Source organism: Eptatretus burgeri, chromosome 6 (assembly GCF_056783735.1).
Source record: "Eptatretus burgeri isolate ZD-2024b chromosome 6, Ebu_testis_v1, whole genome shotgun sequence".
Taxonomy (NCBI): domain Eukaryota; kingdom Metazoa; phylum Chordata; class Myxini; order Myxiniformes; family Myxinidae; genus Eptatretus; species Eptatretus burgeri.
This window is the reverse complement of record NC_140966.1, coordinates 49,221,672-49,293,760: the sequence shown is the minus strand read 5'-3', so window position 1 is coordinate 49,293,760 and position 72,089 is coordinate 49,221,672. Positions and strand designations below refer to the sequence as shown.

Sequence of the window (72,089 nt, the reverse complement as noted above, 5' to 3'; positions counted from 1 at the left end):
CATATCTTTAAGATTATTGGAATCTCCTGCGATGAAACTGAGTCTATGGGCCTATCACTTTGCCATCTCAGAAAGGTTTGTGGTCTCTCTGTCTTCTACCACCTCCTTTCTGGTCTTGCACCCTTTGCTCTTTCAGTGCTTTGTCTCCCCCTCAGATTTCTGCAGAGCTCATACTGTCCACCATCAACTCCCTTCTGGTGAAACTACCTAACTCCAGTATCACTGCTCATCTTCACTCATTTGTTTCTCTTTTTTTCCTGCCTGTGGAACCAACTTCCACATCCTCTTCAATCTCATCCTTCCATCCAGGTCTTCAAGAGTCAAGACAGCTGTTCGCCACTATCTCAGATTGTCCCCAATCGAAAATCATGATCTTTTCTGCCCTTGTTAACCCACCCAAATCCCTCCTCCTTCTAACTTTCTAGTTTTTCCTCCTTAGAGTTTCCTTCTGTATCCACCTTGTCTACCCCATGCATCCTCTCCTGCCACCATTCCTCTCCACACTCATTGTTTGTCCAAGTCTGCCTCTATATTGGCCTTCAACTCTGTTGTTAGTGTTTCCCCCCTCTCTCTGCTGTTCCTTTTGCATGTTTTGCATCCTTTTTTTTGTCTGGTACATCCTGATCCATTCAATGCACTTGCTCTTCCACGAGTCTTCTCTCTTCCATATATTATGTATAATATATATATATATATATATATATATATATATATATATATATATATATATATATTACACATACACACACATATTGGACATACATATGATAGTATTTACTCCAAAAAGGGGCCAAGTTCATCATGATTGGATCATTTTTCATGTTAGATGTAACCTCACACCTTTTGAGACCATCCCTTTCCAAGGCAGAACTTTCTTCATGTTTGCTTCCTCCTATAGACACTACATGCGAATAAGTTTGTTTTGAGAACATAAATGAGGAAAGAAGCATGCATTTAAAGACAGATGAAGGGCATTTAAATGGTTTTAAGAAGGATATGCTGTACTCACAATGGTCCAAGAAACGCCATCTTTGAACATCCAAGTGTATGAATGTATAGTGTTGTAGGAATGACTCTTAGTAGGGTAAAACTTTCGTGTTATGATAGTTATTTCTTAGTATTTGTTTCGATTAGCGTGACGTCCTATTTGTGCAATAGATACGGAATGCGTTGCGTATGTATAGATAGATGTTCGTTTTCCCTGCCCTCCTGATTTCTTTGTCCCACCGAACCTATGGCTGTACAGTTTTATGTTCTTTCCTCTGTTTGTTTAAATGTTCTCCTTTCGAAATGCGTACAAGAGCTTTCAAGTGCAAGACGCTGGGAGAACGCGCAGGTCTGGCAAAACGATATTGTTCAAAGCAGAGCTGACGGTCAAGGCGAAAGGACATTGTTAAAGCCAGCCTCACTATGGGAGGCCACATCAGCACAGCATGAGGCTTTATTGGTTTATCTTGCATGCTGTTTATAATCAACAGCTACTCACACGTAGGGACAAGGACGTTAACGCCTGAGATTCGACAGAGAGGTAGCTTTGAGGTGTGTGCCAGTGCAGAAAGAGATTTGAGGAGTGTGTGCCAGAGCAAGGAACTTTGACGAACACTGTGACGGAGCAGAGAGGTTCACCAAGTGTGCGCTAGAGCAGGGAGCTTTTGAGAATGCTGTGACGGAGCAGAGAGTTTTCACCGAGGTAATGCCTGAGTGAGCAGGAGCTGTTACGCCAGGAATCAGCTGTCGACACGCCAATCTATGCTTCAGAACTCCTGCACAGCTTTGCCTCTGGGTTTGAAAACAACCTCCTGACATTGCCTTGTATTTCCCTTCACTATATTTGTCATATGAATGAAAGAGCCAGCCATAAGTTAAAAATCATGAAGGAATTTGCTGTTCATCGTTTGGTTTGTTCAAGGACGCATATCAGTTGGGGTTAATGGATGAATTAGTTTGTTGATTACATGATTTATTTTTTATTGTGATTGCTTTCAAATTATTGCTTCTTTTCTGAAATTCCTTCTCCCGTGTTATTTACTTTTTAATAAACAAACCTGATCTCAGGGTTCGATTCTGCTGGTACTGGTTGCCTCGTTTGAAGGCTTCGGCTGGTTGCAGTGTGGTTCGGAAAGCCGGCTCAAACTTGTCTCAGGCCACGTTCGTGACTAACGGTTGCTTGGCCAGAGTAGTAATGTTGTGAGTGCATATTGGTGCTTCCTCGAGTTATAAACTGGGAGCCAAGTGGGTTTTAATTAACATGAAAGGTGTAAAAGATGGAGGTTCCTAGATGTGCAGAGGTACCCTGTCAGGGCCCAAAAACCCAATTCTTAAGTTTCGGCATTGGTGAGTGTGATAGGTGGCACCAAACAAAAAAGCCCCAATCTGATTTTCATTCACATGAATGGTGCAAATACCATTTATTCACCAACCAATAGGGAAATGCACACTGCATAGGAATTCACAACTTAAGAATGGAGTTTCTGGTAGAAAGTCCACTTAAGAATGACACTGATTAGTGCTAATTATACTTTTAATTAACATAAAAGGTGCAAAGCTGATACCACTTCTGAAATGTAGCCTAGAGTCAACTGATTTAGGATCACTCACTTAAGAATGAACATTCTGGTGGAAAAGGTGCAAAGAGGTCAGAGGTCATTAATTAGGCAAATTATGGCTTCCAGACTAATTAAAACGGCCATAACTCAATCACTATTTTAAGCACAAGATCAATGTACTGTCAAAATGTAGCCCAGAGCTTAAGAACAAGAACAAGAACAATCACCAAAATGTGAAAATTGTCATGCACTTTGTGCTTAGAAGCAAGATCAAGCAAAAATGCGCCCATTTGACCCTCCTGGCTAATTACAATTTTAATTAACATGAGATGTGCAAGTGTGGAGCAAATTCTAAAATGTAGCTTAAGGTCACCTGATTCAAGATCACCAACTTCAGAATCAAATTTCTGGTGGAAAAGGTGCCTACCAAGTCAAAGGTCAATAACATACAATGATTGACCTCTTAAGGCTAATTAAGAATTTAATTAACATGAAAGGTGCGAGTATGAAAGCAAAACTGAAATGCAGCCACGAGTCCATAGATCCATAATCACCAACTTAAGAATAAAAATTCTGGTGGAAAAGGTGCTTAAGAACAGGTCAAAGGGCAATAATTTACATTGATTGACCTAAAATTATATGATCAACATTCACTGGTGGTACCAATTGCTCTTTGCAAATCTAAAACACCTTTAAATTGTCGTCTTCTCATCCATTTTATAGTGTAGTTGATAAAACTAGAGCTAGACAGTTGTCTCGTTGCAGTGTTCAAATAAAGTCGTGAGCTTAACAGTAACATAACCTGTTTTCCTAGACTGTCATTCTGAAATGATTCTGTTGAATTAACATGACTGCTCATCTATATTAGCAAATGCAAATACAAGTGTCTATGTACTGTAGGGTGACTTTGCAGTAAAATCTGATTTCATGAAACAATTATGTCATTATTAAATCAGAAACTCAAATTTACATTGATTGACCTTAAATTATATGATCAACATTCACTGGTGGTACCAATTGCTATTTCCAAATCTAAAATACCTTTAAATTGTCGTCTTCTCATCCATTTTATAGTGTAGTTGATAAGACTAGAGCTAGCCAGTTGTCTCGTTGCAGAGTCCAAATAAAATCGTTAACCTAACAGTAACATAACCTGTTTTCCTTGACTGTCGTTCTGAAATGACCCTGTTGAATTAACATGACTGCTCATCTATATTCGCAAATGCAAATACAAGTGTCTATGTACTGTTGGGTGGCTTTGCAGTAAAATCTGATTTCATAAAACAATTATGTCATTATTAAATCAGAAACTCAAATTTGCATTGTACTTATGAATGTCAACTTTCTAATCGATCCAACTTTAAACTCTTCTTTTCAACAAGTAAACTACGAGCAATGAAAATGTAACGATAACTTCGCTTAATCAACACACTGATTACTCATCTCCCATTTTCTGAAGAATTACACTCTTTTCCTCAAAATGGAATAATACAGTTCTTTGTCATCTGGTAAGTTTCTTTCCATTTCAAAACTAACAAACTCCAACTAGAATATATCAGATTGAATGACACTTTCATCATCTTAACACGGAGTATTCATTTTGCACGATGGGTATACGTGGAGTTCAGTATCGACTATTGAAAGCTCCAAAAAAGTAGCTGGGGATTATTCTGCCCCTTGCATTAATGACCTGTTCAAACATGAATCTTCTTCTTCCTCTTTCGGCTTGCTCCCGTTAGGGGTCACCACAGCGGACCAACTGTCTCCATTTCGCTCTATCCTCCACATCTTCCATTGACACTCCAACCACCCGCATGTCCGCCCTCACCGCATCCATGAACCTCTTCTTTGGCCTTCCTCTTCTCCTCCTGCCTGGCGGCTCCATCTTCAACATCCTTCTCCCGATATACTCTGTTTCCCTCCTGTGCACATGTCCAAACCATCTCAATCTCGCCTCTCTCACTTTGTCTCCAAACCGTCCTACCAGCGCTGTCCCTCTAATATACTCATTTCTTATCCTATCCATCCTCGTCACTCCCAACGAGAATCGCAGCATCTTTAACTCTGCCACCTCCAGCTCTGCTTCCTGTCTTTTTGTTAGTGCCACCGCCTCCAAACCATACAACATAGCTGGTCTCACTACCGTCTTGTATACTTTCCCCTTCACTCTTGCAGCTACCCTTCTGTCACAAATCACTCCTGCAACTCTTCTCCACCCACTCCATCCTGCCTGCACTCTCTTTTTCACTTCTCTCCCACACTCTCCGTTACTTTGGACAGTTGATCCCAAGTATTTAAACCAATCCACCTTCCCCACCTCAACTCCTTGCAACTGCACCATACCACCACCCTCCCTCTCATTTACGCACATGTACTCCGTCTTACTCCTACTGACTAACATTCCCCTTCTCTCCAGTGCGTACCTCCACCTCTCAAGGCTCGATTCAGCCTGCTCCCTACTCTCCCTACAGATCATGATGTCATCCGCGAACATCATGGTCCATGGAGACTCCAGTCTGATCTCGTCCGTCAACCTGTCCATCACCATTGCAAACAGGAAAGGGCTCAGAGTCGATCCTTGGTGCAATCCCACTTTAACCTTAAACCGGTCCGTCATTCCTACCGCACATCTCACCGCTGTCACACTGTCCTCATACATATCCTGCACGATCCTCACATACTTCTCCAACACTCCCGACTTCCTCATACAATACCACAACTCCTCTCTTGGCACCCTATCATAAGCTTTCTCTAAATCCACAAACACACAATGTAACTCTTTCTGGCCTTCCCTATACTTCTCCATCAACATTCTCAAAGCAAACATCGCATCAGTGGTGCTCCTTCCTGGCATAAACCCATATTGCTGCTCACAGATCATCACCTCTCCTCTCAACCGAGCTTCCACTACTCTTTCCCACAACTTCATGGTGTGGCTTAACAACTTTATCCCTCTGTAATTTCCACAGCTCTGCACATCACCCTTATTCTTGAAAATCGGGACCAGTACACTTAATCTCCACTCCTCCGGCATCCTCTCACTTTCCAAGACTTTATTAAACAATCTGGTTAACAACCCCACTGCCATCTCTCCTAAGCACTTCCATGCCTCCACTGGTATACCATCTGGGCCAACCGCCTTTCCACTTTTCATCTTCTTCATAGCAGTCCTCACTTCATCCTTACTGATCCACCCCACTTCCAGATTCACTATCTCCACCTCTTCCAACCTACTCTCTCTCTCATTTTCTTCATTCATCAGCTCCTCAAAGTACTCCATCCACCTTCTCAACACACTCTCCTCGCTCGTCAGCACATTCCCATTTGCGTCCTTTATCACCCTAACCTGCAGCACATCCTTCCCAGCTCGGTCCCTCTGTCTTGCCAATCGGTATAAATCCTTTTCCCCTTCTTTTGTATCCAACTTCTCATACAGCTTGTCATATGCCTTTTCCTTGGCCTTAGCCACCTCTCTTTTTGCTTTTCGACGCCACTCCTTATACTCCTGCCGACTTTCTTCATCTCTCTGACTATCCCACTTCTTTTTCGCCAACCCCTTCTTCCTTATACTTTCCTGTACTTCCTCATTCCACCACCAAGTCTCCTTATCTTCCTTCCTCTGTCCAGATGTCACACCAAGTACCTTCCGAGCAATCTCCCTCACAACTTCTGCTGTCGTTGCCCAATCATCCCACCCATCTTTACCACCATCCAACGCTTGTCTCACCTCCTCCCTAAATTTCACGCAACAGTCTTCCTCCTTCAGCTTCCACCATCTGGTCCTTGGTTCAGCCCTCACTCTCTTCCTCAACCTCACCTCTAAAGTCATCCTACAGACCACCAATCGATGCTGTCGAGCTACACTCTCCCCTGCCACAACCTTACAGTCACTAATCTCTTTCAGGTTGCATCTCCTACTTAAGATGTAATCCACCTGTGTGAACTTTCCTCCACTCTTGTATGTCACCCTGTGTTCCTCCTTCTTCTTGAAATACGTGTTTACCACTGCCATTTCCATTCTTTTGCAAACTCTACCACCATTTGCCCTTCCACATTTCTCTTGTTGAGACCGTACCTCCCCATCACCTCCTCATCCTCTTTATTCCCTTCCCCAACATGTCCATTGAAATCTGCTCCAATCACCACTCTTTCATCCTTTGATACACTCTCCACCACTTCATCTAACTCACTCCAGAAATCTTCTTTATATTCCATCTCACACCCCATATGTGGGGCATATGCACTGATGACATTCATCATCACCCCTTCAATTTCCAACTTTACACTCATCACTCGGTCAGACACTCTCCTCACCTCCAATACCCTCTTGACATGATCTTCCTTTAGGATTATCCCGACACCATTTCTCCTCCCATCCACACCATGGTAGAACAGTTTGAAACCACCTCCAATGCTCCTCGCCTTACTCCCCATCCACTTGGTCTCTTGTACACACAGTATGTCCACCTTTCTTCTCTCCATCATATCAGCCAACTCTCGCCCTTTGCCAGTCATCGTCCCAACATTCAGAGTTCCAACTCTCACCTCCACACTTCTACCCTTCCCCTCTCCCACTGCCTCCGGACTCGCCTTCCCCGTCTCCTTCTCCTCCTTCTCCCAGCAGTAGCACAATTTCCACTGGTACCCTGCTGACCACCGGTACCGGTGGCGGTCGTTGGTAACCCGGGCCTCGACCGATCCGGTATGGAAATTCGTTTTGTTGTCCGCATAATGATTTGGCATAGGTTTTTACGCCGGATGCCCTTCCTGACGCAACCCTGGTCGCCTCTTACGACACACAGGGATATGGTACACCTATTCTAACCGGGGCATACACCGGGCCCAGTACAACTGGTGCTCATTTCGCCGACCTCGGAAGGATGGCAGGCTGAGTCAACCCCCTGGTGTTTTCGACTTGGTTTATATATATATATATATATATATATATATATATATATATATATATATATATATATATATATATATATATATATATATATATATATATATATATATATATATATATATATACATACATATATTAATTCAGTGTCCCAACGGGGCTTGAACTCAGGACCTCTTGGGTCCCAAGCCACTGCCCTTACCACTGCGCCAACACCAGGGTTGTTCAAACATGAATATAGTACCAATAACGGATATCAGAATTGAAAGATTATGTCGAATTATAATCCTATCAAATGTCAGTGGCATTATTGGTGATGTCATCCTCTTCATTTGTGGACAAAACATCATCTTCATCAGAGGAAGGAAGGTCCGTGTCTTCCTCACCACTGTCATCACCTTCTTCTTCTGGCACAAATGTCCCGGGAGTTGAGGCCCTTCAAACAAGTTTATTTCATATAAGCCACTTTCCAGCTCCCACCCATCCTCCCAACATCAACTGATGTTGATTGATCTCTGTCTTGTTGGCATGAGCCCACCATTCTGGCAACAAATGATGACCTCTTGAGATGTTGAAAACGTTCAGCCTCACAAGGTGGAATGGTACTTGCGGCGATGCCCTTCAATTTATTGCAGAGGATTTTCAGAAGCCTTCGGCCCATAGCCCTTTTCAAAGCCTTTGTAGCGATGTTCATTAAGTTTCAATATGCTGCTGTGGTTGTCCTTTGTGATCCATATACATCCTGACTGTGAAGGTCTTCAGCATTTCCCTGGATTCATCACTGCCTTTTGTGGCTCTTTGTCTTTCTCAAGCATGGCAAAAGGGTGGGCAAAGGCAAAAACCTTTCCTTTCCTGACAAAGGCAGAGGTGTATGCACAGCCAGTGAAGGTATGAAAACCACGCAAAGCTGCACACATATCTTCTCCAAGGGATGTACAAATTGAGGTGATGTTGGCATGTTGTTTGCTGACGTTCCAACATCCATTCAGATTGTGGCACTGAATTTCAAATGGTGATACACATGAGGATGAATGCAATGTCTGTCAGACCCTCTGACGACAATGTGAAAATCTCCACCATCAATGTCCTTGACATGTGTGCAGATCCTGGTGTCTGCTTCTTCATGCTTCGTTGCCACGTGATCACTTAACGTCCTTCAACACTGCCCCGTGACTTCTCCTTGAAAGTGGTCGCATGCTCCAAGGTAGGAAATATACACATGTCACTGTGTATTTACCCCTTATATACTTGAAGAATGTCTTGCTATTATGCTTAATATTCTTAGCCACGTCCTTCTCATACTCTCTTTTGCTTTGCCGAGTTATTTTCTTAACTTGCTTGTGCTGACTCCTTCACTGATATAAATCTGACAAAAATTCATGTCATTTCGAAAGTCGGGTGTTGAGGTACCAAAAGTGCATCTTAGTCGGTCAATTCAAAACAAGTGAGAAATGACCACACCATAATCACAAACCTGCAATGCAAAAACAAACAAACCCGGGCAGTGTTTAATCAGCAGATGCTGATGGACCTGATGTCAAAGGCCCACCAGAAAAACAAGATGGCGGCCTTATTATTTTGTCTGAGTGCCATGGTGGGTGGACTCAAGCGGCAAATGTGGGTGGGGTCTGGCAGGTGTTCGACCAATGGGTGCACATTTCAACAATCGAACAACATCAACAATGTGGAGCTCTTGTAGACCTGCTACATGTCGCAGGTAAAAAGATTTGGCTTCAGCACAAGGAAACGCAAGGAAATTCGACAGATGGAGGCAATTCAGCCCATCATGCCTGCACCACATCGTCACCACACTGATTTATCAACACAAGATCAAAATAAGAAAAAGAGCAATCAGAGATTGCAGACCCTCACCATGACTTCTTTTGAGTGCTGTATTTTTATAGGTTCTAGGGTAAATCTAATATGGCTGCCAAACTATGTGACCGATGATATCATATGTGTGAACCTTTTGTTCCTCATGGACAGGCGGTCATATGTGTAAAGTTTCGCTTCGATTTGTTCAATTACTTCAGAGAAGAAGATTTTTTTTAATGTTATTTTTTTAAACAATGTGGCTGCCAAATCATGTGACCGATGACGTAATGAATTTTTTTTCTGTGGACCATTTTATCCCGAGATGACCTTCAAAAATTTTTCAACTGATCGGATGCAGCGTTCTACACATGTAAATACGACATCATAACTCGGACACCTATGACGTCATAAAAGCCACACTCATTCCCTGTGAGGAGTACTTGCCATGTGCCAAGTTTCAATTTTTTTCTTGGTGTGGTTTCAGAGATAGAGGTCCAAAGTTTTTCCCTTTTTTCAATATGGCTACCACACCACGTGACCTATTACATCCTAATTATCATTAAAACATTCCACATGAGTTGTCGCACCAATGGTGAAAATGTCGTCTCAATCTGACAAGCGGTTGCGGAGAAAAACACTAAAGTTCTGTGCGGACAAACAAACAAACAGAGACAAACAAACAAATGGACCCAAATGCGGCACCCTCTCCTTCGGCGAGGGAAATTAGAAAATGCACAATGGTTTTTTGTTCGTCAAAAAAATTTGTTAAAAGAATGCAAAATGTTAAAGTTGTGGTTTTTTTGTAGTTTCTATATTTTTTTCCCCAGGGGAGGGGGCATGGGCTTAGGTAAAAAAACAACAAAACACCCCTTGACGAGACCCCCACTAACAACACTCCATACACGTGCACACAATTACCCATCAATGTTCAAGCTACCAAAAAGTCTTATCAATATCCCCATACCCCTCTATCTTCATAACTTCCAGGTACCTATCTAATGTAATTTAAACTTATCTTCTGTTTCTGCTGCCACTACCTTTCCAGGGAGACCATTCCATGCATTAACTATTATCTGAGTGAAAGTCCCCTGTCTTAAGCCACAGTTACACCTTGACGTTTTAGCCAGCATATGACAAGGTATCAAAATGTATGTAAAACGCTGGCGTACGCTGAACTATTGATGCTTTTTTCCAGTTTTTGATGTATTCATAACGTATTAGTAACGTACACAGAACGTTTCAATCACATATAGATAACTTGTACCAACGAATGCTGAGCGTGTTGTCGGCGTTCACAACCTATGCCCAACGATAGTCTAACTTATGCATAGCGCGGCAGCGTATCGCCGACGATCACGTGGCGTAGCCTATTAAAAGGCTGCGGCTCGACAATTCAAATCATAACCGCACTAGACATTGAAGTGTCAAGCCGCTGTCACACCTTGACGATTAGCCAGCGTATGCCGATGTATGAAAAATTTGTCTAAAACGCTGGCACACGTCGAATACGTTATGGGTAAGTTTTGTATACGTTAAGAGCACGCTGACATACGTCGTAGTACGCTGGCATACGTCGGCATACGCTGGCTAAATCGTCAAGGTGTGACAGGGCCTTGACCACCATCTTAACTCTCCTCTTCTTTACTCTCAGGCTATGGCCCCTCGTCCTACTACTGTCTGCTCTGTTTAATAATTTATCTACACTTATTTTATCTATACCTTTCATTATGTTAAACATCTCCATCATATCTCCTCGTAACCGCCTCATTTCTAGTTTATAAAGCCCGTCTCCTTCAGCCGCTCCTCATAGCTGAGTCTCGCTAGACCCGGAATCAATCTAGTAGCCCTTCGCTGAACTGCTCTCTATGGCATCTATGTCCTTCCAGAACTGTAGTGACCAAAACTAGACACAATATTCCAGATGTGGCCTTCACTAAATTCCTGTACAATGTTAACATCACCTCTTTTGATTTATAAATGATCCCCCTCCGAATGCAACCTAAAACCCTATTTGCTTTACCTACAGCTGCCTGACACTGTGCTGCCTGCTTACCTCCCATATCTATTAGCACCCCTAGATCCTTCTCCTGTGTGACACACTCCAAAACTACCCCTTGTGTCCTGTAATCTCTATTTTCATTGTTATTTCCATCCCCAACACCTTACACTTGCTCAGGTTAAACTCCATCTGCCAATCTTTTGCCCAATCCATGCATGTATCAATACTTTCCTGTATCTGATCACCAACCCCTCTACTATCCACCTTAAGGCCCAGTCACACCTTGACGTTTTAGCCAGCGATGGCAACGTATTAAAATTTATGTAAAACGCTGGCTTACGTTGAACTTTTGATGTTTTTTTTTAAAGATTCAGACGTATTCATAGCGACTTGGTCTTATGTATAACGCATTGGTAACGGACACAGAACGTTTCGTTGTGTTATAGATAACTTATACCAACGAATGCTGAACCTGTTGTCGGCCTACACAACCTATGCCCAACGATAGCCTAACTTATCCATATCGTGCGGCAGTTTATCTTTGCCGGTGACGTGGGGTTTGCTATTCATAGGCTGCCACTCAACGATTTAAATGGCTGCATCTCCACTATTGAAAGTAGACGCTTGCGCTCAACAATTGGATTTTTTTTACACTCAACGACTTTTAAACGGTACCACTCAGCTATTTTCATTGTTTACAATGAACGATTTAAATTGCTGTCACTCGCCTTTGTTTTTTGACGCTGGGGTTTGGAAATTTGAAGCGTTTCTTCTGAACGTGTTAAAACGCTCAAACTCGACTATTTTAAATAGACGCTGACGATGGACAATTGGAATCATAGCCAAGCTAGACATCGAAGTGTGAACATCCTCGTCATGTCGAAGAAAAGTTTGAAGAATGCTGCAAATAAGTGTCCTGGCCGTGGCCGTGGACGCTGACGCAAGGAAGATCCATTATACCGACGTCTTTCAGCCTATGAGTAACTTAAAAGTAACGTCTGTCGATGTGTGGCAACGATCGCGTAACGTGCCAACAACACGTTAATCATAGGTTAGAAATAAGTTTCGGGTACGCTAAACATTACCTCGGCGTGTCTCAACTTATGATTAACTTACAAGTAGCATGTGTTGACGTCTGTCAACGATCGCAGACCGTGCATACAACTGGTGGCCAGCGTAGCGGAACGTGTGAGTCATACGCCGGCATACGTCGTGAAATTTCAAGCATGAAAAAATTTGAGGACAACCGAAAAGTACAACGTTTAAAGCCAACGTACAACGACGTATGGCAGTGTTTTTCAGCGTGCTCTCAATGTTATCAAAACTTACCCATAACGTATTCAACGTGTGCCAGCGTTTTAGAAAAAAAATTCAAAAATCGGCAGACGTTGGCTAAAACGTCAAGGTGTGACCGGGCCTTTACCTCCAAGCTTTGTGTCGTCCGCAAATTTGGAAAGCTTTTACACTTCACCCCATTATCCAAATCGTTGATGGAAATAATGAATAGTAATGGTCCGAATACTGATCCCTGAGGTACCCCGCAACTTACATCCTCCCAGTAAGACATCCTCCCACTCACAGGCACTCTTTGCTTCCTATCACTAAGCCAATTTGCAATCAAATTAGCCACCTGACCAGCCATTCGACAAGCCTAACAACTTTAGCTAACAACCTCCGATGTGGTACCTTATCAAATGCCTTCTTAAAGTCTAGATATACTATGTCCACTGCCTTTCCCTCATCCATCCAATCAGACACTGCTTCATAGAACTCGAAAAGATTTGTTAAACAGGAACTACCTTTGGTAAACCCATGCTGACTCCCTTTAATTAGTTTGTTTTATTTAAATGTTTCCTCATCTGGTCCCAAATTCATGTCTCCAACACCTTCCCCACAACTGAAGTCAAACTAACAGGTAAGACAGGTAACAGGTAAAACTAACAGGTCTTCTCTGGTTTCTTCTCTGGATCCTTTATTAAACAATGTTGTTACATTTGCTCCTCTCCAATCCTCCGGTACCTGTCCTGACTCCAGTGAGATGCTGAAAATATCCGCCTCCCCGGAACCGTTTGAGCATCATAGAGTTTTTAAAGCCATGAATAAAATTTCCGAAGTAAATTTTGGCAGAAATCTATTCCGGAGTCGTGTGTCGAGTCTGAGCCGTGCAATGTCACGTGACTCTTTGACGTATTGGATTTTTTTGGGGGGGAGGGGGAGGAGGAGGAGGGAGGAGGAGGTGGGGGAGAGAGGTGGAGGAGGAAGAGGAGGAGGAGGAGGGGGCGTGTCTGAAATATAACGTCACGACTCCAAAGACGCCTTGGACGGAGGACAAGTGCAACAAAACAATGCCATTGTATTAAAGAAGAAGAAGAATATAATCCACATAATGTATGCTTTGGTGTTGTGATATTTGGACTTTGGTGACCACTCGCCACCTCACCGAGAAGCGTCATAAAACAACAGCAGCAGCAGTTTTGGTCATGTGACTGAAACAGGTTCCCTTGTTTGTTGTGTCGGATGTTTTTTTTCGCGCTTGGATGAAATGACGTCTCTTCCTCAACGTTAAATACTCGTCTCTCCGCCGTCGGATGGTTCGACGGGATTCATTTTGCTGCCGTTGGAACAAAAAGGTAACGCTGTTCGATGTGAGGCCGAGCAGGTGCGGTGAACCCCGGATTGGGCTAGTTTTTGTCTCGGGTACACGAAGCGGTTTGTGGGGCTGAGAGCGGGGCCGGTCGGTGTTCCGGGACAACGTGACTTGTTCGAATAAAGTCGTTTTTGTTCTTTTTGTGAGATTGTCCATCATCAGGGCTGTTACAGTACAACACCGTTCCTCACCGTTCCTCACCGTTCCTCACCGTTCCTCACCGTTCCTCACCGTTCCTCACCGTCCCTCACCGTTTCATACCGTCTCTCACCGTCCCTCACCGTTTCATACCGTCTCTCACCGTCCCTCACCGTTTCATACCGTCCCTCACCGTTTCATACTGTCCCTCACCGTCTCTCACCGTCCCTTACCGTTTCATACTGTCCCTCACCGTCTCTCACCGTCCCTCACCGTTTCATACCGTCTCTCACCGTTCCTCACCGTTTCATACCGTTCCTCACCGTTTCATACCGTTCTTCACCGTCCCTCACCGTTTCATACCGTTCCTCACCGTTCCTTACCGTTTCATACCGTTCCTCACCGTTCCTCACCGTTTCATACCATTCCTCACCGTCCCTCACCGTCTCTCACCGTTCCTTACCTCCCTCACCGTCCCTCACCGTTTCATACCGTCTCTCACCGTTCCTTACCTCCCTCACCGTCTCTCACCGTTCCTTACCTCCCTCACCGTCTCTCACCATTCCTTACCGCCCTCACCGTCCCTCACCGTCTCATACCGGCTCTCACCTTCTCATACCGTCCCTCACCTTCTCATACCGTCCCTCACCGTCCCTCACCTTCTCATACCGTCCCTCACCGTCCCTCACCTTCTCATACCGTCCCTCACCGTCCCTCACCGGCCCTCACCGGTCCTCACCGTCTCGATGTGTCGGGGAAATTCTTGTTTATCAACCACGATGTGCAACTTGAACCTGGAACTTGAACCTGAAACTTGAACCTGAAACTTGAACCTGGAACTCGAACTTGGTGTTACTTCATATCCTTCGTAAAAAGTTCAATTTCTTCCTTTTTATTAATTGTGGATCCATTAGGATACGTTTGTCTTGAGGATCGAGCTTGAACATTGTCCACGAAGTGTCAGAACAACAGTTGGTGTAATTTCGAAACCGGTGTTTTCTGCAGAAATTCAAACTTGAGAGGGGTGAGGACCGAGGGTGAGGGGTGAGGGTGGGCTGCGCACGTGCAGTAAGGACGCAAGACTTACCGATTGTAAACACCAGCTGTTTATTAACAACTTTAACAACCACTCATATCCTGCTCCCCCCCCCCCGACTCCGTGCCCACTCGCCCCCCGACTCCGTGCCCGCTGCCCCCCCCGATTCCGCGCCCGCTGCCCCCTCGCCACGACTCCGTGCCCGCTGCCCACTCGCCCCGACTCCGTGCCCGCTGCCCACTCGCCCTGATTCCGTGCCCGCTGCCCGTCCCCCCGACTCCGCGCCCGCTGCCCGTCCCCCGACTCCGCGCCCGCTGCCCGTCCCCCGACTCCGCGCTCGCTGCCCACTCGCCCCGACTCCGCGCTCGCTGCCCACTCGCCCCGACTCCGCGCTCGCTGCCCACTCGCCCCGACTCCGCGCTCGCTGCCCACTCGCCCCGACTCCGCGCTCGCTGCCCACTCGCCCCGACTCCGCGCCCGCTGCCCGTCCCCCCCCCCAACTCCGCACTTGCTGCCCGCCCGCCCCGACTCCGCGCCCGCCCGCCCCGCCTCCGTGCCCGCCACTCCGACTCCGTGCCCGCTGTCTGCGCCCCCCTCCACATCCCCCAGCTCCACATCTGTCTGAGATCCTCTGACAACCGACCTGCACAACCCTAACTTAATTTCTCACCGTTCCCAACTGTTATTTTCTGAACGTGTGAATTCTAACCCGAAAGGCCCAGTCACACCTTGACGTTTTAGCCAGCTTATGCCCTGATTCCGTGCCCGCTGCCCATTCGCCCCGACTCCGCGCGCGCTGCCCGACCCCCCCGACTCCGCGCCCGCTGCCCGTCCCCCCCGACTCCGCGCTCGCTGCCCACTCGCCCCGACTCCACGCCCGCTGCCCGTCAATCCCCCCGACTCCACGCCCGCTGCCCGTCAACCCCCCGACTCCACGCCCGCTGCCCGTCCCCCAGACTCCGCGCCCGCTCCCCCCGACTCCGTGCCTGCTACCACCCGACTCAGTGCCCGCTGTCTGCGCCCCCCCTCCACACCCCCCAGCTCCACATCTGTCTGAGATCCTCTGACAACCGACCTGCACAACCCTAACTTAATTTCTCACCGTTCCCAACTGTTATTTTCTGAACGTGTGAATTCTAACCCGAAAGGCCCAGTCACACCTTGACGTTTTAGCCAGCTTATGCCGATTTTTGAAAAATTTGTCAAACGCTGGCACGCGTCGAATACGTTATGGGTAACTTTTGGAAACATTGAGAGCACACTGCAAAACACTGCCATACGTCGTAGTACGCTGGCTTTCATCGTTGTACTTTGCGGTTGTTCTCAAATTTTAGCATGCTTGAAATTTTACGACTTATGCCAGCGTATGACTCACACGTTCCACTACGCTGGCCATAAGTTGTAGGCACGTTATGCGATCGTTGACACACGTCGACACACGTTACTTGTAAGTCAAAACGCGTCGTAATGTTTAGCGTACCCGAAACTTATTTCTAACCTATGAGTAACGTGTTGTAGGCACGTTACCCGATCGTTGACACACGTCCACACACCTTACTTGTAAGTTCCTCATAAGTCGAAACACGTCAAGGTAATGGTTAGCGTCAGTTAGACTCCCTGTTTTTTTTTTTTTTTTTTTTTCTTCTTCGGTATGACGGTGATGTTGACACTTCGATTTCTAGTGCGGTTATGATTTAAATCGTTGAGCGGCAGCCTATTAATTATATTATATTATATTATAACCGCACTAGAAATCGAAGTGTCAACATCACCGTCATACCGAAGAAACCCCCCCCCCAAAAAAAAAAAAACAGGGAGTCTGGAACACTGACGCTAACCATTACCTCGACGTGTTTCGACTTATGAGGAACTTACAAGTGACTTTTGTCGATGTGTGCCGATGATCGCATATCGTGCCAACAACTTATTCCCATCACATACGGAACGTGTGAGGCATACGGCAAGTACGTTGTAAAATTTTTAACACGTTTAAAATTTCAAGACTAACTCCATTTACTACGACGTATGACAGCGTACTTTAGCGTTCTATTCACGTATACCAAAATTACCCATACCGTATTCGACGAGCGCCAGCGTTTTAGACGCATTTTTCAGTGTCGGCATACGCTGGCAATATCGCCAAGGTGTGACTGCGATGTTGACACTTCCATTTCTCCGGCAGTTATGATTTGAATCGTTGTGCGGCAGCCTTCTAATAGGCTACGCCACGTGATCGTCGGTGATACGTGCAGCGCGCTATGTACAAGTTAGACTATCGTTGGGCATAGGTTGTGAACGCCGCCAACAGGCTAAGCATTTGTTGGTACAAGTTATCTATAAGACAACGAAACGTTCTGTGTCCGTTACTAATATGTTATGCATACGACCAACTCGTTATGAATACGTCCGAATCTTGAAAAAAAACATCAAAAGTTCAGCGAAAGCCAGCGTTTTGCATACATTTTAATACGTTGCCATTGCTGTTGGGGGGTCCTGAAGAGTTATGGATTACCTTCAAGACCACCGTCCTTGATGTTGCCGGTGGATGTCTTGTAACTTACCGCAGGGCAAAGAAGAATTTTGTCTCGAGGGACACTGGATACCATTGACCAGAGTCGCAGGGCCAGGCTGAATGGCAGAGCTGAGCTGTTCAGGGAGCTGAGGCATAAAACTGTACATGCACTGAGGGTGGACAAGGAGGCCTATGTGCGAGGAATCTGTGAGGGGGTAGAGCATCACCTGTGGACAGGTGATTCTCGTCCCGCTTACAGGGGAATTCGCGCATTGCGTTCATCCAAGCCCATTCCTCAGAGCACTGCAGTTAGAGCAGAGAGTGGTAGGCTCTTAACAGAGGAGTCGGAAGTGAAGGCCAGCTGGGCTGGTTACTTTGAGCGGTTGTACCAGGCTGATCCCCCAGCTGTCGAGTTGGATGTCAATGGTGTTACAATCCCTGTTGCTGACCCTCGAATCAACTGTGGTCCACTGAATGAGGAGTCGGAGCCGCTGGGATTATGGGTTTCTTGGGTCAAAACTAAGATCCAGGCTTTCAATGACATCTTGGATGCTGCTGTCCTGTCTGTGTCTGTCTGTGTCTGTTTGTGGTGAGGATGTTGAGGTCGTGGAGAGATTCACTTACCTTGGCAGTGATATTCATGTCTCTGCTGGCTGTGAGTCAGAGGTCAATAGACGTCTGGGTCAGGCCTGGGGAGTCATGGATTCACTGGATCATGGGGTGTGGCGCTGCCGGTACCTGTGCGGGAGGACGAAAGTCCGAGTCTTCAGGTCCCTTGGTGCTTCCAGTCTTGCTCTATGGATGCGAGACTTGGACTCTGACCAAGGATCTGAGACAGAGACTTAATTCCTTTGGTACCAGGTCTCTTCGGAGAATCCTTGGCTATCGCTGGTCAGATTTTGTGTCCAACGAGCGGTTGCTGAGAGAGACTTGGATGAGATTTGTTACCTGCATGGTCCGTGAGCGTCAGTTGCGGCTGTATGGACATGTGGCTGGTTTTCTTGACGCTGATCCTGCTCACCAGATTCTCTCAGCGAGGGAGTCTCATGAGTGGAGGAGGCCAGTGGGCCGACCACGTGCCTCGTGGTTGCAGTAGGTTGACCATCATCTCAAGGAGATGGGGATGGGCCTGGCATCTGCCTGGGGGAAGGCCAGACGGAGGCCCCTGGAGTACCAGCGCAAAGTGGACGCAGCGACGCACTGTTCTGGCACATGCTCCCATACCTGACCTGCCATTGCTGGCTAAAACGTCAAGGTGTGACTGGGCCTTAATATTTCCCAGACAGGAAACCTCCAGGCATGAATAAAGTGAATTCCATGACCTTGGGTTTTCTGCCAGTGTGGGTTCCAACATCTGTCAGCAAGTTGATTGACAAGTTGATTTTATTTTTTCCCTCCGAATGAATACAAACGATTATTTTGAAAAGAGGTTTTCATTTGATACTGCAATTAGAACCTGATCTATGGCCCTTTGAAGTTACCACTAGAGATGGAAAGTTCAATGACGTCTATCTCGTTAAATTTGAGCTGTTGAACTCTTGGAAGGTTACAAAGGTGACTAATTTCGAGTAAAATCTGAGATTTTGTTGTCTTCTCATATTAAAGTATGATTATTACCTCCACCACCGAAGGTGGATGGATGTTATGTTTTCACACCCGTTTGTTTGTAAACAGGTTATCTCGAAACTTGTTGAAGAGGTTCAGTGTGTGACGAGGACAAAATGATGAGATTTTGGTGAACATCCAGATCCTCAAATTTTATACGTGATTCTTCACCATTGAGAGATGGGACCAAAACGCGATGCATACATCGCACGAGATCTCAAAAAGTTGTGGACAAGTTGTGACAAAACTATGTGGATGAGTTTGGTTAAGTGACGAGAACAAGTCTGTTAGGTTTTGATTCAGGTCCTGATGCACATCCGGCCCATCAGTGGGATACAAAACGTAAACTGTTCAGCTTGGCAGAGGTATGCGCTCTACCGAGTGCTGTTCTCATTTACTTTTGTGGTAACAAATTTTTGGACACCTTTTTTAATTGAAAAAACAACAAAAAATTTTAATGCCTCCACTGACAAAATCGCTGAAGGCATTATGTTTTCAGGTTGTCGGTCCATGTGTCCGTGATCAGTTATTCTTGACCGCGAAAACTGAAGAACGGCTGAAGGGATCCAAGTCAGACTTTACAAGTATGTGTCATGATGTAAAGATAAACTGATAAGATTACGAGGTCGAAGGGAAAAGTTCCCGTTGGGTAAAAATTCTGTGACCACACTAACCTGTGAACCAGAGATGGGATTTTGACCAAACTTAGTGTAAGTGTATAGTATGATGCAAAGACGAACTGATTAGATTTCGGCATCACTGTCTGGTACCCTGAGCTCAAAGGTCAGAGGTCATGTCGGGTAAACATGTGATACCATGAGAACGGCTGAAGGGATTTAAATCATGTAAAGATTAACTGATTAGCTTTTTAGCATCCAGAGGTCAAAGATAAGGGGTCACGTCAGGTAAAAATATAATCGAGGAAGGGATTTTAACTAAACTAAGTACATATGTTGCGGTCAAATGGTCTTGGGATTTTACGCCAAAGTTGGAGTCAGCAAAGGCTTAATGTGGGTGGAGCTATGTACCAGTCAATGTCCAATTATGTCTAGTTGTTTTTGAATACTATTCATAGTCGAGGCTCGTTTTACTTCTTTTATTTATTTATTTTTTCACACTTGCTTTCGTTCGCTTTCTGCTTTTTGAATGAGTGCTTGGTCTGACTTCTGATCCACCTGCCACCCCCAGCATCCCCAAAAAATTCCAAACCACTACTATTTTGAGTTAGGAAATTGTGCAAGCATAAGAACTTCCCTTTTCTTGGAGAAATGCTTTTGTGGAGTTTCCAATTACATTGCTTCAAATACTTCATCTCCTCAAACTGAAGCCTATTTGATTGAGGTTTGTTCAAAAAGTCCTGGAATCTTCAAATTTCAAACTGCATGTTTATTTCCAACATGATTCCTGAGCACATGGATAAGTTGCACTTCTCCCATCACTGTTGAAGTTTCTGGTCGTCCATCAAGAAAAATTATCATTATTCGTGCTGTCAAGAGTAAACGATCAGTATGGAAGTTCTTTCCCCGAAGATAGATGCTCTATCATTTCCAGGAAGAAGTTAGATATTTTAGTTTCTTTGGGGCTCAACATGATTCAAGAGTAAAAATGTTATCACAACACATTTTTCCCCATCCATTGCATCATCTTATTATATACTAGCAGGGGTGCTTGGCGTTGCCGGACAATGATGTGTCACCCCTTCTGCTCCTTCCTCTCCCTCCCTCAACTCAAATGTCTTCCCCTTTTCAAAGGTGATTTTTTCACCAATCACAGTCGTGAAAGAAACCATCGCTCTCCCACGCTCCCTCCCTCCCATCGCTCTCCCACGCTCCCTCCCTCCCATCGCTCTCCCACGCTCCCTCCCTCCCATCGCTCTCCCACGCTCCCATCGCTCTCCCACGCTCCCTCCCTCCCATCGCTCTCCCACGCTCCCTCCCTCCCATCGCTCTCCCACGCTCCCTCCCTCCTATCGCGCTCCCACGCTCCCTCCCTCCTATCGCGCTCCCACGCTCCCTCCCTCCCATCGCTCTCCCACGCTCCCCCATCGCTCTCCCACGCTCCCTCCCTCCCATCGCTCTCCCACGCTCCCTCCCTCCCATCGCTCTCCCACGCTCCCTCCCTCCTATCGCGCTCCCACGCTCCCTCCCTCCTATCGCTCTCCCACGCTCCCTCCCTCCTATCGCTCTCCCACGCTCCCTCCCTCCTATCGCGCTCCCACGCTCCCTCCCTCCTATTGCTCTCCCTCCCTCCGGTCGCTCTCCCACGCTCCCTCCCTCCGGTCGCTCTCCCACGCTCCCTCCCTCCTGTCGCTCTCCCACGCTCCCTCCCTCCTATTGCTCTCCCACGCTCCCTCCCTCTGTCGCTCTCCACGCTCCCTCCCTCCTGTCGCTCTCCCACGCTCCCTCCCTCCTGTCGCTCTCCCACGCTCCCTCCCTCCTGTCGCTCTCCCACGCTCCCTCCCTCCTGTCGCTCTCCCACGCTCCCTCCCTCCTGTCGCTCTCCCACGCTCCCTCCCTCCTGTCGCTCTCCCACGCTCCCGCCCTCATGATGTCGCTCTCCCACGCTCCCTCCCTCCGGTCGCTCTCCCACGCTCCCTCCCTCCTGTCGCTCTCCCACGCTCCCTCCCTCCTATTGCTCTCCCTCCCTCCGGTCGCTCTCCCACGCTCCCTCCCTCCGGTCGCTCTCCCACGCTCCCTCCGTCCTGTCGCTCTCCACGCTCCCTCCCTCCTGTCGCTCTACGCTCCCTCCCTCCTGTCGCTCTCTCCCACGCTCCCTCTCCTGTCGCTCCCTCCGCTCACGCTCGCTCTCCTTCGCCGTCGCTCTCCCACGCCTCCCTCCCTCATCATGTCGCTCTCCCACGCTCCCTCATCCTGTCGCTCTCCCACGCTCCCTCCCTCCTCGTCGCTCTCCCACGCTCCCTCCCTCCTGTCGCTCTCCCACGCTCCCTCCCTCCTGTCGCTCTCCCACGCTCCCTCCCTCCTGTGAATCTCCCCCACGCTCCCTCCCTCCTGTCGCTCTCCCACGCTCCCTCCCTCCTGTCGCTCTCACGCTCCCTCCCTCCTGTCGCTCTCCCCACGCTCCCTCCCTCCTGTCGCTCTCCCACGCTCCCTCCCTCCTGTCGCTCTCCCACGCTCCCTCCCTCCTGTCGCTCCCCCACGCTCCCTCCCCCCTGTCGCGCTCCCACGCACCGTCCCTGCTGTCGCTCCCCCACGCTCCCTCCCTACCTGTCGCGCTCCGAGGCTCGCTCCCTACCTGTCGCTCTTCCGACGCTCCCTGCCGCCTGTCGCTCGTCCCACGCCTCCTCCTCCCTTCCTCCCTGTCGCTCTTCCCACGCCTCCTCCTCCCTTCCTCCTGTCGCTCTTCCCACGCCTCCTCCTCCCTTCCTCCTGTCGCTCTTCCCACGCCTCCTCCTCCCTTCCTCCTGTCGCTCTTCCCACGCCTCCTCCTCCCTTCCTCCTGTCGCTCTTCCCACGCCTCCTCCTCCTTCCTCCTGTCGCTCTTCCCACGCCTCCTCCTCCCTTCCTCCTGTCGCTCTTCCCACGCCTCCTCCTCCCTTCCTCCTGTCGCTCTTCCCACGCACCTCCTCCTCCCTTCCTCCTGTCGCTCTTCCCACGCCTCCTCCTCCCTTCCTCCTGTCGCTCTTCCCTGTCCTCCTCCCTTCCTCCTGTCGCTCTTCCCACGCCTCCCTCCTCCCCTTCCTCCTGTCGCTCTTCCCACGCCTCCTCCTCCCTTCCTCCTGTCGCTCTTCCCACGCCTCCTCCCTCCCTTCCTCCTGTCGCTCTTCCCACGCCTCCTCCTCCCTTCCTCCTGTCGCTCTTCCCACGCCTCCTCCTCCCCTTCCTCCTGTCGCTCTTCCCACGCCTCCTCCTCCCTTCCTCCTGTCGCTCTTCCCACGCCTCCTCCTCCCTTCCTCTGTCGCTCTTCCCACGCCTCCTCCTCCCTTCCTCCTGTCGCTCTTCCCCGCCTCCTCCTCCCTTCCTCCTGTCGCTCTTCCCACGCCTCCTCCTCCCTTCCTCCTGTCGCTCTTCCCACGCCTCCTCCTCCCTTCCTCCTGTCGCTCTTCCCACGCCTCCTCCCTCCCTTCCTCCTGTCGCTCTTCCCACGCCTCCTCCTCCCTTCCTCTGTCGCTCTTCCCACGCCTCCTCCTCTTCCTCTGTCGCTCTTCCCACGCCTCCTCCTCCCTTCCTCCTGTCGCTCTTCCCACGCCTCCTCCTCCCTTCCTCCTGTCGCTCTTCCCACGCCTCCTCCTCCCTTCCTCCATGTCGCTCTTCCCACGCCTCCTCCTCCCTTCCTCCTGTCGCTCTTCCCACGCCTCCTCCTCCCTTCCTCCTGTCGCTCTTCCCCGCCTCCTCCTCCCTTCCTCCTGTCGCTCTTCCCACGCCTCCTCCTCCCTTCCTCCTGTCGCTCTTCCCACGCCTCCTCCTCCTTCCTCCTGTCGCTCTTCCCACGCCTCCTCCTCCCTTCCTCCTGTCGCTCTTTCCCACGCCTCCTCCTCCCTTCCTCCCTGTCGCTCTTCCCACGCCTCCTCCTCCCTGCATCCTGTAGCTCTTCCCACGCCTCCTCCTCCCTTCCTCCTGTCGCTCTTCCCCCGCCTCCTCCTCCCTTCCTCCTGTCGCTCTTCCCACGCCTCCTCCTCCCTTCCTCCTGTCGCTCTTCCCACGCCTCCTCCTCCCTTCCTCCTGTCGCTCTTCCCACGCCTCCTCCTCCCTTCCTCCTGTCGCTCTTCCCACGCCTCCTCCTCCCTTCCTCCTGTCGCTCTTCCCACGCCTCCTCCTCCCTTCCTCCTGTCGCTCTTCCCACGCCTCCTCCTCCCTTCCTCCTGTCGCTCTTCCCACGCCTCCTCCTCCCTTCCTCCTGTCGCTCTTCCCACCCCTCCTCCTCCCTTTCCTCCTGTCGCTCTTCCCACGCCTCCTCCTCCCTTCCTCCCTCCTGTCGCTCTTCCCACGCCCCCTCCTCCCTTCCTCCTGTCTCTCTTCCCACGCCTCCTCCTCCCTTCCTCCTGTCGCTCTTCCCACGCCTCCTCCTCCCCTCCTCCTGTCGCTCTTCCCACGCCTCCTCCTCCTCCCTTCCTCCTGTCGCTCTTCCCACGCCTCCTCCTCCCTTCCTCCTGTCGCTCTTCCCACGCCTCCTCCTCCCTTCCTCCTGTCGCTCTTCCCACGCCTCCTCCTCCCTTCCTCCTGTCGCTCTTCCCACGCCTCCTCCTCCCTTCCTCCTGTCGCTCTTCCCACGCCTCCTCCTCCCTTCCTCCTGTCGCTCTTCCCACGCCTCCTCCTCCCCTTCCTCCTGTCGCTCTTCCCACGCCTCCTCCTCCCTTCCTCCTGTCGCTCTTCCCACGCCTCCTCCTCCCTTCCTCCATGTCGCTGTTCCCACGCCTCCTCCTCCTTCATCCTGTCGCTCTTCCCCCGCCTCCTCATCCCTTCCTCCTGTCGCTCTTCCCACGCCTCCTCATCTTCCTCCTGTCGCTCTTCCCCCGCCTCATCATCCCTTCCTCCTGTCGCTCTTCCCGCCTCCTCCTCATTCCTCCTGTCGCTCTTCCCACGCCTCCTCCTCCCTTCCTCCTGTCGCTCTTCCCCCGCCTCATCCTCCGCCTTCCTCCTGTCGCTCTTCCCGGCGACATCATCATCATTTCATCCTGTCGCTCTTCCCACGCCTCCTCATTTCCTCCTGTCGCTCTTCCCACGCCTCCTCCTCCCTTCCTCCTGTCGCTCTTCCCCCACGCCTCCTCCTCCCTTCCTCCTGTCGCTCTTCCCGCCTCATCATCATTCCTCCTGTCGCTCTTCCCACGCCTCCCTCCCTCCTCCTCCCTTCCTCCTGTCGCTCTTCCCACGCCTCCCTCCCTCCTCCTCCCTTCCTCCTGTCGCTCTTCCCACTATCATCCCTCCTCCTCATCCCTTCCTCCCTCTGTCGCTCTTCCCACTCTCCCTCCCTCCCCCTCATTCCTCCTGTCGCTCTTCCCACTCATCATTCTGCCACTCCCAACCCTTCCTTCTCCCACTCCCCACCCCAACCCTTCCTTCTCCCACTCCCACCCCAACCCTTCCTTCTCCCACTCCCACCCCAACCAGCATTCCTTCTCCCACTCCCACCCCAACCCTTCCTTATCCCACTCCCACCCCAACCCTTCCGTTCTCCCCCACTCCCACCCCAACCCTTCCTTCTCCCACTTTGTTGTTCCCACCCCCAACCCTTCCTTCTCCCACTCCCACCCCAACCCTTCCTTCTCCCACTCCCACCCCAACCCTTCCTTCTCCCACTCCCACCCCAACCCTTCCTTCTCCCACTCCCACCCCAACCCTTCCTTCTCCCACTCGCACCGCAACCCTTCCCTTCTCCCCCACTCCCACCCCAACCCTTCCATTCTCATCCCACCCCAACCCTTCCTTCTCCCACTCCCACCCCAACCCTTCCTTCTCCCACTCCCACCCCAACCCTTCCTTCTCCCTCCCACCCCAACCCTTCCTTCTCCCACTCCCCACCCCAACCCTTCCTTCTCCCACTCCCACTCCCACGCCAACCCTTCCTTGTCCCACGCCCACTCCCACCCCAACCCTTCCTTCTCCCACTCCCACTCCCACCCCAACCCTTCCTTCTCCCACTCCCACTCCCACCCCAACCCTTCCTTCTCCCACCCCCACTCCCACCCCAACCCTTCCTTCTCCCCCTCCCACTCCCACCCCAACCCTTCCTTCTCCCTCCCATCCCACCCCAACCCTTCCTTCTCCCACTCCCACTCCCACCCCAACCCTTCCTTCTCCCACTCCCACTCCCACTCCCACTCCCACTCCAACCCTTCCTTCTCCCACTCCCACTCCCACTCCCCACTCCAACCCTTCCTTCTCCCACTCCCACTCCAACCCTTCCTTCTCCCACTCCCACTCCAACCCTTCCTTCTCCCACTCCCACTCCAACCCTTCCTTCTCCCACTCCCACTCCAACCCTTCCTTCTCACACTCTCACTCCAACCCTTCCTTCTCCCACTCTCACTCCAACCCTTCCTTCTCCCACTCCCACTTCAACCCTTCCTTCTCCCACTCCCACTCCAACCCCTTCCTTCTCCCACTCCCACTCCAACCCTTCCTTCTCCCACTCCCCACTCCAACCCTTCCTTCTCCCACTCCCACTCCAACCCTTCCTTCTCCCACTCCCCACTCCAACCCTTCCTTCTCCCACTCCCACTCCAACCCTTCCTTCTCCCACTCCCACTCCAACCCTTCCTTCTCCCACTCCCACTCCAACCCTTCCTTCTCCCTCCCCACTCCAACCCTTCCTTCTCCCACTCCCACTCCAACCCTTCCTTCTCCCACTCCCACTCCAACCCTTCCTTCTCCCACTCCCACTCCAACCCTTCCTTCTCCCACTCCCACTCCAACCCTTCCTTCTCCCACTCCCACACAAACCCTTCCCTCTCCCACTCCCACTCCAACCTTTCCTTCTCCCACTCCCACTCCACCCCTTCCTTCCCCTGCTTCCCCTGATTAGTGGAGGTTGGTTTGGGGCTTACCACTCTGGGGATGTGTGCAATGTAAATTATCTCCTGAGCTGACTTGAAACACCCTCTGCCACCAACACCAGGTGGCTCTACACGATACACATTTATGTCGAGAATTTCCGTCAACCTTCTCTCCTGAACCCCCGTGACTACAGATGAAACCAAGTAGCCCATATTCTCACCACAAGGTCGAACTTTGTCCATGTGGAATTTGGCTTGGTACTTTTGGTGCATATTGGTGTTGCACACAAACAGAAAATGGCATTTATTTATTAGATTGCGAACCGTGGTGTCTGTCTCCAGTTTACAATGGCCATTCCCCGCGCTGCGTTTGAAAAGCTGTGCATGCAAGCCAAACTCCACACTAACTTTTGAAATGACAGCAGAGCAGGCATGAACAATGCCAAATTTTATTTCGCAAGCATGATATTCTACACTTTATTATATTATATTATATTATATTTATTTATTTATTTTAATACAAATCCAACCTCTGCTGCCTGATGTTGCATCACCATTCTGTGGTGGGTGGTATAAGTAGCTCATAGTGCAACACAACCTTTTTTAAAGTCCATGAAATAATTTAGATTGATTGATTCACTTAAACTTTTGCCATCACTGGGGACACGTACTTTTGCTTGTGTTAAAATACAGCATGTCTGTCTGTCGGTTTGCTTATGGACTCAAACGGCTTCGCCAATCTCAAGCAAATTTTGCAAACATGCTGGGGTTCCATGGTTCACGTCATGGGAACAAAGTAATTGCCCTCTCCCGTGAGGGTAGATGACTTGATTTTTTTTTGCCTGTGCACATAGTATTGTTGTGGGGCCGGGTGTCGGCGGCGAGCACGACCGCTTGGTGAAGCAGTAGAGTCTGCTCCACCGAACACCCGGAATCTAGATCGTGCTTCTCGGAGAACTCCGAAAGGCACGGGTCCCTTACAGGACGGCGTGAGGTAGGGTCCACTTGTCTAACTCCAATTTACCTAAGTACTCACGCCGTCCAACTACCGGGGAAACCACACCCTCGGCCGACTCTGTCCGATCCGAGTTGCGGGTAACGGCTCGGATCTGGCGTAACCGAGCGGAGTTACCAGAGCCGTGCCGGACCAAATTAACAATTTGCCACTTCGCTATTTTCCAACACGCACCATGCTAAGCCAATGAAAGAAACACAGAACGAGCTGGTACATTCAACAATAGGGGTATTTATTTACAATGTGGGTAAGGGAGCACGAAGAGAGCAGAGTTATCCGACTGTATTCCAATGAACAATAATGCAAGCACTTAACAATTCTACTTAGACAAGACAGGCCCGCACACAGACACACACACACCCAAAAAGAAGATGGACCCGCCGGGTCTTCAGTTGGTAGAGCCGGCCCGGGGTACCTGTCTCACCTCGTGCGGTCACACCGACTCGAACCACCACGGTGGGACTCGAACCTACGACCCGAAGTCCATGACCACGACTGTCTGCAGAACCCTCGTCGATAACTGCTCACTGGCTTTGGATGCCATGTTGGAAATGTCTGAACTGAAAATGTCCTCTCCCACCAGAAATGTCTCGCACACGATCACTGGCTGCTCGGCAAAATGCCACGATCTCCGTTTGGCGAACGCTCCTGCCACGAGCACACCGTCTCTCCAACCCTGGTCCAGACAACCACTCTTTTTCCTCAGGAGGGAGGGGCTTCTTTTCCTGGCCACTCGCCTCCTCATTGGTCGCGAGATTCTCTGGCCGTCCTCCATTGGACAGGCCCAGGGTAGACGGGGCAACTCCCACCCTTCTGGGCGGAGTCCCGATCGGACGTGTTTGTGGCTCCACTCACCTTTGGCCACGTGCGTAATGGTGCTGAGTCGGAAACTGGGCAGGTGAGACGCCCGCTCCTCACCGATTGGCCAAAGAGGGACGCCATGCCTATGTTGGACTCCGCCCACGCGCGCGCTTGCTGGCGAGTGTGCGAAGAATGCCGCGAGCAGAGTGTTGTCATGTGAAAGTGAAGATATAAAAAGTCCTATCTCACGTTAGTTCACATAAAGCTAACTCCAAATCCTGCCAATAAACTATACCCCTTGATCTGCAATGCTTCCAGGTACCTATCTAATTCTAATTTCACTAATCTGCTCTTTCTGCTGCCACTACCTTACGAGGAGGACCGACCATTCCATGCATTAAATACCCTGACTGAGACTCCTGCCTTATCGCTGATCTAACTATCCTGTTCTTTATTCTCACATAGGCTTTGGTCCCTGATCCTATTACTGTCTATTCTTATTTTGTCTGACCCCACCAGTATCATCAACATCTCTATCAAATCCCCTTGTAATCCTCTCCTTTGTAATGTATAAGGTCCTGTCTCCTTCAGCCGCTCCTCAGCTTTGTCATGCTAGGCTTGGGATCAATCTAGTATATCCATGCTGCACCCTCTCTCTGACAGCTGTGTCCTTCCTATGATGTTGTAGTCAAAACTAGACACTATTTGAGGTGAGGCCTCCATAAATTCCAAGTGTTTTATTTATTTATTTATTTTTTGTATGAAGAGCAAAAGCATGGAACGGATCAGGACAAAACTTAAAAGGAACAGCAGAAATTATGAATAATAGTGATCCCTGAGGTGCCTCGCTCTACTGCCCTGAACTCTTGCTCTTCACAGAATAGTTACCTCCGCCACCGAGCTGTGAGGAAGGCGGAGGTTATGTTTTCACCCTGCCTGTCCATCTGTCTGTTTGCCTGTCCGGGAGCAGGATATCTCAAAGTTGTGGGTGGATTCAGACAAAATTTTGTGGACAGGTTGGGTGTGTGACAAGGACAAACTGATTCGAGTTTGGTGAAGATCTACTATGATTTTTTGTTTGTTTGTTTTTTAGCGATTCTTCACCATTGAGGGATTGGGCCAAAAACAATATATAGCACGATATCTCAAAAAGTTTTGGATGGATTCGGATGAGATCTGGTGGACGAGTGGGGACAAGAACAAGCCGATTACATTTTGGTTCAAGTATGGATCCAGATCGGGCCCATCGGTGGGATACAAAATGTAAACTGTTCAGTCCGGTTTATTAATTTTTTTTTTCTTTGACGAAGCTTAATGCCTAAAACATCAGCTCTCTGGTCTCTTTTATGGCAGATACCTTTGCCATTCTATTCTTGTGTTTATTTTTGGTTGAAGTTAGGTTAAGGCCCGGTCACACCTTGACGTTTTAGCCAGCGATGGCAACGTATTAAAATGTATCTAAAACGCTGGCTTACGTTGAACTTTTGATGTTTTTTTTAAAGATTCAGACGTATTCATAGTGACTTGGTCTCATGTATAACGCATTGGTAATGGACACAGAACGTTTCGTTGTGTTATAGATAACTTATACCAACGAATGCTGAACCTGTTGTCGGCCTACACAACCGATGCCCAACGATAGTCTAACTTAGGCATAGCGCGTTGCACGCATCGCCGACGATGTCATGACGTAGCCTATTAAAAGGCTGATGCACAACGATTCGAATCATAACTGCCGTAGAAATGGAAGTGTCAACATCGCGGTCACACCTTGGTGATCTTGCCAGCGTATGCCGACCTAAGAAAAATGTGTCTAAAACGTTGGGGCACGTCAAATACGGTATGAGTAAGTTTGGTATACGTGAGTACAACGCTAAAGTACGCTATCATACGTCGTAGTAAGTAGAGTACGTCAAGAAATTTTAAACGTGTTCAAAATTTTAGGACGTACTCGGCGTACGACACACGTTCCGCATGCGATGGGGATAAGTTTTACACACGTCCACAAACGCTACTTATAAGCTACTCATAAGTCGAAACACGTCGCGGTAATGTCTTTTTTACGCGAAACTTATTTCTAACTTATGTTTGACGTGCTTTGAACCAATTCTTTACGTAGTCGCAACACACATCGACGTATGTAGACGTATTCCAATGACGTCTTCCGGTCGACAAAAAAATAAATGAACGTGTTTCTAGCTTACAACTGCCATATAAAGACGTGTTCCCAGCGGTTTTGGGAATTGGTATATAAAAATGGTGTTCATAAAAGGGGAACCCAACAGTGTTTTTGAGTCAATGTCCATGTCAGCAGTATCAGTATCAGTATCAGTATCAGTATTAGTATTAGTAGTAGGTGAGTGTGAGGGGGAGGGTGTGGGTTATGATGGATCGTCCTTGCGTTTAACGATTTAAATGATAAACTCAACGATTTAAATGGCTGCATCTCCACTATTGAAAGTAGACGCTTGCGCTCAACAATTGGATTTTTTTTTTACACTCAACGACTTTTAAACGGTATCACTCAGCTATTTTCATTGTTTACAATGAACGATTTAAATTGCTGTCACTCGCCTTTGTTTTTTGACGCTGGCGCTCGGAAATTTTAATCGTTTCTATTGAACGTGCTAAATCGCTCAAACCCCACTATTGAATGTAGATGCTTGCTCTCAACAATTGGATTTTTTTTTGCACTCAACGACTTTTAAACGGTACCACTCAACTATTTTCATTGTTTACAATGAACGATTTAAATTGCTGTCACTCGCCTTTGTTTTTTGACGCTGGGGATTTGAAATTTGAAGCGTTTCTTCTGAACGTGTTAAAACGCTCAAACTCGACTATTTTAAATAGACGCTGCCGATGGACAATTGGAATCATAGCCAAGCTAGACATCGAAGTGTGAACATCCTCGTCATGTCGAAGAAAAGTTTGAAGAATGCTGCAAATAAGTGTCCTGGCCGTGGACGCTGACGCAAGGACGATCCATTATACCAACGTCTTTCAGCCTATGAGTAACTTAAAAGTAACGTCTGTCGATGTGTGGCAACGATCGCGTAACGTGCCAACAACACGTTAATCATAGGTTAGAAATAAGTTTCGGGTACGCTAAACATTACCTCGGCGTGTCTCAACTTATGATTAACTTACAAGTAGCATGTGTTGACGTCTGTCAACGATCGCAGACCGTGCATACAACCTGTGGCCAGCGTAGCGGAACGTGTGAGTCATACGCCGGCGGCATACGTCGTGAAATTTCAAGCATGAAAAAATTTGAGGACAACCAAAAAGTACAACGTTTAAAGCCAACGTACAACGACGTATGGCAGTGTTTTTCAGCGTGCTCTCAATGTTATCAAAACTTACCCATAACGTATTCAACGTGTGCCAGCGTTTTAGAAAAAAAATTCAAAAATCGGCAGACGTTGGCTAAAACGTCAAGGTGTGACCGGGCCTTTAGCTGGCTTTGTATGACCCGTGTTGTCATGTTGTCCGATGTTATATTTTATCTTTCTCTAATCCATGAATTTTATTTCTATGGTGAATATTATTACTATTATCATCCTTTTTCACATCCCAGTTGGGTTCAAATGGTATGGGGCACAGGATGATTAATTATAACTGAGAATAATTATGAGTGGATGTAATAATAGGCCTTTAATCGAGAAAATATGGGCTTGACACCAAACGATTGAAAGGGATGCATGGTGCCTTTTCTTTCCAGTCCGAGCGACAACATGGCAAACCGCTCCGCATTGCTGAAGGTTGTACTCCTAGGTGATGGTGGTGTGGGAAAAAGCTCTCTCATGAACCGCTATGTCTCCAACACCTTTGATGCCCACTCCTTCCACACCATCGGTGTCGAGTTCCTCAACAAGGAATTGGTGGTCGATGGCAAGTGCGTAATTGGAAAATTAAAAAAGCCGTAATGTTCTGTTGATTTGTGTTATTCTGTTTTGTCAGGTGTAGAACAAATTTTCATATAAAATTTATGCTCTTGGAAGAGCGAGGAGAGGGGGGGAGGGGGGGAGGAAACATACTGATTAGGGGGGGGGAATTGGATACAAGTTCGGGAATGAAAGAGGAAGGAGAAACTGTGTAAGAGGGTTGTGTTTTGTCGGGTTAATGAGAGCGAGTGTGAAAAGAGAGAGGAATGATAAAAATGAGCATGGGAGAAGGGAGAAGATTAACTTGTAAGGCTTAAGACTCATGAGCATGTGCCCGAGCCGAGGCCTAAGTTAACTCAAAATCGACACAGCACAACCAAGTACGTGGGAACAAATTTGTGAAACTATTAACACGATTGGGAACAAACTGCAAGTTGGACAAGGCATCTGGTAAGTTATATTTAGCTTCTGAAAGTCGTTCTCGTGGAGCATCTGTGGTGACCACTTTGACTCACGAAGAAACCACAATCTAAGCCTAAAGACATTTATCTCTGAGGATCTGAGTTTTTCAATACAAATCACTTGTCTGGGAACCATTATCCAAGTAATCTTATTTTTCTTGATTCATTGTTGTTTTGCAGGAATTTATTTATTTATTTATTTTTCCATACCCAATTGATATTTAAATGGTGTGATGCAGCATATATATATATTCCATGGTGGGCTATCACTAGCACCAAACAGCCTGCTCGCGTTTGTGAACAAGCCAGCCGTTCCTTATCAACAGTTTCGAATGTAGTGCTTGCTTGAGTGCTTAAGCCACTTGGTGAATGCTTTACAATAAACTTCGTGACTGAACACACCCCTGGCATACGGGGTATACCCATGTGCGGGTTATCCGTGCCTGAAATTTTCCTCCATGTGCGGGGTATACCAGGGAGTGGGTTACTTGTGTGAAAATAGTGCGATTTCCCTTCCCTTCTGGTTCCTGTTTGTTCTCCCCCCAAGAACTGTTTGTTTTGTTTTTATATGTGGACCCATTGTCCCTCTGTCTGTGTTCTCTTGTATTTTATTTTTTTTTAATCCTATGTCTTCGCTCTTCCATGAGCTAAGATCTTATTGATAACTAATAGTATTTATCTTTAATTTGGCAGGCATGTGACTATGCAGATTTGGGACACTGCAGGGCAGGAGAGGTTCCGCAGCCTGCGCACCCCTTTCTACCGTGGAGCTGACTGCTGCATGCTCACCTTTGCTGTTGATGATCCACACAGTTTTCACAGCCTAAACTGCTGGACGTACGAGTTCAACCGTTACGCAGATGTGACCTGCCCAGACTCCTTCCCTTTTGTACTTCTTGGGAACAAGGTATGCATGTGAGTTATTGTAAGGATAAAAAATACAAATCCAGTCAGGATATAGGTATGAGATGCATACAGGAAGCAGATCTGGCACACAAGAACATGAATGCTGATATTTTGAGTTTGTGGGGCATTCCATGTCAAGTGTGCACACCCTCCCGACACTAATACCTCATTTTCTTCTCATATGTTGGTCATTTATTCACTTCAGTGAAAAAACTCGAAATACCAACTTTTAGACCTGTGGGCCCATTTTAGGGGCCCCCCAAATTTGCGTGCCCCCGGCTGCCCCACAGTCTTCCAGAGGCCATAATCACAGGTTGTAGTGGTCCGATTTGGCTGATCTTTGTATCAAAATGCTCGTAAAAGCGAGATCTTTTGAATCACGTAAAGTAAAATCACTCAAACAGTGATTCAAAAAGTTATAGTTTGGGGCGCCCTTTGACCTTAGGCCCCCGCTCCCCAGCCAAACTGATGGTCCCGATTTTTTTCGTGTGAGAATACCCCTTCATATACTTCAACACCTCAGCATAAATGAAAATGGGATCTCAATGGGTTCAAGTGTGATTATGGTTTTATTGTTCGGAGACTCTGGTGCTGGACACACAATACGCCACAATACATAGCACAATATTTGAACACAAGATTTCCAATACACTATATCAGTATATTGTACATAATTTTTCCACATGCACATGCAGGAACTGGAAGCGATACTAGTACGAGTTCGAGTTTTTCCATGCATATTGTTGTGGTTTCCCGCCCATCGGCGTGCGGGCGACCGCTTCCAGCCAATGGCGGCCGCTCTCACCCAACGAACTGACAAACCTCGTCGCAGCTTTTGGATCAACGACGAAATCCAGCTACGGGTGTATCTTTAATCACACCGAAAATCAGCCAGCTATTCTGTTCACGCGCGACAGGGTCTGAGCGCCGAATTGTCGATTTACCGAATTATGCGCGCTGACAGAAATGCCGGGGATTTACACCTCGACGGGACCTGCTTGGAAACGAGCGGCTTATCAGCTCGCTCCGTTTGCGATTTGCGGAGCGGTGCATATCGCCAAGCCCCACCGGATCCGATTCTCTTATCAGTTATTAACAACCAGCTAGTATTCCGAACTCAATTATGGCAGTTCAATGAGGGAAAGGATGCAACAAACGGGTGAACATTTAAACCATGACATTTATTTCACACCCGTAAGCAGACATCCATGCAACCAATGCACGTATGCAATCATGCAATCATGCAGTCATGTATACAACCAATGCACATATGCAATCATGCAGTCATGTATGCAACCAATGCACATATGGGACAAAACACGAGTAACAAAGCCTACAGCCATTCTATTATTATTTATTTACATGCACTTAACAGTTCTAATTAACGGACTTGGCGCCACATCATTCATGCAAAGGAAAACCCCAGAGCAGGCAAGGGGGCAGAACTCGACCTCGTGGGTCTTTATAAGTCACGGAGTTGTGGAGACCGCAAAAGCTCCGAGAGACCGCGCTGGTTACCTGTCGCCTTCGTGGCGACTCGCTGTGCGCCCCTCGACGTCCACACGGCAGCTGGCGTGACGCGGCTCGGCCCAGGCCTCGTCGTGCGGCCCCGTCGATTGGGCCTAGTTGATAACGCCTCAGATGAACGAACGGGCCTTTGCTCTTTCAGAGTTGATGCTCTCTTAAGAGCCCGCCCGTTCCTCAGCGTCATTTGGACTGTCCCGGGGCCCGATCACCTTGGACCATTGTGCCGCTGGTTGGCGACTCCTCTCCGGCCTCTCTCCAGCGACCCACTGTTCGGCACGGCACGGCAGGCCGCGCTCCTAGCTCCAGTCTCCTCCGCTCTCTCCAGATCCTCACCGACTGCAGATTCCAGACTCCAGACTGACCCAGCTCCCAACGCGGTTCCACACAACTGCGCGCCCTTGTATTGGGTCCGTGAGGCGAAGTTTTGATCTCCGATCTCTCACCTCTGACCCCCTGCTGGCTCTGCCCCTTTTGATCTTTTGATCTGAATTGTCGCGAAGCTCGGAGAGAGCGGACGTGGGTGAAATCATCAACCCTCGCCCCAACAAAGGAGTCCCCGCGTCTGGTGTCAGAGGTGTTGTTCATGGGGAATTCGCCGTGGCTGGCGCAAAGATGGCGGCGCAATGGAGATGAAGGTGAGGTGTTGCTGTTCGTGGCGTAGGTGGTGAGGGGATGTCGTGGTGGTCGTTGTGGAGATGGTTGATGAGAGCGATGTTGGTGGTGGAGGTGGTTGTTGCGAAGCGGTTGGTGCAGAATAAAGATAGCAAAAGAAAACACTACCTCAAAGATCACAGCCCTGTGCCACGAATAAAACCCGCTAGACGACGGTGGGGAAATCTATCTGAACACGTACTTATTGACATAACTGATCGAAAGGACCTGTATGGTGCTCTGTGAATTTCCACAACCGTAACAATATTATGCTCAGGATTTTTTTGACATCTGTGTTTCTTTTTTACTGATTGTGGATGTTCCACCTGTAGCAGTTTTTGGTTCTACGGAAAGAAGTATATCAGAAATGTCTAAAAGGCAGTGATCTTCAATGTGAGAAAAAATAAACTATTTGCGGGCCCGTTTGGATGAAGAAAATTCACTTTCACTTCATGAGTGTCCTGAAAGACTTCCATGATGCAGGCAAGCCACCATTTTCCATCATAGTGCACTGTGACATAACCTGAGAGTTTCCCGTTAAAAGTTGGTGTAGATTTTGAAATAGCTGACTCGATACGGTGATCCTCGCTAAGGCTGAATTTGCGTACTTGAAGATCAGTTTCAGAAATAGGGATGAAAGCATTAAGTTTTTGAGTTCCAGCTCTGGTTTTGGCCGTTTTTAACCTTTCTTCTAGATTTCGTTCTTCCTCGTCATACGCCTCTTGGGTCCCGTAACCGAACTTCATTTCATTCAAACCATTTTCAGCAAAGGCAAAAAGATCTTTTGGAGAAATAATTTGACTGTCGTAAGGTCTACGCAGGCTTTCACATGTTGCTTCTCGTTTGACTGTACCTCCCACGCCATCTGAAGGGCCCTTGCCATGACTTGTGGCAAAAAAATGCCATTATGCATCAATACCATACTCTGATTTGTGACGACATAGGTTTATGAAGGCTTTGCAATTCTTGTATTGGCCAGCGCAAACGTCTGAGAAATAGAAAAGTTTCTTTACATTTCCAAAGCTAGATTTCAAGTGTTCAATGAGCATTCTTTGGAGGAGGTGGACTGAGACAACGTCGTGAGTATTGCATTCTGATATAATCGTGAACGAATCGTGGTTTAATTTGCCATCGTCCGATTTGAAACAGTAAACCCAGGGGTGAATTGTCGCTTGAGAGCAGTTCCAATGGAATCCTTGGGCCGCATCCTGTACGACAAACGAATAGTTCTCTGAGAAGTCTCCAATAATGACATTCTCCTTCACCGATTTCGTCTTTCTTATTTTTCAGAAACTGAGATTGGGCCTTGGCAATGAAGTAGTGTCTCACGAATTTCACCGCGTGTTCACAGAATTGATTAACGAATTCTTCCAAAGGCAGGACCATGGAGCTCAGTTCAGATCTGTCGGAGGATGTCCACCATTTAAACTGAATTTCATCAATATCCTCCAGTTCATAAGCACTCAGTAGCTCGGTTTTGAAGTCTTCAATTGATGGGCAACTTTCATAAGTTCTGAAATAACATGCCGGTTGTGCTGGGTTACAAACTATGCATGCTATCACATGATGATAGCTCGGAAGTTCGGCTATCTGTGGCATTTTGGAACCAAACATCATGAGTTTCACATTTTGATGTATCGTACATACACATACACTGTGTGTACCGCCTGAACCGGCCAGGACACACTCCGAGGGACGGAGCATGGTGAACTTCGCGAATCCAACTTTCAAGCCAGGGTTCTTCTCTTTGAATTTCTGAAACAGTTCCTTGAGATTGTTTAGTACCAGGCGCTTTTGAATTTTGTCTTTTCCATGTTCATTCCTGACCACCACACTCCTTTTTTCCCGGCATTATTCGGCTGACTTCATCACTTCGTTAAAATTCGGTTATGGCGGATTTCACTTCGTCAGGCAATATTTTTCCCTGTTTGGGGTTTGGAGACGATAGCATACCATTTTCTTTCCCTAAATTTTTGGCTTGCACAGCCATTCCTTGGGAGCAATTGAATTCGCTCATATTCCAAGCAAATATTGTCAGTATACGTATTTGCTCTGAACGGCTCGAAACAACGTATTTTTCTTTCAGGCTTTTGATCACCTCTGGCATGCAGTTTTCATCACATTTTGACATTGTATTTTGTGTTTTCTCCGCAGTGCTTGGTCCAGCAACTTGTTCTAATTTCTTTCGCACAGAATCTTCCACTTTATTTCGCTTTTCAGGAACATACCCTGGGTTCCTTTCCGCCTTTCGTTTGTCGAATGGGCTTTCGCCTATCGTCGATAACGACTGGTTTAATAGGTCAACTTCTGCTTCTCGCTCAAAAACCTCCTCGTCCTCATCTGTCAATAGATTCTGCAATGCCTTTGATAGTACCTTCTGATGATAATTTCAAACTGGTCGAAGATGATTCTTCAATACGCTCTGGTGACAACTGAGTTTTTTTTCTGCACGAAGTACAAAGTCTGTCATCTTTTTTCACCTTTGAAGAAAATTTCATCAACATATCATTTGACACATTGTGAAGATCTTTTCGTTGTTTCGTTTTATGGCAGCTGAACGGATCGCAACAGTATTTTCGATCTTCAGTCGCCATGCTTACTGCAAAATATGCAAAAACTGAGATTAGCCCATTTATAACTTAATTCGATGATGGTTATACAAAAAATGTACACTGAAACATCAGTAGACACAATAGGCAGAATAATTTTTCGCAAATGATGCTATATATATATTCCACAGATGATGATTGTCAATTTCAGACATAAAGTCGCCTGCCAGCAGGTGACGTCATTGGAACGATGACTGCAAACGTCGCCCAATGTCGAATCAAGAATTGGTGATATGTGGACCATGAACAATAAAACCATCATCACACTTGAACCCATTGAGATCCCATTTTAATTTATGCTGTGTTGGAGTATATGAAGGAGTACGAAAAAATCGGGATCATCGGTTTGGCTGGGGGGGGGGCGGGGGCCCAAGGTCAAAGGGCGCCCAAAACTATAACTTTTTGAATTACTGTTTCGGAGTGATTTTACTTTACGTGATTCGAAAGATCTCGCTTTTATGAGCATTTTGATACCAAGATCATCCAAATTGGACCACTTCAACCTGTCATATGGCCACTGAAAGATTGTGGGTCAACCAGGGACGCCCAAATTTGGGGGGGCCCTAAAATGGGCCCCAATGGGCCCCCAGGTCTGAAAATTGACAGATAATGTTTTACCATGGATACAAACACTTGCACAAAAAAAGCGTGAAATCTGGGACGATGTATCAAAATTTCGCTGAAAAATGTGTACACTTGACATGGAACGCCCCTGGTACAGTTGTGACCCTTGTTTATGCTATGCTATCCCATCAGCATTGAGATGTTTGAAAAGTTATCTCCACAATATTCAAGTACAAAGTTTTCCAGAAACAATTTACAGTTCAAAATGTGGTGTTTTTTTAATGTTCCATTTATCTGGGAGGTCACATAGAGCAATTGGCTTGATTATTGCTGACCCAAAATGGTGTGTGTGTAAAGTTTGCCGATGTTGCAGAGAATGTGGATTCACTCGGTGAGAATTCAAGCATCGCTGGTGTTGACTTATCTGTGCCCTTTGTTACTGTGCTAGCTTGTGAACCACTGAACATATTGTTGCGGATTCGCGCCCGCCGGCGTGCGAACGGCCACGTAACTCGAATCGCGGCACGTCGCCCACCGGACGGACAATCCCGTCGTGACCCTCTCGGACTAACGCCGGGAACTAGTCACGGGTGGGCCTTTCGGCCTCACCACGATCGTGCCAATCGGCCCCCCGCGTGGGATAGGGTTGCTCGCCAACTTCGACCTACCTAAGTACCCACACGGAGGGTAGACCGGGCGATCGCACCTCGCCGCAGGTCGACTTCGGACACGGGCCACTTTAAGCGACCCGTTCCGTACTATCGGGATAACCGAGTGGTGTTATCGTCAACCTGGACGGTTCGATTAATTGTCGGGCGTTTTAGCCCACGACCAACCCTTTACGTGAAGTAAGATGGAGATTCAATAAAGGAAAAGACGAAGCGAAACGGGAAAACAGTTCAACATAAAGCACATTTATTTCGCGATGAACGGAAAGCACACATATACAATTACACCAAAAGCAAATGTAAAAGAAGAAACACACAATAATACACAAAAAGCAAATGTAAAAGCAAAACACAATGCAGATATACCACCGACTACCGAACACACGGCAACACTTATACAGTTTTACTTCACAGACGGCGCCGACAACACATATACTCAAAGCAAAAGAAAAGGACCACCCTCTAGGGTGATGGGGGCAGACGGGCCTGGGGCCGAGACTGCGTCGGGCCTACCCGTCTGATGAGCCGCAAAATGGCGGTGGCGCCCCGACTCCGCGGTCCTCGCGGACAGTTCTGGAATGGGGTGGGAACGGGGCCCCCTTCTCGCACTATCTCAGCGCGGGGGGGAAACAGGAGGGGGTTGTTGATGCTCGGGGGAAGGAGGATATCTCCCTGGCTCGGGTCCCGCGACGAGCGTCTCCACCACGACCTCGGTCGCGTTGCCGACCTCTCCTCTCTGCAGCTCCCCGACTCTGACACGAGCACCCCCTCGACTGCCTTCGCCGCCGCCACCTCTCCAACTCTCCACAGCTCCGTCCAACTGCCTTCTCCGACTCCTCTCTTGACTGGCTCTTCCCAACTCAACTCCGAACTGCCCTGTTTGGTGAGCGAACGCGGCCCTTTAAAGCCCCCGTGGCCTCGCTCCTTCACCTTCGACCCTTTACCTCTATCTGGCTCCCCATTGGACAGAAGAAAAGTGGGCGTGAATGCTTTTTGATCCGCGAATCTGCATATAGCGACCACACTCCGACGCACCTGGAGGCGGGGCCAAATCGCCCCACGCTCGCCGATAGGACGGAACAGAAGTGGGCGTGAGTCGTTTTTGATCCGATTGCCTCGGAAAGGCTGGTGCCTCTGCACCCGCTGCTCGGTGCGCGCCCTGCACGAGTCCAGTATCGGTGCCCACAAGCGGCGCGGGAATGGTGGTGATGCGATGGTTGCGAGGGCGAGTTGTGATGGTAAAGGTCGTGGTTGTTGTTGTGAAGCGGCGTTGCGGTTGGTGGTTGTTGTGTGATGGCTGTTGAGATGTGGTTGGTGGTGGTAGTAATGGTAGTAATGGCGGCTGGTCCAAAATAAAGACAGTAAAAGAAAAACGGCTATCTAGAGGGGTCGCAGCCCGAATGAATGACATTTATTCCCTCTAAACAACGGGTTTGGGCCTAACTACACAGATACTTACAGAGATATCTCACCTAAGGGACCTGAATGGTGGTTTGCGAATTTCGTCAACCACAACAATATTTTAACCAAACATTGTACAAGATGAACTGATTCTATTTTGGGTTCAAAAGGTGAAAGCATATATGACCTTTAATTGAAAATAATCTTTGTACCATAATAACTTGTGACCCACTGAAGAGATTTCAACCAAACGTGGCATAAGTGTGGACCGTCATACCAAGATCAACTGATTCAATTTTGGATTTGATAGGCCAAACATCATTTGCCCTTTTATCATCTTTTTTACAGACCCTTACTCAAGTTAGCATCTGATATCTCTCTTCAACTTGTAAATACTTGTACGTGCCTGTAACAACAAAAAAAAAAAATTAAAAATTTTAATAAATAAATAGCCAAACCGCGAGCAAGAAACAACAACCACACAGGCCGTTTCTTCGCTCTCGCGTGCCCGTACGTGCGTGGCCCGGAAGTTCGCATATTATTCGCAGTTACGATTATTCGCAATTTAGTTTTAATACTATACCCAATTATTCAATTAGCGCCAACGTGTTTTGCCTTTTCGCAATGTCATCGCAAGGAAAAACAAAAAGAGAAGAGAAGAGAGAAAAATATTTTACTTCCTGGTTCGGAGCACGCCAGCTCACTCTGATGTTACCGAAATGTATGCACCGTCTAATATGAAAACGATCATAACTTGGGGCATTGTGTTTATCTATAAATGCGCATAAGAAATCGAGAAATTATTAGAATACACGAAGTCATCACTGGCCGGAAGCCTGTACATTGTAACCCGTAATGGGGAACGCAACTGAGCTTCCCTTCCCCATCGGCCACGCCCACGCAACAACGTGTCCTGTCATTGGTTTGGTAAATAAATGGCCATAACTTGGGAGGCACTTGTCTGATTAATATCAAACCTTGAAAAGGCACATCCTCCGGTCCCCAGCAATATACCTGGCAAGTTTCAATTAGACTGGACCAGTGGTTGTCGAGAAACAGCGGTCACACACACACACACACACACACACACATACACACACACATACACATACACATACACATACACATACACATACACATACACATACACATACACATACACATACACATACACATACACATACACATACACATACACATACACATACACATACACATACACATACACATACACATACACATACACATACACACACTGCTGGAATTATAGATTGGTATATACATATATATTTTATTTCTCTCCCTCTCATTATTGCATGTGACCTTTTCAGACCAAACGTAACAGTGGGTTGACGTCCAATATGGGTGGAAGCATATTCATCCATGCATTTGCATCAAATTCTACTTTCTATTTGGATTTTGAAGTTGTCGCATTAAATGGAAGTTTATATTAGTGATGTGAGTAAGGTTGGTGTCAGGCACACACCTTCTGGCAAAATGTAAGTTTTTTTTTTTTAAGCCAGACCTGCCTCCAAGGAGCTTTCTCCGTGCAAATACCATGTGATTATCACAATTGTGTGATGTTCCTCCAAGACAACCATACACTGGCATTTACAAAGCAAGTTATTATTATTATTTTTTTTGGAGGAAACATCAAACCCACCTCCTTTTCTGTCAGATCCTTCAGGTTGGTCATTCCAAAATGCCGGCTTATCTACATTTCAGTTGGTCATCAATCAAGGTTTTATGGAACGTTTTCACCATTATCTCGCTCACTATCATGCTTACTATTCTTGCAAATTTTCGTTTTGCTCCTCCTAAACACTCATAATAAACATTGTGCTGTCTTGTGAATTTGCTTTTAGATACAGTTGTGGCCAAAAATATTGGTACCCTTGCACTTTTTTTCATATAATGCACCATTTCTTCCAAAAAATTGTTGAAATAAAAAAAATCTTCTTGTATCCACATATGTATTTATTTGGTTTGCAGTGGAACAAAACAAAAAAAAAGCTGAAAAAACGACAATCTTAGCTCATTCCACACACAAATCCTAAAATGGCCCAAACAATATTATTGACACTTTTTAGAAGTTGTTAGAAATTATTAGATTTCAAGCAGGTGATTTTCCTTTACTTTGGAATTGAACTCACCTGTGGTGAGTTGCAGGTGCCTGCAATATAAAAACCACTCATTCATACAGTTTGAATGGAGAAAAGGAGCCATTCTGCTGTTTAGTGTCACTGTGTGTACTGCAATGAGCATGGAGAAAAGAAAGAAAACCAGAAAATTGTCTGAGGATGTCCAACACAAGACTGCAGCCAAGCATGGACAATCTCAAGGCTACAAGTCCATCTCCAGAGAACTTGATGTTCCTGTGTCCACCGTACACAATTATCAGGAAGTTTAAGGCCCATGGCACTATAGCCAACCTCCTTGGACATGGCTGCAAGAGAAAACTTCATCAAAGATTGCAGCGAAGGATTGTTCGAATGGTGGAAAAAGCACCTCGATCAACTGCCAAACAGATTCAATCTGACCTTCAGACACAAGGTACGACAGTTTCACACTATCTGTCGCCAACTCGATGAAAGGGGGTTCTATGGTAGGAGACACAGGAGGATCCCACTGCTGATATTTATTTATTTATATATATATATATATATATATATATATATATATATATATATATATATATATATATATATATATATATATATATATATATATATATATATATATATATATATATAGTAGACTAGGCGTAAGTGGGCAGCGTGTAACTCGTCACGTCACCTAAGTCGGCAGCGTCAAAAAGTACCGAATTTATCTCATGTTAAGTCCCTATGAATAAAGGGTCATCCCTCTGTAAGTGGTCATCTCTAAGTCGTCAGATGTTGTCCGTTCCCACGTAATGGAAACTCAAGTAAATTACCACTCCTAACTCGTCACACGGAACTGCTGCCTCGTGAGAAGCCCGAATTCATGGAATCGTGATGCTCGCTCATTGGTTTACACCGCCAGTGATAGGCTATTTATAACTGCGTACACACGTTGATCGCACTGCAGGCAGGACAATGGCGACTAAGCGTAAGCTTACAACTAAAACCTACCAAGAAAGATACGACATTATCCAGTTTTGCGAGGCAAACCCACTGATGAAGAAAACAGCCATAGCTGAGAAGTTGGACATCAAACGGCAGACATTGAACGATATCTTGAAGAATAAGGGCACGATGTTTGGACAAGTGGAGAAGATCGCGAGGCCGGTGGTAAGTGTGAAACGTGTGTCCTTTGAAGATGTCGATGACTCGCTCATCATCTGGTTTCGGCAAATGTCGGCTCAGCCAAATATTCGGTTGGACGGTGAAATGTTGCTGCTGAAGGCACGTAAATTCACTGCGGACATCGGGCATGATGATGCCGAGACCTTGCCGATACACTGGATAGACAGATTCAAAGTGAGGTGGGGAATCGGCAAGGTCAAGAAGTGCGGCAAATCAGGCAGCGTGGATTCGGCAGTGGTGCACGACTGGAAGGATGGCAAATTGAAAGACATCTTGGAAAGGTATCAGCCTCGGGACGTGTACAATGCCGATGAGACTGGGCTTTTCTGGCAGATGCTGCCAGAAAAGTCTCTGGGGTTCGTTGGTCAATCCCATCATGGTGATAAGCAGGCGAAGTTGTTGTCTTACAGTTGTTCATTATCTTTACTTTTGATAAACTGATTCATGAATTCCATCTTTGCTTAATCACTTTCCAACTCACCAATGAACCCCCACCTATGCCTCAAGGATTGTTTTCCTTTTGGTACAATAGTCGGCTCTCACACATACGTGTCCAGGCCACGCACAACTTCATCCTTCACCCCACAGTCATCATGAATGTTCGCATATGCATAAGTCGTCACATTTCTAAGTAGTCACTTTTTTCTCGGTCCTGATGGTGACGACTTACGCCTAGTCTACTGTATATGTATATGTATATGTATATGTATATATATATATATATATATATATATATATATATATATATATATATATATATATATATATATATATATATTTGTTGTTCGTCTTTCGGCTACTCCCATTAGGGGTCGCCACAGCGGATCATCCGTTATGATCCGCATACTGATTTGGCACAGGTTTTACGCCGGATGCCCTTCCTGACGCAACCCTGGTTGCCTCTTACGAGACAGGGATAAGGATTGGGTTTCGCCATGATTCCAGGGACACTGCTGCCCTACACCCTCTCATAGCACGGCCCAGCACAGAGCACCCGTCCTCAAGCGATCCTCCAACCCAAGCTTCTGAGTAGTCTGATTCCAGGCGCACGCCACTGCGCCCGGTATATGTATATATATATATATATATATATATATATATATGTATGTATGTATATATATATATATATATATATATATATATGTATGTATGTATGTATATATGTATATATATATATATATATATATGTATGTTACGAATTTGGGAATTCGATTGCACACAACATGCAGGTTCCTTGAGTCAGCTATGTCGATAAGTGCTTGTTCCCTAGATAGTTCACCTTTCATTGTTTAAATATTCAGAAATCGATTTAGATGCGCTGTGGATTGACTTAATAGTTAGGGAACGAACAATGGAGACATCCCTCCCCCTCTTCCACGAAGAGGGAGACCCACCCTGCCGTCCCTTGACTCATGATCTCAACAACTCCGTCCCACCCGTGGCTGAGCGGGGGATGGAGCATGAGGGCATGAGTCATGAGTCACGCCAGGAGCGGGGGAAGGGCGGGAGAAGGATGAGAGGAGATCTTTTCTTTTGTTCGTGGGGGAGTTGGAGTAGTAAGCTTTTTGCTTCGGCAGAGAGTAGTCGCTCAGCAGACCTTCGGGTCCTGTTCGGCTTGGGTTAGGGTTGAGGCCTTCGGAAGCTTTTTGCTTCGGCTGTGGCCTGGCTCGAGAGGAGGCTTTTTGCTTTGATGGTTCCATGAGCTTCGGCTTCTGCTTAGCTTGGGAGAGCTTTTTGCTTCAAGCTGCTTTGCTTGGAAGGAAGTTGAGCTGGTCGCTCGGCTCGAGCTGCGAGTGGTGGATTCTTCTTCTTCTTGGTTCGTGGAGCTCTTTGTTCTCCATTTTGGTTCCCGGCTTGGTGCGACTCATCGACCTCTTCTTGGAGGTGGTTCCTCAGGGAATCGATGGGAAGGATTGGCGCCTCGTCTCACCAGCACGTGTTGAGAAGCGCAGGAGGTGGTTCCTCGGGGAAGCAACTCATCGACGGGAAGGATCGGCGCCTCTTCTCACCAGCACGTGTTGAGAAGCGCAGGAGGATTCGCGGGAGCTCGGGAAGGATCGCAGCTCACGGCGATTGGATCCAGCTCACTCTCGCTGGAGCCCTGGTCCGAACAACTTGAAGACCACACGAGGTGGAGAGGTTCGAGATAGGCTCTGAGTTTCAGCTCATCTGTCCTCCGAGCTGGAGCTCGTTATTAAAGGCCTCTGCCATCATTTCTTGGGTGTGTGCGTACGTGTCTGTGGGCCCGTCTAATAAGTTGGAAATGCTGTTAAGTGCAAGTGACTGTACATAATAAGTAGATGGTTGTACTTATTTTGTCATGCTTTTGTTGCTTGTATAATTGCATACGTGTTTTGCCTTGTTTAATTGCATACGTGCTTTATTATAATAAATGTCCTTGTGTGAATGTAAACCTGTTCGTTGCGTCCATTCCCTCATTGAACTGTCCCATCTTGCACTCGGAATATAGTTGGTTTTTAAATAGCCGGTAAACTGATCGGGTCCAATGGGACTGCGCGATAGTACCCCGCTCGGTTATCCCAAAAGGAAGCGAGCTGCTTAAGCGGCTCGTTTCCAAGCGGTCCCGTTGAGGTACAATCTCTCGGTAACCTACCCGCGTGAATAATTAGGTAAATCGAAGACTTGGCGATAGGACCCTGTAGCGTGGGTGGATTGCGGACAAGGTTGTGGTGTGGTTGAAAACACACCCATGGCTGGTTTCTGGCGTTGATCCGGAAAGCCGCGACTGGATTGTCCGTTCGGTGGGCGAAGCGACCGCTATTGGTTGGATGCGGTTGTTCGCACGCCGGCGGGCGGAAATCTACAACAATATATATGTGTATATATATATATGTGTATATATATCTATGTGTATATATATATATGTGTATATATATATATATATATATATGTGTGTATGTATATATATATATATATATGTATATATGTGTGTGTATGTGTATATATATATATATATATATATATGTATATATATATATATGTATATGTATATGTATATGTATATATATGTATATGTATATGTATATATATATATATGTATATGTATATGTATATATATATATATATATTGAAGACGTAAGAAAGTCTGATATCGTTTGCCAAAACAAACCAAAATACTTCTGGGAGAATGTCATGTGGACAGATAAGACCAAATTAGAGCTTTTTGTAAAGCACATGATCAGTATGTTTACAAAAAACAAAATGAAGCCTTCAAAAAAAAAACACCTTCCCTACAGTCAAGCATGGAGGAGGTTCAGTGATGTTTTGGTGTTGCTGTGCTGCCTCGATCACTGGGTGCCTTGAATGTGTGCATGGCATCATGAAATCAGGAGATTACCAAGGCATCTTAGAGTGCAATGTTCAACCGAGTGTCGAAAGCTGGGTCTCCGTCGAAAGTCATGGGTCTTTCAGCAGGACCATGACCCCAAACACACTTCAAAAAGCACCCAGGAATGGTTCAAGACAAAACGCTGGACTGTTTTGAAGCGGCCAGCAATGAGTCCAGATCTAAATCCCATTGAACACCTGTGGGGAGATCTGAAAACAGCAGTTGGGAGAAGGCACCCTTTAAACCTGGGAGATCTGGAGCAGTTTGCACAAGAAGAGTGGGTTAAACTGCCAGTAGAGAGGTGTAGGAAGCTCATTCATGGCTATAGGAAGTGCTTGAGTGTAGTTATTTTGTCCAAAGGCTGTGTGTGATACCAAATAGTAAGTCTTGGGTGTTATTAATTTGGTCAATGCCATTTCTTTTTCTTTTCTGATTTAAAAGGTTATATTAAGCTCTGAATCAAAAACAAAGGTTATTTAATATTAACAGTGAAATAAAGAATTGTTGATGATCAGGTGCAAGGGCAAAGTCTTTAACTATGTAGGGCCCTTGTTATCACGTGTTGAGCGCACCACCAGGGGTGTTTTTATTTTTTGTCTTGGAGATGAGTTCTGGGAATGTGGTTGCTCGGGGGAAAGCCGATTATATAGAGGCCCCTCCCGATAAACTATTTATTTCTTTGCGGGGAAAACGATCAAAAGTGTTCAAGGTTTCTTCGGTAACTACATAATTATTTATTTATTTGTATGCAGCCTGTGACTGTTTGGCTGCATCATTTTCTGTGGGTATGGCTGTGTCACTGATGCAATGGCTCCTGTTACCAGCAACTGGTACTCATTTTGCCAACCTCAGAAGGATGACAGGCTGAGACAACCTTTCCTGGTGTTAATTCAACTGTCTGACAGGGGCTTGAACTCAAGACTCTAGGATCTTAAGCCAGCCACCATACTTGTTAAGCCAACACCAGGTCTCGCAGAATGATAATGGTACATAATGATGATGGTGCGAGATGGCTGTTTTTTTGTTAAAATCTCTTCCGTGTTTCTATTTATTTACCATTGCACTTCAGTGTGTGTGTCCAAGTCATAACATTTTTTATGAATTGAGCTTTTGTCATCAAATCTTCGACAATTTTCTTTATTATGAGAATATGGAGAACACATGGATAAAATGTACATACAGTGGGGAGAACAAGTATTTGATACACTGCCGATTTTGCAGGTTTTCCCACTTACAAAGCAGGTAGAGGTCTGTAATTTTTTTATCATAGGTACACTTCAACTGTGAAAGACAAATCTAAAACAAAAATCCTGAAAATCACATTGTATGATTTTTAAAATAATTAATTTGCATTTATTGCATGATATATATATATATATATATATATATATATATATATATATATATATATATATATATATATATATATATATATATATATATATATATATATATATATATATATATATATATATATATATATATATATATATATATATATATATATATACACACAGTCATCCTCCGTTTATCATGGGGATTATGTTCCAATCCCCCCCCCCCGCGAGAAGTGCAATTCCGCGATGAATGGACGCCTCCCCCAAAAATGTCTATTTTTTTATTAACACGATTGGGTTTGATTTATATCAAGTGATTATTAAACGCTGGGTGGTGTGTAAACACGATTGGGTTTGATTTATATCGAGTGAATATTAAACGCTGGGCGGTGTGTAAACACGATTGGGTTTGATTTGTATCGAGTGAATATTAAACGCTGGGTGGTGTATTAACACGATTTGGTTTGATTTATATCGAGTAAATATTAAACGCTGGGTGGTGTATTAACACGATTGGGTTTGATTTATGTCGAGTAAATATTAAACGCTGGGTGGTGTATTAACACGATTGGGTTTGATTTATATCGAGTAAATATTAAACGCTGGGTGGTGTATTAACACGATTGGGTTTGATTTATATCGAGTAAATATTAAACGCTGGGTGGTGTATTAACACGATTGGGTTTGATTTGTATCGAGTGATTAATTATTAAACGCTGGGTGGTGTATACACGATTGGGTTTGATTTATATCGAGTAAATATTAAACGCTGGGTGGTGTATTAACACGATTGGGTTTGATTTATATCGAGTAAATATTAAACGCTGGGTGGTGTATTAACACGATTGGGTTTGATTTGTATCGAGTGAATATTAAACGCTGGGTGGTGTGTAAACACGATTGGGTTTTATTTATATCGAGTGATTATTAAACGGTGGGCGGTGTATAAACACGATTGGGTTTGATTTATGTCGAGTAAATATTAAACGCTGGGTGGTGTATTAACACGATTGGGTTTGATTTATGTCGAGTAAATATTAAACGCTGGGTGGTGTATTAACACGATTGGGTTTGATTTATGTCGAGTAAATATTAAACGCTGGGTGGTGTATTAACACGATTGGGTTTGATTTATATCGAGTAAATATTAAACGCTGGGTGGTGTATTAACACGATTGGGTTTGATTTATATCGAGTAAATATTAAACGCTGGGTGGTGTATTAACACGATTGGGTTTGATTTATATCGAGTAAATATTAAACGCTGGGTGGTGTATTAACACGATTGGGTTTGATTTGTATCGAGTGATTAATTATTAAACGCTGGGTGGTGTATACACGATTGGGTTTGATTTGTATCGAGTGATTAATTATTAAACGCTGGGTGGTGTATACACGATTGGGTTTGATTTATATCGAGTAAATATTAAACGCTGGGTGGTGTATTAACACGATTGGGTTTGATTTATATCGAGTAAATATTAAACGCTGGGTGGTGTATACACGATTGGGTTTGATTTATATCGAGTAAATATTAAACGCTGGGTGGTGTATTAACACGATTGGGTTTGATTTGTATCGAGTGAATATTAAACGCTGGGTGGTGTGTAAACACGATTGGGTTTTATTTATATCGAGTGATTATTAAACGGTGGGCGGTGTATAAACACGATTGGGTTTGATTTATGTCGAGTAAATATTAAACGCTGGGTGGTGTATTAACACGATTGGGTTTGATTTATGTCGAGTAAATATTAAACGCTGGGTGGTGTATTAACACGATTGGGTTTGATTTATGTCGAGTAAATATTAAACGCTGGGTGGTGTATTAACACGATTGGGTTTGATTTATATCGAGTAAATATTAAACGCTGGGTGGTGTATTAACACGATTGGGTTTGATTTATATCGAGTAAATATTAAACGCTGGGTGGTGTATTAACACGATTGGGTTTGATTTGTATCGAGTGATTAATTATTAAACGCTGGGTGGTGTATACACGATTGGGTTTGATTTATATCGAGTAAATATTAAACGCTGGGTGGTGTATTAACACGATTGGGTTTGATTTGTATCGAGTGATTAATTATTAAACGCTGGGTGGTGTATACACGATTGGGTTTGATTTATATCGAGTAAATATTAAACGCTGGGTGGTGTATTAACACGATTGGGTTTGATTTGTATCGAGTGAATATTAAACGCTGGGTGGTGTATTAACACGATTGGGTTTGATTTATATCGAGTGATTATTAAACGTTGGGTGGTGTGTAAACACGATTGGGTTTTATTTATATCGAGTGATTATTAAACGCTGGGCGGTGTATAAACACGATTGGGTTTTATTTATATGGAGTGAATATAAACCTTCCTCTTGCGCTTCGGTTCTTTGCCAGAAGCCTTAGAAGGTGCAGGGCGTTTGGGGGGCATCGTGGGGCTTGGAGAAAAAAACAGAAAATATTCGAAGTTCACAAGCAAAACTTTGTCTCGTGCGTTGTGTCACTGGTCGAGCGCCACGCATTATAATTTATTGCTTAAATAATTTATATTTTATATATTATTACCACGATATACCAGGGGAATCTGCAGAAAAAATTAGTTAGGTTCCAAGGGAAAAACCGCGATGAAGCGGGGGCGCGATAGGTGAACCGCGATATTGCGGGGGATTACTGTATATCTTTTTGTTGTGGACCAGGGATCTGGGCGAGAAGACCATGAGGGGGGTGGGGGGGGGAGCTACCTCAGACTCTCTGGAATTGCAGGCCGTCGCACATGAATAACTTTGTGATGTGGGGGGTCGTTAATCGACCGTGAACGCCAATAACTCAACCACATGACTGAGGGTCCTCTGTCTAATAAATACCATTTACCTAATGGTCACGTGATCTAATTACTGGGGGACATGCCCTCGGTACACCTTGTTCAAACCGGATCACCTTTCCAGATCAGATGCAGCCGAGCGTAACTGCCAAGGACGTACCGGCTAGAAAAACAGATCGTTGGGGGATAATGTCCTGGCCAGGCTAGAATATAAACCATGCTGGACCAATTAAGACAAAGACGAAAACGAGCTGGGAACATTTCTACACAAAGCATTTATTTACACAAGTGAGGAAAGGTATGTTGAACAGTAAATTGGGTTTATTATGTACAGCAGATAGCAGCAAGGAATTTGTGGGGTGTGACAAAAGGCAAGCAATTTACAAAAGCAGACACAGAGCAGACTTATTCCATTAGAACTTCTACAATCTTAATTTATGCGACGATAGGCTTCATCACACACACACACACACACACACACACACACACACACACACACACACACACACACGGAAGATTAGATAGAAAGAAAGAGAGCAGATGAGGATAAACGGCCTCGCAATACCTGGCGCGGTCGGCCAACCGATGCAACCCAGTACGCTTCGGGGGAGGTAGGAGGGAGAAAGACTGGTGTCTAAGGTGTGGTAGTGCGAGGTGTGGTGAAGTGCAATATGGGGGGGGTGCGGTGTCATGCCAAAGGAAACTGATTGCGAGTCAGTAATGGATGCTCTTTTGTGTGTCCAAAGGGGACGAGATAGAGAGGTGGAAAGAGAGAGGAGAGAAGATGCGTGGGGCAAAAGATCCCTAACCTCGTCCTGCATAGGTCTGCTAGTGTAGCGTGTACCTCCGTGGGATACTCTGCTTCAGCGTTCCCACCTCGAGAGTTGGTGCGTTATCTCCTGCTTCGTCACTTTGCCGGGGCTCGTAGCAACGTGTGCTCCGCACTGGTCCTCCGGAATAGGCACGTCAGTCGCACACCAATTGCGAGTGAAGAACCAGCGACGGGCAGAGGCAACGAAGAGCCAGCGACGGGCAGAGGCAACGAGGAGCAGTGAAGAAGAGGGGAGAAGCAGCGAGGCGAAGAAGAGGGCCAGCGGCTCCGTGATCCGCCTTTTATAAGCGAAGGGTGGGGTGACGACCCAAAGCGATCGCTGTGACCCGAATCCCGCTTCTCCATTGGGCCACAGCGGCCCGAGCCACGTCCTGCCAGGCTCCTGGGGCCGGAAGCAGTCTCATTCGCACATCCGGTTTGACACGGCCCAGAGCTCTGTACCAAACTCCAGATTGCTCTTCCTGTGACCCCTCCTCACCGCCCATCCTGCCAAGCCCTGGTGACTGGACAAGGGCCCCATCAATCCCACGTGCTCACCCGGAACATTCCCGGCGAGATGCGGCCGGTGCCGTTAACGTCCGTTGCTCGTCCCCGCATCACGTGTTCCGAGCACCCTGAGCCGTACAGCACGCCTGTTTAGTGGCAAATTGTATTGGTACAGAGGTACGGGGAGGTGTTGGTGGTCGAGGTGGTGAGTTTTTTTTTTATTTTTTATATTTTTTTTGGTGAGCAAGGAGAGATGCCGTTGGAAATTGGTGCACAGATTTGTATGAAATGGCACGCCATGCGTGTGCTGTATAGTGTGTTTGTTGTTATGTTGATTCTCTCACTGGAGGCTGCGTGGTGTGTTTGCGATTCATATTGTGGCGTGTGTGCTTGCTTGCTTGATTTGTACCATGGCTAAAAGGAAAGGGTTGGAGTAGAAATCAGAATAGAAGATAAAGATAGACCTAGCTATAAGACCCACACAATGCACTTCGTCCCATTAACCCACTCGACATGAGGGGAAGGTCTGACTGCACGAAGACTAACGAATTAACTGCCTGGGGATCACCGTATGTTGGGTGCCATTGGCTTAGAGGCATGCGGTTTTGCAGAACCGCAACAATATATATTTTAGCTGTTGTTTTTTGCATCAAATTTAATTCAAGTACAGAGTGGACGTGGACAGGCTTTGCATTTTTGGATGCTCTCTACTTCTTGTGTTGGTTTTCCAAAGTTTATTTATTATTTTTATTATTTTTTTTTTTAAATAATCAAAAGGTGAGAGGTGATTACTTATGAACGTGACTGTACAAGCGATGGAGGTTAAAAGTTCCATGTTTTTGTGTAATTATTTTTCAGCAATTTAATATATGGTCAGCATTGACTGAGCAATCCTCTGCTCACGTACAGGTGGATGTGGAGAGACGCGAGGTGTCGACTGGTGAGGCACAAGCATGGTGTGCAGCACATGGTGCCATGCCTTACTTTGAAACTTCAGCCAAGGATGCGAGCAATGTGGGGACGGCATTTGCCGAGGCTGCAAGATCGGCCCTGCGACGAGCATCTGCCAGCCCTGTGTTAGGGCCTCCTCCGGATGTTTTGCGTCTGCACGTCCCACCATCCCAGCACTCCAATCGCTCCTTGTGTTGTTGAGACTTGTCTGAATATCAGAGCTTCACCCTCTGCCATAACCCCGTTACTGGTTTCAGGTTGGCTTGTCAGGCACTGAACTGATGACTGAAATGCAAGCTTAATTTCGCTGGCTGATCAACATTAAAAAAACTATACTGGACATGGGAACTATCCAGGCTGTACCGAGAACCAAAATTTACTTGGATCGCTTCCAGATTTGCAGATCACGTGCCTGAACTGGTTTATGACCATGCTGAAAAGCAGACCAGAAGTGTTGACTGTGCTCACAATTACACTCGTCTTTCTGCGGGTGCCTTCACTTGTACAGCAGACTTGCTGCATTTTTAGCAGCAGATATTTGCAAATAGTTTGTGGATTTCCTCCAGTGTATTATTTTTTCCGTCTCTGCTACTTCACTTCCTCACTTGTCATACTCATCTTATTTCTGGCTGTTCTTTGAATTCTCCGAAACCCCATGATTGCTGAATTGTTATGACTGATGTGTTGAAATTTTGTCGCATCCCATCAGTATTAATGTCGTACTGTGTTTCAAATTGCTGTTAAATATATTTATTTTGATTTGTTGACCTTACCTAGTTTACATGGGACAGTCACACTTGGAACCCAAGAGTTGTCTTTTTCTTTCTTTAATGCAGAGGGTTCATTTAACCTTTCTCGGAATGAGCTGAAAATGCTAAAGTATCACGTTTGTTTTTATTTTATGAAGTCTGACGATTTGAATAAACAGTCTAATACATGTACCTCCTTGTGGATGGGATTGGAAGAGGGTGGTTGTCGTGGTGGTGGTGGTGGTGTGAGAAGGCAGGCAAGGAAATGCTGGAGGAGGAGAGGAGATTGGGACCATACTCTGTGCAGAGCGTTGGTGCTGCCTAAGCAGTCTCCTTGGCTATTGGGCACAATCCAGGACGGGTCGCCACTCCGACACAGTATACCACCATGCTGGCACTCATTTTGCCGACCAAGGAAGGATGACAGGCCGAGTTAACCCCACCTGATATTAATTCAACAGCTGAGCGGGATTTGAACTCAGGACCCTCAGATCCAAAGCCCACCACCCTCACCATTAAGCCAACACCAGGCTTCGAAATGCTGGAGGAGGGTATGTATCTTGGGATGTTTGATAATTCTTAAGCTTTAACTGGAATGAGGTCCCCATGTCTTTGTTACCCCCAGTTAGCAAATAACAGTCATGTCAGTTTGTTTTGGTGGACAGCAATGGGCCTAGAACCAAGTTCTTCCTTCACCCACCCATGGTGTTTGAGCTTGTCTACCCTGGCCAGATACTCTGGCAGGTCATGCTTTTAATGTACTGTTGGTGACCTTGGAAATCGGGGGCTTTGTGAGGTTTTGATGAGGAAAACGAGCAAGGTGAAACGAAGAAGCTAACCACAGAGGGCAAAGGCTAGCAATCAGAAAAGGAAGAAGGGTGAAAGTTGAGATTTGCAATCGTTACCAATGCTAATTCTTCTGTAATGAACGTTGACAATTATGATTGGATGTGAATGCTGTAAGAGATGGAGCTGTCTTGATTGGCCGAGCTTGCAGATTCATTGCTAACATCATAGAAGTACACTGGTACTGATTGGAATGAGGTTGGGGCAGTCGAGGCTGTGAGATCAGCAGTGATGAAGCAGGGTTAGGGGCTAGTGAATGTGATGTGAAGCAAGTCAAAAAGGCAGTGACGGAGAAGGTTGCTATGATGTTTCTGGAGGTCACGTGATTGGTGGATGGCTGTGGGTGTGAAGAGAATTTTGATGTCTTTCACGGGGTACTGGGAAGTCCTGCCGGATCGGGATTCCAAAGGGGGATGGACGACCAGGGGTAGATTTGGGAAGGGGGAGGGGAAACAGTGGGGGGTTGGGTGGGTTCTGGCACCCCAGAGCATTGCTGATCGCCAGGCCATCCAGCAATGTCGACTTTGTGGGTTTTGTAGAAAAGATGGAACGAAGTTGTGGATGGGGTTGGCGAGTGCGGGTAGCGGAGGGGTGTTGTGAGTGCAGGTAGCAGTGCAGTTACCGTGGGTGCGAGAGATGGCAGTGGGGGTGCAGCACATGTATGTGATTGGTGGGGCTGTGGCATGTGCATGCAGAAGTTTGGCTTGAGTAAAGAGGTATGAATGAGGCCAGGGAGATGGCTTTGTTTGTTTCTTTCGATGATTATATGATTACCTGCGTGGATTCTTCATTCTGCATAAAGAATAGGAGATTAAGGGGTTTGTGTTTTGAAGGAGTGGTTGTGAGGGATGTTGAAGGAAGCTTGGGGCGTGATGTGTTAGGTCAAGGCAGGAAACCATTTGTTGTGCTGCATGTAGGAGCAAATGATATAAGGAAAGTTTTCTTGGAGGATTTGAGAAATCGGTACAGGATGCTGGCTGGCTTGACTGAAAAGAAAGAATTGTGATGTTAAAATAAAAAATAAAAAATTGGTATTCTTCTGGTAATTGGAAAGGGAACAGCATTTGAGTAGAGCAATAGATGTCAACCTGTAGTTGTAAGAATGGTGCACTCAGCAAGATGTTTGCTTTCAGAAGCAATGGGAATATTTTTTGAGAGTATTTATAAGTCCCTGGCCATATGCTAAACAAATTGGAGGACAGGACTTGGAGGTGATAGGAAAGAGAGGAGTGGGAGGTGAAGCAATCTGGATAAAAGACTTGTTTTTGCAAGAAATGTAGAAGGTTGTGGCTAGAGAGTGTAAGATAAGTATCTTACATTTTATAAGAGGATGTTTTTTTTATATGGTACCTAATATGAGGGAAGAGGAGTTTCATGAAGAATTTGGAAGGGTCTGTGATGAGGGAAGAGTATTTATTTTGGGAGATTTTCATTTGTCTGGGATGGATGGGTCCAGGAATAAGGTAAGAGTTTTTCATTCATTTGGAGGATTCATTAAAATGAAGTGCAAGATTGTTCAAAAAAAAAAAAATCGTTTTGCAGAAAACCCCCACAAAGTACTGTAATGTAATAGCAAGACATGCTTTACGTACATTTAGGGTTAAGACAAGTGTGGGGTCCATTGAGCAATAGCACAGGTTGTCAGTGTAGTGGCTGAGGTTGGTCCTGCATGCGTTTTGATGTGCCTGAAATTCTGCTTCATTTTCTCTTAGAACCCCCAGGGGCAATACCCCTGGGTGCTCACCTGGTAGCGGCTGGATAAGATAACCAGGGAACCACTGGTAGGCATGGATGACCCACAAAATATGTAACGGAAAAGAAAGTAAATACCTATGCATTTTTTAATTTAATTTTATTTATGCCGTGAACAAACTTTGGTACACCACGGGTGATGAAGGTTGTGGTCAAGTTTCATTGAAATTGTGTTTTCAGAAAGGAAATTACAAATGTTTGTGGACGGACGGACGACGCGTCATCCCACAAACTCTTGGAACTACATTCCAGGTGAGTTAATCAAGGGTAAAAAATTTCGACCCGGCAAGAAGGTGGGAATCGATGAAATAGCCAACACCCCTTTGTGCATCAACGAAAGAAGTTTTTATTTTTTATTTTTTTTTCCAACCCCTTTCAATAATGCATATCAAATGAAAGCTTATGATTCACAGAATTGAAATATTACAATTTTTCCTCAAAAACACAGGTGCTGAAACATGGATCTGCTTGTAAACCCATGGATGAACTGAGGTACTGGCTGTATCACCACAGTAAGGGAACAACTCTTGCGCAGCTGCTGCCAACAAACAATGCAACAAGAGGCCATATTCAGAGGGCCTTGTTTGCTACTAATCAGTGAACTGTCTAAATATAAACTACCAAAACTTGGATACAGCTTTATTTGCATATGAAGTCGTAGAGGACCTTGTCTTACCAAACAGTTTCTGCTGATTCATACCTTGGGACTTTACTCAGTATTGTACCTGCATGAAATGTGCTACAATCAGATGTGGCTGTAAAAAAAAAACCACATGGAATACCAAAGCACACACAGTGATGGAGACTGCTGACACAATTGTAAATAGTTAGGCTTTTTGTCCACATCTTTCCATAGCATGTGCACAGTTGACAAGTGGCATAATTATGTGAAAATTAACAAATAAAAATATGTATTTTATTATTTTTAAACACAGATAGAGGTTTCTTTGAATACTACTTGTGTCAGTATATGACTTTAAACATGAAAGCTGTGTTTTACTCATCACCAGCTGTCATTTGATATGCATATTGATATGGGTTGCAAAATAAATAAATAAACATCATCACTTTGGTTGATGCAAAAAAGTGGCGTGGCCTATTTCATTGATTCCCATATTGCACGGATAGAATATTAAACATGGCTAAGAATATTAAACATAATAGCAAGGCTTTCTTTTAGTATATCAGGGGGGAAAGAACAGGTTCGGACCAGTGTGGGCCCATTGAGGAAAAGCACTGGCAGAGTGGTGAGTGATGAAAGTGAGATGGCAGGCTTATTAAACAGGTATTTTTCTTCAACTTTTACACAAGAACAGTCAGGAGAATTGCCAATCGCTGAGAGTATCTGTCGAGGAGGTGAGGAAGGGCTTTTACAGAAGATCCAGGTAGGAGTGGAGGAAGTAAAGGAACAGCTCGGTAATCCAGTCCGAGTAGATAAGGCTCCGGGGCCAAATAATATACACCTGAGGGTATTGAGGGATGTGGCTGAGCAGGTAAGTGAGATGTTAACGGATATTTTCAAGAGCTCACTGGAGTCAGGACAGGTATATAACTGGATTGGAAACTGACTTAATGATAGGAAACAAAGAGTCGCTGTGAGTGGAACCATTGGATATCTGACATGGAGAATGCAAGTTGTGGTATACCCCAAGGATCAGTTCTGGGATCATTATTATAATTTGCATCAATGATTTGGACAGTGAGGTTAAATCAATGATTGGTTTGGGCAGTGCGGCTAGATCAATGATTTGGACAGTGTGGTTAGATCAATGATTTGGACAGTGTGGTTACATCAATGATTTTGACAGTGTGATTACATCAATGATTTTGACAGTGTGTTTAGATCAATGGTTTTGACAGTGTGTTTAGATCAATGATTTGGACAGTGTGGTTACATCAATGATTTTGACAGTGTGTTTAGATCAATGGTTTTGACAGTGTGTTTAGATCAATGATTTGGACAGTGTGTTTAGATCAATGATTTGGACAGTGTGGTTACATCAATGATTTGGACAGTGTGATTACATCAATGGTTTTGACAGTGTGTTTAGATCAATGATTTGGACAGTGTGGTTAGATCAATGATTTGGACAGTGTGGTTAGATCAATGATTTGGACAGTGTGATTACATCAATGATTTTGACAGTGTGATTACATCAATGATTTTGACAGTGTGGTTATATCAATGATTTTGACAGTGTGGTTTGATCAATGATTTCGACAGTGTGGTTTGATCAATGATTTTGACAGTGTGTTTAGATCAATGGTTTTGACAGTGTGTTTAGATCAATGATTTGGACAGTGTGGTTACATCAATGATTTTGACAGTGTGTTTAGATCAATGGTTTTGACAGTGTGTTTAGATCAATGATTTGGACAGTGTGTTTAGATCAATGATTTGGACAGTGTGGTTAGATCAATGATTTGGACAGTGTGATTACATCAATGGTTTTGACAGTGTGTTTAGATCAATGATTTGGACAGTGTGGTTAGATCAATGATTTGGACAGTGTGGTTAGATCAATGATTTGGACAGTGTGATTACATCAATGATTTTGACAGTGTGATTACATCAATGATTTTGACAGTGTGGTTATATCAATGATTTTGACAGTGTGGTTTGATCAATGATTTCGACAGTGTGGTTTGATCAATGATTTCGACAGTGTGGTTTGATCAATGATTTGGACAGTGTGGTTTGATCAATGATTTCGACAGTGTGGTTTGATCAATGATTTCGACAGTGTGGTTTGATCAATGATTTGGACAGTGTGGTTTGATCAATGATTTCGACAGTGTGGTTTGATCAATGATTTCGACAGTGTGGTTTGATCAATGATTTGGACAGTGTGGCTCGATCAATGATTGGTTTGGACAGTATGGCTAGATCAATGATTGGTTTGGACAGTATGGCTAGATCAATGATTGGTTTGGACAGTATGGCTAGATCAATGATTGGTTTGGACAGTATGGCTCAATCAATGATTGGTTTGGACAGTGTGGCTCAATCAATGATTGGTTTGGACAGTGTGGTTTGATCAATGATTGGTTTGGACAGTGTCGTTAGATCAATGATTTGGACAGTGTGGTTAGATCAATGATTAGGACAGTGTGGTTAGGAGTAGCCTTGCCAAATTCACAACATCACACGAGGTAGACAGCAGAGAGGGGGGTGATCAGATTCAGAAGGGAAGGTGTGGATACTTTCCTTGATTTGGTCAAAATATTGCACTTTAACATAAGGAAGTGTAAGGTGCTGGGGATGGGTAAGAATATGAAAATAGGGATTACATGTTGCAAGAGGCCATCTTGGAGCATGTCAGACAGAAGGATGTGGGGGTGATCATGGATATGGGAGGGGGGGGTGGTCATGAATACGGGTGGGGATGGTCATGGATACGGGGGCGGGGTGGGGGTGGTCATGGATACGGGGGGGTGGTCATGGATACGGGGGTGGTCATGGATACGGGGGTGGTCATGATACGGGGGGGGGGGTGGTTATGATATGGGTGGGGGTGGTCATGGATACGGGGGGCGGTGGTCATGATACGGGGGTGGTCATGGATACGGGGGGTGGTCATGGATACGGGGGTGGTCATGGATACGGGGGGCGGTGGTCATGATACGGGGGGTGGTCATGATACGGGTGGGGGGTGGTCATGGATACGGGTGGGGGGGTGGTCATTGGATACGCGGGGGTGGTCATGATACGGGGGGGGTTGTCGTGGATACGGGTGGGGGGGGGGGGTAAGCAGGCAGCACAGTGCCAGGCAGCTGCAGGTAGGGCCTAAAGGTAATACTGACAGGCATCTCGAAGCATTGGGGAATGTGGATGGAGGGGAACATGGATGTTGGCAGAAATGTGCAGACATCATGGGCCTGATCCTCCTGCATCGAAGTTCCTTGGGTGGATGGAAGGGTTGTAGTCCCACTGATGCAGTGCGCGAGCGCCATATTGGTTGGCAAGCTAAACAAACGAGACAAGATAAACAAGGCCAAGTAATTCGCATAACCTTCCATTATCGTGAGTCAGAATAACGCGACATGAACGTGCGACATTTGGAGATACTGACGCTATCGTTGCTCGGGAAGTGAATACAACCAACATGGCGACGCGCATGGTATTACGGGATAGCGATGAAACGGCTCCAGATTCCCCTTATATTTTAACTCTTCTTCCTGGAAAATATAAACCCGACGTGTTGATGAAACTGCTCACTCTGTGTGATTTCAATACGTTCAAGTTGTTTGTAAACTGTACTGACAGAAGCCGTGGAAATTGAGGTGTACTCATCAGCTCGATGCTGTGCGATTCACCTTTTCAACGCCGTGCTGTGAACGCCGTGCTGTGAACGCCGTGCTGTGCCTGGTGTGGAAACTGGAGAAGAATGAAAACTCTCATTTCATGAGGCGTCGCGTCCGCAGTTTCAGGCTTCACGTTTCTCGTCTACTCGCACACGGAAGTCCTCCTACGTCACTTCCGGCGAAGCGATGCTGCCCAAGTGTAAATTTACGTAAGTTGGGAGGAGGTGTTTTGTTTGTTCACATTATCGCAAGTCTCGTTTGGTTTGAACTCATTTCGATGCACACTTAAAGATGGATGTGTGTCGAGTGTCATTCGTGGAAATCGGTTTTTAAAAAAAAAATTCCTCGCTGTACTGTACTTGGTTTACCACAAGATTCATGTACAGTAAGTACAGTATTCACTGAACACCGGAGACTGGTGTTGGATGAACGCTTGAGGTGGTTGTATTAAGATCTTCGGGTGTTGAATTCAACATTAGGTGGTGGGTTGACCCAGCTTGCCATCCTTCCGAGGTCGACAAAATGAGTACACAAGCGTACTGGGAATAGGGGGCACTGCATCAGCGGCACAGCGGCGCTCCCAGCAAAGATGCAACCATTAGCCAAAGGCTGCATACGAATTGACGATGAGCTTCGTGCTCATCCATGGCTTAGTGAGCGCATTTTATCGCTTCATTTTCTGAGCCATGTTCGGTATTCCTCTCTCTCTCTCCAACTTTACTTGTTTGGCTCATTTACTTGACTCACCTTCCGTGCTTCTCTTCATTCATTCAAACTTTTGTACGTTGGGAATTTTGAGTATTTCATTCGGCTCCTCTCTCTTCTCTTCTCTTTTTGTTTTTCCTTGCCACGTCATTGCGAAAAGGTAAAATACGTTGGCGCTAATTGAATAATTGGATATGAAAACTAAATTGCGAATAATCGTAACTGCGAATAATATGCGAACTTCCGGGCCACGCACGTCCGGGCACACGAGAGCGAAGATACGGCCTGTGTGGTTATTGTTTGTTACTCGCGGTTTGAATATTTATTTATTTATTATTATTATTATTATTATTATTATTTTACGGGCATGTACCATAAGTACCATAAATGTTAGGATCATCGATGTGTGTGCAGATGAATCGTGATGCGGACCGTTGCTGCAGTTGTGTTGCACAGCCGTTGGCAATGCGAGCGGATTTTAAGGAGATGGAGAGCTTCCACATCGTGTACAGCTCTTTGTGTTCCCAACTTCCGAACCTCACCTGCCCGAGTGTTATCCTCGTGTCCCAAAGTGAGCTTTTATAACTGTATCAATTTCTCTCTTTTTGTCATACGCACGTCATTTGGCAGATTCTAATTATTATTTCTCAAAATTTGCCATTATTCAAATAACAATGTCTTTTTTTTAAATTTTTGTCTCTTTCATGATATTAACCAGTACTGTACTTTGTTACTATGGGTAGCTGCATCTAAATGGTCAATTTTCAGATACATATAGAGGTATTCTTTAAAAAATTTTTTATTAATTCCCCTCTAGAGTTACTGATATTGTGTGTGTGTGTGTGTGTGTTGTTTAGGATACTACTGTGTTCCCTGAGCCCTCATTACAAAGGAGCCAGGAAACACGACATAAACTGCTTTTGAAAACCCCCAAGGTACCTTATTTTCTTTACAATACTCCATTTTGGGTTACAATTTATACAGTACAATGAAAACATGTTGGTTGGACTATTTGGCTCTATTTTTTTTTCCATTGTCTCTTGATGTCCTTGTAATTAATGTAAGTACTGTATTCCCAGCTCCCTCTTAACCAAAAGGGAACCAAAGGTGGATGGAAGTTTAATTTTTTTCACCCGTTTGTTTGTCTGTTTGTTCATCTGTCTGTCTGTCTGTCTGTCTGTCTGTGAGAGGGATATCTCAAAAGGTTATGCTGGATTCGGACAAAATTTGGTGTGTGACAAGGAAGAACCGTTTCAGTTTTGGTGAAGATCTGGATTTTGATATGAGAATTTTCCAATTCTTCAAGTGATTCTTTACTATTGAGAGATGGGGCCAAAAATGATATATGGCACGGTATTTCAAAAAGTTATGGACGAGTTGTGACAAAACTTGGTGGATGAGTTGGTTAGGTGACAAGAACAAGCCGGTTCGATGTTTGTTCAGGTCTGGATGCAGATCCGTCCTATCGGTGAGATACAAAACGTAAACTGTTCAGCCAGGCGGAGAAATGCACTCTACCGAGTGCCTTTGTAGTTGGACATGTGGTCAGTCCCAGAGGATTACGTCTGGTGCCTTGTAGTTCTATCATGGGTTTTTATAAAGTTGGTGTGCCTACCGCATACAACTTTTGATTCAAACTAAATCATGGAAAAGGATTTCATAATGCTTTGTTGAAATGTTCACCCTGGTAGTTGTTGAGTATCCTACAACAAGTGTAAATGATAGAGATTGGAGAGAATTGTTTTTGTTCTAATAATCAAAAACGAAGTTATAAGTGCAGTATTTATATAGAGTGGAAATGGCAGATAAAATTGGACAATGACATTTGTTGCAGATTTGGATCAATAACTTGGAAATGTTTTAGGATGTGAATTCAAGTAGACGTTGAGTGTCAGGTTTTGGTGGTTGAGAAGGAATCTTGTGCTTGGTTGGTGCAGGGAATGAATGATGTAGAACCATGGAAAGTTGCATTGAGAGAACGTATTCTTTCCACCATCATCACCTGCTTTGAACGCCATGGTGCCCAGCGCATGGATACATCCACACTCGAGAGACGGGTACCAGTGCCGTCGAGCTAAGGGCATTCAGGTTGATGGAAGGCATTTATTTATTTTATATGTGACTTTTCACGACAACAGTGAGCATTGCTACCACGATGCAGTATCCTGATTACCTTGGATTATTAATCTATGGACTTTCAGCCGATGCAAAAACAAATCATGTTGGTTTCACCCTATGTCGTGCTTTTTTGAAACACTGGTATACACACTCCCGACGGGAGTCGCAGGAAGGTTCATGTTAGCATCCTTTCTGGGGGATATAGATTACAGTAGGCCTAGGCAAGGTCTCAAGAACGTCGGGGGAGTGTTCAGTGACCAAGTTTCTTGTAGAGCACTCGCCAAGGGGCTTAATAATTCAAGAATTAAGGTCAGGGTTTTTCACGATATTAAGCTATTTATACACGTTAACGTGGCGTTTGTTCAAGGAGGAAAACCCCCTTGGAGAGAGGGATATTCTTAGTATTAATATTGTTTTGTAATAACATTAATATCGTTACAGTTGTGGGGGTAGGTGGAGGAATGTTAGGATTGAATCGAGTTGTTTTGTCTGTGCACGTGTAGGAGACATCTCAATGTAATTAAATAGGGAGACTGTGAGCTTAAGTGTTATGTGTCACCACACGGAGTGGTGCGGTGTTAATTAGTTCGGGATGAAGGATAAATTCCCCCAGTATGTGATTGGTCCCTGTGAGCTATTCCTACGTTTTTGCATTTACAAGCACGCCAGGCGTGCCAAGCAGGCAGAGGCCCCGTCTTCCCAGGTTTCGTGCGAGCAAGCCACGCCCGGAGGTGGGACGGTTGTTCGGTGTGACGTCAAGGAGAGAAGCGAGGAGGTTGTTGGTTTTGGTTGGACGAGTTCGGAGTGAGGGACGTACGCGGTCGAGAGAGAATGTAGCTAGGAGATGGCCTGTAAGAACAAGGCGTTACGGCTGACTTTCCTTCGATGCATGAGGAAGACCGCACAATTCTTGTATTCATGCTGAGGCGAATTGGCTCGTGCACTGAGCAAGATGTTGGCCATTGGCTCTTGGTAGGGTTGTGCGAGACAGACCCCGGAGCCTTGTGTATGTGAAACAGCGGGTCGGTGAGGACGATCGATGCACAAAGCAGCTGCACGACGGTCGGTGAGCCTTGGTGTTGAATACCGCTCTCAAATTGCCTGACGAACGTTCCCGCTGCGAGAGGGTGGCTTGGTGCCATTTTTTGGGTGCATCTACACGTTTTACCTAAGTTAATTTCACCTTTTACGTGTCTACACGCTTAATGCTGTTAATGATTTGGGTTCTCAGCTTCTGGAAACCAAGGTAATTTCATATACCTGGTGTTGGCTTAATGGTTCGGGTGGCAGGCTTTGGATCCTAGGGTCCTGAGTTCAAATCCTGCTCAGCTGTTGAATTAATACCAGGTGGAGTTAACTCGACCTGTCATCCTTCCGAGGTTGGCAAAATGAGTGCCAGCATGCTGGTATACTGTGTCGGAGTGGCGACCCGTCCAGGATTGTGCCCAATAGCCAAGGAGACTGCTTTAGCAGCATCAACGCTCTGCACAGAGTATGGTCCCTTTTTTTTTTTTCTTTACACGTGCAGGATGAAGCACCTCGATTCCAAGTTCCACAAAGACCATCTCTGGACCAAGCTAAGTACCAGAATAAAGGAAGCATTTTCTTTTATTTTGTTTCCCCTTGTCTGTATAAATTAAGAATGTGTAGAGGCGCTTCAATTTAGACTTTAATTTATCTCACGATTATTATTATATCTGAATTGTTGTCCCTTGTAAATATTTGTCTTGTTTATTTTAAGTTGCCGTGTCCGTGTATTTGTCGTGGGGTTTGAGTATAACCTCCCCGTGCTGTGCTTCCCCGTGCCTCCGTCGCTCTGCCAGTTCCACGCCCCACCCCTCCCGCGCGTGTTATAATCTCCGAGGATCAATGTGTCCGCCTTCTTGGGAAAACCGCTCGGCTCTCTGGGCTGGCGGTGTTAACTGCCCGTCACCACAAATTTGGTCAGGGGTGTTTCACTTGACCGCCAGCACCATGACAATATTATGCTATTATCATTGGTGTTACTATTATTTTGTTATTAGAAGCGACATTGGAAAAAAACACCACGATTAGCTATCTTAACACAGATATACACCTTCACACAGATTTCACCCAAGGCAGAAAACTCCCATGGCGAGTAGAGAACATTGTACTTTACGGTACTTCTACATATCGACGGTCCCCTGTGCCAGTGCGCATGCGCAGCCTGAGCCGGAGCCAGGGATGTTGTGGGTGTTTCAACCTGTTCAATACTTGTTTGATTATTGTCGTTCCACGCTAATAAAGTGGACGAACAAATTGAACTCTGTTCTTATTTATAATCAAACAACTTGATGCAGTCGAGTAAAGATCGTCGGTGCTGAGGAGGACACGACTGGGTGAAAACGGACCACGAGAACGTCGACAGTGAGTTTGGATTTCTCGGGTACTGTACCCAATCTTCGCCCCCAGGACACTGTACACACGTGTGTATCACCGAAAATAGAACGTTTACTCCAGAATAACTGTTCCTATGGCGCCGGTGGAAGCAGAGTGCCCGATCGAGGGTTGTGACTATATGGCTACACACGCAGAGGCGGCAGTGGTGACCGCCATGTTGAGTATACACGGCACTGTGCACGTCGCCGCCCCGAGGGCGGCGAGCTCGAATGCCAAGATGGAGAAACTCAAGCGTCCCTCCATAGCACTGGCCGGAACGGGCGAGGCCTGGTCGTACTTCATAACCCGCTGGGGCGAATACAAAACAGGTACTAAGCTTGTCGGACCCGACATAGTCACGCAGCTACTGGAGTGCTGTGAGGAGGAGCTGAGAAAGGACCTCACTCGCGTGGCGGGTAGGAGCCTCGTGGGCAGCGATGAAGAAGACGTCCTCGCCGCCATGAAGGCGCTCGCCGTCCGGACGGAGAACACGATGGTAGCTCGAGTGGCCCTGTCTAACATGCGGCAGGGACACGAGGAACCCGTCCGGTCGTTCCACGCCCGCATCAAGGGGCAGGCGGACACGTGCAAGTATGAAATGAAGTGCACCAAGGCGGGGTGCGATCAGGTCAACGACTTCACGGAAGAGATATTACGCAACGTGGTTGCCCGTGGCATCGCGGACCAAGCAATACAACTTGACCTACCCGGTGAGAAGAACCAGGACATGCCATTAAAGGACATGATAGAGTATATCGAGGCCAAAGAGTCTGGAAAACGTTCGGCATCGCGCCTGCTTGACACTCAGAGCACGGACGCGATCAGTAGTTCGTATCGGCGGGGAAAGCGACAGGACGTCTGCGCCAGAGTAGGAGCCAGGCCGGAAAAACGGAAGGCCAAGCCCGAAGGAGTATGCATCTACTGCGGCGAGGTGGGCCACGGCAAAACACCTCAATGGCGCGCCAGAACGCTTCCAGTGGTCCATGGAGTTAGAGGACATATTCCGCGAGTCGAAAGACGTGATCGTACAAGAAATCGAACACAGTGTCCGCATATTTGACAAAACTAAGCCAACATGCTTCGCCACGGACTGGTCGAAGGAGGGAATCGGATTCTGGTTGCTTCAAAAGCACTGCCGATGCGTGCCAGTTAGACCATTCTGCTGCACTGATGGATGGAAAATAACCCTGGTCGGCAGCAGATTTACACACGCGGCAGAATCCAGATACGCGCCCATCGAGGGCGAGGCTCTCGCAGTCGCGGACGCCTTGGACAAGGCGCGCTACTTCGTACTGGGCTGGGAGAACCTGATCATTGCGGTAGACCACAAACCACTGCTGAAACTCCTTTCGGACAGAGCACTTGACGACATACCCAACCCCCGCCTCAGGAACCTCAAGGACAAGACCCTGCGTTATCGCTTCCGCATCATACATATCCCGGGCATGAAGAACAAGGCGGCAGATGCCATGTCGCGCAGGCCGGTCGGCACCACGCGACCTCCACTCATGAACCTTCTAGATGACAATGCCACCATAGCGACCCACCTCCAACCAAGCACGCACACCGACGTCCTGTCCCTCCTACGCCAAACTGAGCCGGAGTATGACGACGTCGAGGAGGACAACCTGGCATGGTGTGTCGCGGGCCTCAAATCATTGCGATCAGTAACATGGGATCGCGTCAGGGAAGCCACCAGCAGCGATGGCGATATGCACATATTGGAGGGAATGACAATGAACGCCATCCCCGACTCAAAAATCGAGATGCCAGAGACAATTCGCGACTATCACCAGTACCGCGAGAACATTACATCGACAGATGGAGTGATCCTATACAAGGACCGAGTAGTCATACCACCCTCACTCTGCGGCGATGTGCTGAGCGCCCTACACGCTGCCCACCAGGGCGTATCAATGATGACCGCCCGCGCAGAATCCTCTGTATTCTGGCCAGGCATGTCGGCCGACATCAGCGCCACTCGGAAAAACTGCGAACACTGCCACCGGATGGCACCATCACAGCCTGGAGCGCCACCAACTCCACCTATCCCGGTCGTTTACCCCTTTCAGGCAGTGTGCTCGGACTTCTTTGTACACAGGGGTGCACACTACCTTGTGACGATGGACAGATACTCGAACTGGCCAATCATCTCAAAGTCGACGGGTGGCGCCGCCGGACTCATAAACCACTTACGTCGCGCCTTCGTGACGTACGGGACACCAGAAGAGCTCGCGTCGGATGGGGGACCGGAGTTCACCTCCACCGAGACCAGGTCATTCCTGCACAGATGGGGCGTACACCACCGCTTGTCATCGGTGGCCTTCCCTCACAGCAACTGTCGCGCGGAGATTGGAGTTAAGACAATGAAACGACTCATCACGGACAACACCAGCCCGCAGGGAGAACTTGACACTGACGCTGTGCAGAGAGCGATACTACAATATCGTAACACGCCTGACCCTGACACGAAGATCTCCCCGGCAATGTGTGTCTTCGGCCGCCCGATACGCGATTTCATCCCAATTATCCCCGGGAAGTACAGACCGCACGACACTTGGCATGAGACCCTGAAAGCGAGGGAGGAGGCCCTCCGCAAACGTCATATCCGCACAGCCGACACCTGGGCAGAACACACCAAATGCCTTCCGCCACTTGCTGTAGGGGACCTAGTCCGCGTACAGAACCAGACAGGATTCCACCCCAAAAAATGGGACAAGACAGGCAGTATCGTGGAGGTACGCCAACATGACCAATACGTGATCAAGATCGACGGCTCGGGCAGAGTCACACTTCGGAACAGGAAATTCCTGCGCAAGTTTAGCCCAGTTCGCAATGACCAGCTGCCACCCCGGTCTATCTATGATGATCTAGCAACCCGCATCACTGTACCTGCACCCGTTGTAACACCGCAACTGCCTGACCTCGACAGCGAACCCGTGACATCTGCGACGCCAACGGGGCCCACGCCGGCACTGACGTCAGTATGCACACCCAAGCGCAAGACGACACCCGTTTCAGACACGCCAGCAGCACCAGGACGAGGCACACCGAGGCGCGCGATCCTTCAGATGCCACCATCGGCCCCTGAAACCCCGAGAGCCCCATCCCCACTGGGGCCCGATGTGACACCACCAGCACCAGCAATAGGTCAATGCCGATCCACCAGAGCGACCAGCGTGCCTGCCTGGCACAAGGACTACTCCATGGAATAGTCACACGATGGGCGATATAAACTTTTGTTCATTCATTAAACTTAATATTTTCTCAGCCTTTATCTATTAACATAATAAAGACTCGGATGGAGATAGAGAACATTGTACTTTACGGTACTTCTACATATCGACGGTCCCCTGTGCCAGTGCGCATGCGCAGCCTGAGCCGGAGCCAGGGATGTTGTGGGTGTTTCAACCTGTTCAATACTTGTTTGATTATTGTCGTTCCACGCTAATAAAGTGGTCGAACAAATTGAACTCTGTTCTTATTTAGCGAGAGGGGGGGGGCAAATGAAGTAATGACAAACTCCATCGTGTGACCCTTCGTCCTCATGTCAAGTTTGGTTTAGATTGGATAAGTAACCACCAAATGTATCGTGTTCAAAAACAAACAAACAAACAGTCAGACAGACAGACAAATGACGAATTGTGTATTTTAGTTTGATTAGTTATATACAGAGACTCAGATTCATTACTGAGGTACATATAACTTAAACAGTTGAGCAAGCAACTACGGTAATTAAAGATTAGCAATGCTATGTGACATGTTGATGAAAATGTACCATTGGGCGCTATAGGAAGTACTCTGTGTCAAATGATAGCCTACATTTGAGGTTTTATGTACTTGCTGTAAATAAAACTTTAGTTTAAAGCCAGGTGAGGAATGCAAGAATGAAACGATGTCCCTGCTCTCGATATGGTACATCGCCAACCTCCTAACACTCCAGTGGCTACGGATTTACCCTTGAGCGGAATCTCACAGGTTGTGTGTTCCAATTCTGTGAAAGGCTTAATGATTTGGGTTCTCAGCTTCTGGAAACCAAGGTAATTTCATCAGAATTTACATCTTATGACAGGAGTTTGAGTCTCAGGTATTGCTTCTTCTTCACCACAGGTAAGTTGGTGGCCTTGCGGTCTTTTACCAGTTGTGTTCTTGTCTTTCTGCTTCTGCCTACTTGCTTCTCGGCCCAACGCTTTCAGGTTGCATGTGTTCTACCAGAAAACCTTTCCATCTTACCCTCTCCAAGCCAAAGTTTAATGCTCAACTCCATTTGTTCACCTGGCTATTCTCTCACATGTGGACCTGTTTTCCTTGGTCTGTCTCCTCACACTCTTCCCTTTAGTACTTCAATTCTGCTGTCCAGCTCCCCCTCATAGTTCTCCCTCTGTTGCTACCTTTAAGCTTCACTGAACCCACTGAGATCCTGTCTCTCTTCACTTTTAACTCTGTTCTTCATGCTGTGGTGCACCTTTGCTTTCACATCCGCTTGTTTTCTTTCCCCTTCACTGAACTTTGTTGAGCCTCAACACTTGGAACAAAAACAAATAATGTCTATTTCTATCACATTGTCGGTAAAAGCTTAGCTGGCTCATGATATTTTAAGGAAATATCACTTAGACAGTGTTGCCCAAAGCTACCAAACCAAATACAACAAGTCATCATTCCTGTAGTTTCTATTATGGTAAAAATGATGCAGCCAAGCAGCCACAGGCTGTATACGAATAAATAAAAATTACATAGTAAATGTAATACTGTACTGTACAACATGGTAATTGACAGCACATATACAAGTAACGAGCAATTCTTTCTGGGAAAGTTCTGAGAAAGCCGAGAACACCCAAGGATACTGGTGTGTGTGTGTGTTTTGTATCCATCCATCAATCCATTGGGACCATACTCTGTGCAGAGCGTTGGTGCTGCCTAAGCAGTCTCCTAGGCTATTGGGCACAATCCTGGACGGGTCGCCGCTCCGACGCAGGACACCAGCAAGCTGGTACTCATTTTGCCGACCTC

The 72,089-nt window shown here is 46.4% G+C and overlaps 1 protein-coding gene across 1 annotated transcript; it reads left to right on the top strand.

Annotated features, from left to right (window-relative positions):
• The first annotated feature begins 13,577 nt into the window (after nt 1-13,577).
• On the top strand, nt 13,578-55,145 carry RAB9A (RAB9A, member RAS oncogene family). Its single transcript, XM_085884947.1, has 4 exons — nt 13,578-13,922; nt 32,192-32,365; nt 33,509-33,722; nt 54,163-55,145. Exons 1-4 carry the CDS (start codon nt 13,852-13,854, stop codon nt 54,403-54,405), a joined length of 702 nt encoding a protein of 233 aa, XP_085741073.1. The 5' UTR covers nt 13,578-13,851; the 3' UTR covers nt 54,406-55,145.
• Nucleotides 55,146-72,089: the final 16,944 nt, after the last annotated feature.

Excerpts from the sequence above, each read along its gene's own strand:
- RAB9A (XM_085884947.1), top strand. The coding sequence starts at position 13,852 with ATGGTTCGACGGGATTCATTTTGCTGCCGTTGGAACAAAAAGGTAACG. Across the intron at positions 13,923-32,191 it reads TTCGATGTGAGGCCGAGCAG|TCCGAGCGACAACATGGCAA; the intron begins GTGCGGTGAACC and ends TTTTCTTTCCAG. Across the intron at positions 32,366-33,508 it reads GAATTGGTGGTCGATGGCAA|GCATGTGACTATGCAGATTT; the intron begins GTGCGTAATTGG and ends TTAATTTGGCAG.